The following is a 72,089-nucleotide window of genomic DNA, read 5'->3' on the forward strand; positions in this document are numbered from 1 at the left end:
CCAGCTATTCCATGGAGCAAAGAGAGGCTGTCTGCTGTCGTAAGAATTTAGTTTTGTAAACCTATAGCAGCAATTCTACTGTGCCTTGTAGGGTTGCTAATGAGGAAGAATCAACTGGGGTTTTGTTTGTTTTTATCCATCCAGGAGAGAGCTTTGATGGGGGAGATATTAAGTGCTTGGCTGCTAACCCAAAGGTCAGTAGTTTGAAGCCGTCTTCCACACACTGTGGGATAAAGGCATGGCTGTCTACTTCCCAATAGAAGCCTTGAAAACATCACGGGACCATTCAGCTTTGTTTGATAGGGTCATGAGGAATGAAAGTCAACTCAGTGATTGCGCTTCTTTGGTTGTACGCCCAGGAGGGGCTCACTAGGTCCTAGGGTCCATTCAATGGGCTTTCACTAAGCTCTGCCAGATTGCTGTGCAGCAAACCTGCATCATTAGCAGTGTTTCTCTGCTTTCCCCGGATCTCCAATGACACTTGGTATGTTTGTCTTTCTAACTGTTGCCCGTTTGATGGTTTTAAAAGGTCAAGCACAATAAACTCATCTATCCCAGGCACTTTATGGTTCTGTAGCAGATTCTTAGGGTTGCCATGCCACATTCCTTTGACCCATCTCTGACACCATCTCACTGCCTTCCAGTCAATACCGACTCATAGCGATCCTGTGGGGCAGTGTACAATTGCCCCCTGCGAGTTTCAAACACTACAACTCTTTATTGGAGTAGAAAACCCCATCTTTCTTCCTTGGAGCTAGTAGTTTTGAACTGCTGACCTTGAAGTTAGCAAACCAACTTGTAACCACTGCACTTCCAGGGCTCCTCCTGATATCCATCATAGCAGTGACGAACGGCTCTATGTAAGTGCAGGCTCCTGCTGAAATGGTGTCTTATCACAACTGTGCAGCACGCAGCTCTCCATGTCCTTCTGCCTCGAAGCCTTTTCAAAGGCATGGAAAGCCAAACCCAGGAAGGTAGGAGAGGTCACCTTACTAGGAGGAATGCTCAACACCACTACAGGCGAAGAAGAGCCCAGCCTCCTGTTTCTGGTAGACAATTCTAGGACAGAACCCATGTTGCTCAGAAGTCCTGGGGGAATCAAGCCCCTGTATCCTAAATTAAAAGCCTCAACACCCCGTTCCCATTGTGATTGCTTCTCCCCCTAACTCAGTCTTGCGTCTGCTTTCCTATTCCCACTCCCTGCCATCAGATCTCAAATAGACTCCCTGCACCCAGGCCTGAGGAATAAGCTCGGTATGCAAGGGCACTCAATCCAAGACACACACATTACTCTGAATCTCCAAAACAACCCTGTGGGCTACGTGTGTAATCCCCAGTTCACAGATGAGAAATGGATTGAAAAACAGTGACACACCCAAGATCACACAGGCCAGGGTTCAAGTCTGTGTCTATCAGTTATTCTTTTATTCAAGTATGCCAGAGAAGACTGGGTCTTAACACTTGAGCAATCTTCTTGGAAGAATAAGGAAAACTACAGAAAACACAAAATGAATATCGCTTTTGTTCGTTTATCCATTTGCAAAAGACATAATACCTATAGTGCTAAGAATAGTATTCAAAGTATCTATTACTACCCCCTCAAAGCTTACATACTAGTCACCAAACTCAAACAAATACAATGCTATCAAGTTGATTACAACTTATAGCAACCCCATATAGGGCTTCCAAGACTGTAAATCTTTACAGAAGCAGAGAGCTTCACTTTTCTCCCCCTGAGTGACTGGTGCATTTGAACTACTGACCTTGTGGTTAGCAGCCCATTGCTAAATGATTAGTTCCATAATCATTACGCTTACTTAACTCTACATTCTTTTAATTATTTCTCTATCAGTCCAAATTGCATCTGGCTACATGGGAAAAAACAAACCGACTCTAGTGGTCTAATCACAAAAGCTTCATTTTTCTTATATTAACACCAAAAATACCAAACCAGTTGCCACTGAATTGATTCTGATTTACAGTTACCCCATATGATTCAGGGTAGAACTGTGCCCCATGAGGTTTTCAAGGGCTGAATTTTTAAATGTAGATTGCCAGGTTTTTCTTCCAAGGCATCTTTGTCTTAGCAGTGAATTGTGTTAACCCTTTGCACCACACAGGGGTTTGTCTTATACAATAGTAAGTCTTGAAATAGGTAGCCTAGGTCTGGCGTATTTGCTCAGGGACTCATCTTGGATATAGGAGAATGCATGCTTTTTGGTCTGCCAAACTCATGTAACCTATGTGACTCTCTCATCTTTCAATATTCTGACTAGGGAGCATGACAGCAGAAGAGCCAAGGACAAAAATGAAATGGGTTATGCCAGACAAGTGTTTTGCCTTAAACAACAACAAAAACTTTCTTGGGAGTCCTACTCAGTATCTTTCACCTACACATATTTGGCCCAAACTGGGTCAAATGCTTATGCATAGCTGCAAGGGAGCCTAGGAGGGAGCGATTTAAGTAGGTACATTATCACCCTAAACAAAATTGAGCTTCTATTAGTAGTAAGAATGAGAAAAATGGATACTGTTTAGGCATATAGCAGGGTTGGGTAGAATTCTATTTTGTGTCTTAATTTACATTTTGAATGAACTCAGAAAAAGTCATAGAGAGTAGAACAAAGGGATGGATGCGCATCCAACCACCTCAACTACTCATTTCTTTTCATGCTCTCCCTCTAGCTTCCCTGAATAGTTCTTGGTTACACATTGGGCCGCTAATTGCACGGTCGGTATTTTGAAATCACCGGCTGCTCTTCGGGAGAAAGATGGGACTCTACTCTGTAAAGAGGTACAGTCTCAGAACCTCACAGGTACAATTTTACCCATGTCCTGTAGGGTCGATATGAGTTAGCATTGATTCAATGGCAGTGAGCTTGGTTTGGATAGATATGTGGAATCTTAGGATGGAATAGTTTGAATACACCGAAAAAAATTCAGTGGAATCATAACCCTCTAAATAATTACCCTCTAAAGCCACAAAGATCAACTGTGTCCAGCATGGTGACAGTTTAGCATATGCCATGGGCACATTGCTCATATCCCAGTGTTGTTAATCAACAAAAACTCACGCACTGCCACTTATAGTGACCCTATGCACAATAGAATAAAAGCCTTTCTAGTCCTGTGACATCCTCACAATGGTCATATTTTAGCCTATTGTTACAGCCACTGTGTTGATCCATCTCATTCAGGGCTTACCTGTTTTTTGACGATGCTCTACCAAGTATTTTGTCCTTTTCTAGGGACTAATTTCTCCTGATACCATGTTCAAAGTATATGAAATGGAGTTTTACCATCCTCACTTCTAAAATACATTCTGGCTGTACTTCTTCCGGGATAGACCTCTTTGTTCTGCTGGGCATTCATGGTATATTCAATATTATTTGCAACATCATATTTTAAAGGCATCATATTTTCTTCAGTCTTCCCTATTTATGGTCCATCTTTCACATGCATATGTCAAACATTACCATCGAGTCTATTCTTATTCATAGTGACCATATAGGGTTTCCAAGGCTGTAAATCTTTACAGGGTCAAATAGCTTCCTCTTTCTTCTGTGGAGCAGCAAGTGGGTTGAACCACCAACCTTGCTGTTAGTCATTCAACCCATACCAGACACTGAAATTAAGACTCCTTTCACATGCATCTAAGGTGATTAAAAATATCAAGGCTAAAAGCAGGCATAATTTGCTAATCCCCAGAGTAAAACATTTGCTCTTTCACATTTTAAAGAGGTCTTTTACAACAGATTTTTCCAATGAAATACGTTGATTTATTGACTGCTGCTTCTGTGAGTATTGATTGTGGGTCCAAGTAAAATAGAGTTTAGCTACATTTCTCTATTTGTAATGATGTTGTGTGTTTATATTTGTCAAGTTGAGAAGACATTTGTATTCTTAGTGTTGAAGACTAATTCATACTGAAGGTGTACTATATGAGCTTTATCAGTAAGTACTTCAAGGCCTATTGACTTTCAGCCAGCAAGATTGGGTCATCTGCATAATACAGGTTGTTAATGATTCTTCCTCCAAACCAGATGCCTCAACTTCTTCATACAGAGCAACTTCTCAGATTATTTGAATAAGTATAGTGTGATAGATAGGTAGGTTTATAGTGCCAACCTGGCCAATAAGAACATGTGGGATTAATAAGTTAGCAGTTTGTTTCGTGGGCAAAGAGATAAATGGCTCAGCAAGCCACACCTATCTCTCAGTTGCTCTCTGGTGATCAGACCAGTGTGTGGCTGCCTTACCTAGTTCTGCAGTTTGCTGCCTGGCTGTACTGCCATATTTACTGTTGCATGGAAGTGAGTTAAACTGAGTCCTTTGTACTGCTATGTGGACTAATTAGCTGTTATATTCCTTCGTGTTCTATCTATCTATCAAATCATAAATGTCCTGGTTTTGTTTCTCTAGAGAACCCTGTCTAACACATATGGTGAAAGGATATAACCACAACACACACTCTCCTGATTTTAAACCACGCACTATCCACTTGTTCTATTTGAACCACTTCCTGTTGGTTTGTGTACAGGTACCACAGGAGCACAATTAAATGTACGGGAATTCCCATTGTTCTCATATGTATTCATATGCTACCCAAAGTTTGTTATGATACACAGTAAAATCCTCTGCATAGTCAATAGTACGTAAGTAAGCATTTTCCTTGTATCCTGTTTTCAGCCAAGGTCCATCTGAAACGAGCATTGATATACCTTACCCCATGCCCTCTTTTAATACAGCCTGGATTTCTGGCAGCTTCCTGTTGACATATTGCTATAACTACTTTTAAAGGTATCGTCAATAAAATTGTACTTGCATGTCATATTAATGTTATTTTAAATTAATTTGCAGATTTTGTTGCGTCATATTTCTTTAGAATGGACACAAATATTAATCACTTCCAGTTGGTTGGCCAGATAGCTATCTTCCAAATTTCTTGACATGGACTATCACTGCATGAGCGTGTTGAAATATTTCCATTCCTATCCCTTCCTTGCTTTTCACTAATGCTTACATTGCAGCTTCAACTTCCTCTTGGCCTTTTGAACTAGTAGAACCTCAACTAATTCTTGGGAACAGAGACTCTGTACACTCCGTCCATATTCTTTGGATTCTCCCTACATCATTCAATAGTTTGATAAATAATCCTTGAACATTGTAATCCGAGGCTTGGATTTTTTCTTCTGTTCTTTCAATTTATGATATGCTGACTGTACCCATTCCTTTTGCTTTCCTAATTCCAGGTTTTTACACGTTACAATATAATTCTTTACTTTATCTTCTCAAGCTGTCCTTTCAAATTTTTCTGTTCAACTCTTTTATTTCATCATTTCTTCCATTTGCTTTAACTGCTTTAGGTTCAAGAGCAAGTTTCCCAGTCTCCTCTGATATCCACTGTAGTATTTTCTTTCTTTCCTGTATTATTAATGATCTTTTTGAGGAGCCCCCAATAAAATGATTTATGATAAATAAATAAATAGCCACAGGTGACATGACAAAAAAAAAAAGATTGATGACCTTTATGCTATTTCACAAGTCTTCTGGTAGCTGATCATTAATGTTCAATATGTCCGAACCATTCTTGAGATAGGCTCTAAATTCAGGTGAGATATTTGTGATAGTAAGGTTTCGTGTCAATTTAGCTTGACCAGGATCTTCAGAAGGTGCAGCTCACACTATCCTTGGGGGTATGACCTATTTAATAGCTATAAGTAGACTGTGGAGAATGGGCTCACTCTTTTTCTTCCTGATGAAATGACCCTGGACCCTACGTCTGGCTTCTTGGGATGGCAATCACCATGAGACCTGCTGACCCTAAGAGCTGTCTGTGGCCTGCCAACTGCCTGTTGACATTGGATTCTCCCAACTCTGCTTCCACCAACCTGTGGTTTTCCTGTTTCTTGGGCTATTCCTCCAACAGCTTCAGGAGTCTGGAAGGGCCTCTAGTTTGCATCTGATTTATGGGCTGGAGTTGGACTGGGGTTTCTTGTTGTGTGGACTTCTTAATGTAAAATTCTTTATTGATATAAATTTCCTTCTTCTACATGTATCAGTATCACTGGTTTGTTTCTCTAGAAACCCCAGCCGACCACAAATATAATATAGACTGTATTTGGGCTCTTTTGCGTTCTTATTTTAATTTTCTTCAGGTTTGATTTGAACTTGCATATTAGTAATTGATAGTCTTTTACATAGTTGGCCCCCGGTCTTGTTTTGTCTCAATGATATTGAGCTTCTCTATCATGTCTTCCCACAGATTTAATCAATTCCATTCCTGTGTTTTCCACATGTATATATGCCGCTCCTGTTGTTGAATAAAGGTGTTTGCAATGAGGAAGTTATTGCTCTTGCAGAATTCTTTCATGCAGTCTTCAGCTTCTTTTCGATCCCCAAAGCCATAGTTTCTAATTACTCTTCCTTCCTTTTTGTTTCCATGCGTGCATTCCAATTGTTAGCAATTATTAATGCATTTTCAGTACATGTGTGGTCAATTTCAGACTAAAGAAGTTGGTACAATTGTTCATTGGCTTTAGTGGTTTGTGAGAAAATTTGAATAATGGTTCTATTAACCGGCCTTCCTTGTGTATGAAGATAAATATTATTCTGTCACAGGCAGCATTGCACTTCAAGATAGATCTAAAAATGCTCTTTTTGAGGATGAAAGAGACATTCTTTTGAATTTGTCACTGTCAGCATAGTCATTCTTATCATTTTAAGATTCAAAGGGACTATTTCAACTCACCAATGCCTAGGATATTGATCTTTATAGGTCAGATTCCGTTTTTTTATGATTTCCAATTTTCCTAGATTCTTATTTTGCACGTTTCATGTTCTGATTATTAATGAATGGTTGCAATGATTTTTCTCATTTTGAATTATAATCCATTAGCAAATGAAGTGCCAGAAGAAGCTTTAGTACACTTGGTTGCTAGATGCCTTCAAGTCAGTTCTGTCTCATAATAATGCCTACACAACAGAATGAAACATTGCCTGGTCCTGCCCCATACTCAAAAATTTTGTTATGTTTGAGTCCATTGTTGTAGGAATTGTCTCGATCCATTTGATCGGGTGTCTTCCTCTTTTTGCAACCCCTCCACTGTAATGTGTATGATGTCCTCCAGGGACTGGTCTGTCCTGATAACATCTGCAAAGTACATGAGATGAAGTCTCGCCATCCTATCTGCCAAGGAACATTTAGCTGCACTTCTTCTCAGACAGATTTATTTGTTCTTCTCTCCACCCATGGTACTTTCAGTATTTTTTTTGTCAGTACCTTAATTCAAATGCACCAGTTCTCCTTCAGTCGTTCTCATTCAATGTTCAAATTTCACATGCATAAGGTGTGGCGGAAAATGCCATGCCTTGGGCCAGGCGCAACTTAATCCTAAGTGAAATTCTTGATCTTCAGTACTTTAAAGTGGTTATGTGCAGTAGATTTGCCTAATGCAATATGTTATTTGGTTTTTTGATTGTTGTTTCCATGAGCATTAGCTGTGAATCTAAGCAAGACGAAATCCTTGATAACTTCAATATTTTCTCCATTTATTATGATGTTATCTACAGCTCCTGTTGTGAGGTTTTGAGTTATCATTAAGGTGGACTCTACTTTGAGGAAGCTCTCTTTCTCGGTGATATTTTGATCGTTTTGCAATCTGAGGGACTCATTTTCTGGCATTATATCAGACAATATTTTACTGCTATGCATAAAGTTTTCAATGGTGAATCCCTCAGAAGTGGACTGATTGTTTTGTCGTCCTGTCAGTTCTTAGTCTGGAAGCTGTGTTGAAATCTGTTCACCGTGGGTGATCCTGCCTGGTATTTGAAGTACTAGTGGACTAACTCCCAGCATCACAGCAAAGCACAAGCTACCACAGTGCAGCAAATTGACAGATGGGGCGCGGGAGGGGAGTTGTCATTGTTAGACACTGTTAATTTGGCTCTAACTCATAGCACCCACAGCCTGTTTCCTCACAGTTAATATTGGAGACCATTTTTGCAGCCAGTATGCCAATTCATCCCATTGAGGACCTTTTTTTCACCACTCCACTTTACCAAGTATGATATCCTTCTCTAGGGACTATGCTCAGCTGTTAAGATGTCCAAAGTATGTGATATGAAGTCTTGCCATTCTCACGTCTAGGAAGCATTCTGGCTCTACTTCCGCCAAGAAAGATTTGTTCCTTCTTCTGAAAGTCCATGGAATATTCAATATTCTTCACCAGCATCATAATTCAAAGACATCAACTTTTATTTTACCTTTCATAATTATTGTCCATTTTCAAGTACATATGAGGTGATTGAAAATGCCATAGTATGATAGTTATATAATTTTATGTCAGTTTGAAGATATGTAAAAGTGTAAGGTTGGTATCCAATCTGTCAATCACACCATAGCCTGATGGTGCCTCTTTGTGACCATGGCCTTCTCATAAGGAGGGCCCTGGGAACCTCCCCTTCTTTTTGCATTCACCTGACTGCTTCCTGCCCACGTTGAGAGCTGCCAGAGTCTTGCCATGCTTCCATCGACCTTGGGTCCACACGACATTGCAATCACTGGCCTTTGACATCCCTGCATTCTGCATCATTGCATGTAACTGCGTAAGTTGGAAAGGAACTTATGGACTAGTGTTGGACTTATGGACTTGAGTTGGACTGGCCTGGGATATTTCCTTGAAATAGAAATACTATAATGACTTCTTGATTAAAAACGATTTATTGCACATATATGAGTGTCACTTGATTTGTGTCTCTAGTCAGCCTGGCTTACATCCAGTTCACTGCCATCAAGTTGATTCCAACCCTTAGCAACTCTATAGGACAGGGGAGAGATATCCCTGTGGGTTTCCAATACTGGAACTTTGTATGGGAGCAGAACTGCTGATCTTGTGTTGAGCAACCCAACTTGGTTGGTTCTGACGCATTATGTTTGTAACCACTATACCACTAGGGCTCAGCTGTGCCTTATTCCTCAAAGTGACATCTTTTAACACTGGAAATTGGTCTTCAGCAAGATCTACCAGAGTACTCGGTCATATGACTTATTTTCTTTTTACACTGTTTTGATTGTGATGTGAGGGAAAATCTACAGAGTAAATTGATTTTCTTTACAATTCATGCAATGTTTTATTATATTGATTGCAATACCTACAATGCAATACTACTTTTCCTATTCCCTCCCTTTGTTTGCCGTTTCCATTGGTCTTTCGTTCCCATGCCTTCCTGCCTTCTGAGTAACTCCCTGACAAATGCTGGGCTCTGAATTGTACATCGTTGACAGTATAGGTCTCCTATTTGGGGGCTGAAAGTTGAGCCATGGAGGTGAGGTCAGGTGTCAAATGGGAATTCCACTAGTGCCTATCACATCCTAAGGTTAGTCTTCTTATTTTGAGTTCTACATTTTCCCCAGTTGATCCAGGGCCTACTACTGTGAGCACTTTCAGAGCAATCTGCAGTGAGAACCCTATGCTATCTTGGTCTTCTGGACTCAGCGCTGTGGAGCCTGGGCTTCATGTGGTCAGTGAATCCCTTTCATCTTCTTTTGATGCTATCTGTGTAATTCTGTATTTTGAATTTCTCTTCAATTTTTTCAGCTAGTGAAATGCACATGCTTTTCATTTTTGCTGTCCTAATTCCAGGTCTTTGCACCTTTTCATATAATTCTTTATTCCATCTTTTTTAATTCCCCTTTGAAATTTTATGTTCAGCTTCTTTATTCAGCGTCTTTACTTCATCAATTATTTCTATATTTCTCTCTCTCTTTTTCGTACTTCATCATTTCTTTCATTGGCTTCAGCTACTCCACATTCAAGGTGACATCCGTTTTGTCTTTTCTTTAGTTTCTATCTTTTTAATTATCTTTGAATTTCTTTATTTATGATGTTCTTGATATTATTGCCGAACTCGTATCATCTCAGGTGATTTGTGTTCAATGTGTCAACTTTCTTCTTGAAGTATCCTCTAATTTAGATGAGATATACTCAAATTCATACTTTGACTCTTGGGGACTTGTTTTAATTTTGTTGGAATTCGAGTTGAATTTGCCATTGATGGTTTGTTCCACAGTTCGTCTCCAGTCTCGTGACTGATGATATTGAACTTCTTTATACCGTAAATACTTGAGTATAAGCCGAGGTTTTTTCAGCACATTTTTTATGCTGAAAAAGCACCCCAGCTTTGGGGGGTAAAATTAGTTGCCTTGGGTTATACTCGAGTATGTATAGTAGTTTATTTCAACAGATATAGTTGATTTAATTCGTGTGTATTTCTATCAAATATACATGATCCAGGTCTATGGTTACTGTTTACATCCCTGAAAAATAAATCTTCAATCAATAAGCCATCCTTATTGGAAAATTCTATCATGAGATCTCCCATGTGGCTTCCATCCCCATGGCCATATTTTCTAACTAGTGATCCTCCTCCTTAGTTTCCAATTTTTGCATTCAAGTCATCAGTAATCTTGATTGCATGTTTCATCAATTTCAGACTGAAAAGGTTGGTAAAAATCCTCAATGGCTTTATTGTTAGCATTAGTGGTTGGTGTGTAAATTTGAATAATAACTTTATTAATTATTCATCCTTGTAGGTGTAATATATCCTACACCTAACAATGGTGAACATTGGAATCGATGTTGAAACATTCTCATTTTTAACATGAAAGTCATCCATTCCTTTCAAATTTGTTACTCTGGTATGTAAACCATATTATTGTGACATTCAAAATGGCCAATACCAGTCTATTTCAGTTCAATAACACCTAGAGTGTTTGATCTTTATGTGTTCCATTTTTTCATGGCTTCCAATTTTTCTAGATCCATATTTCATGCATCCCATCTTCTTGTTAGTGGTTATTGCAGTACTGCTGTTTCTTCTCATTTTGAGTCATTGCCACATCAACAAATATAGGTCCTGAAAACTTTATATCACTAAGGTCAACTCTACTTTGAGGAGACAGCTCTTCCCCAATTATATTTTGAGTGTCTTCCAACTTGAGGGGTTCATCATCCTGCACTATATGAAACAATATTCCACTGCTATCAATGTGCTCCACAAACACCACTATTTTTTTCAGATGTAGATTGGCAGGTTATTCTTTCTAGTCTATTTAGCTTGTAAGCTTTTCTGAAAATTTTCCACCACGGGTAACTATGCTTGTGTTTGAAATACCAGTGGTATATCTCACAGGATCATGATGACTTTCAAGTTATGATAGTTCAAGAACCTGACATGTCTGACAACTTGGCATGCTAGCCTAATTCCGAATGGCCAGCACATCTCTCTTCTTGCTTTCTCTAGTTTCTGTAGACCACTGTACCTGAGCATGCATGGCTTAGGAGGTTGTGGAGTTAATTCTTGCTTCCTGGAGTAACCCTTAACCAATGACCCATAGGAGTTGTTGGACAAATAGCCACACTCCCTCACATTCTGGGCAGAATAACTAGTGGATTTTCTATAGTGTCTCCAGTAAGATTAACCTCCAGTTGCTCACAATTTTAAATTGTTTGATAATGTACTTTTCATTGGCTGCCTTCTTTCTCTTTTCTATTTCCCATTTCCTTATTGATATCTCCCCAGAAAATGGCTTAATTAAAACCTTTGTCTCAGGATCTAATCCTATGGGGAACCCAAACTCAATCACACAAGACATTTGTCAAATCATGGACTTAGTGGTTATAGCTATTATATGTGTAGGTCATGGAAGAGGAGAATTCATACCATCACTTTGAATAGTCATTCGGAGTGCCAACTGGGTCCCCAGCATAGATCCTGGACATCAAAACTCACTGTTTCCTGTATCATAACACTTCCTTATAGACTTCAGTCATTCAAAAAACTCAACAAATAGCTTGCTGTCTCACTTCAAATTTTGTAGTGTGCAAATATGGCTATGTTTTCATTGTGTGTTTAGCCCTGGACAAATCAGCTTTGACCAGGAAGGTGAAGTCATGTGGAAAAACAAACCAAAAACACTAGCAGCTGTGTGTTGTGGAAGAAAACCCTGTGGATGAAGTGCAATTTTTAGGGAACAGAGACCAGTAAGATAAACCAATAAGTGTCCACTGTTTTGATGTTAAGGAGAACCCTGGTGAGGCAGTAATTAAGCACTTAAGGGCTAATCAATCAGCAGTTCAAACCCACCATCTTCCCCAAGGAAGAGTTACGATGTGGCAGTCTGACCCCCTTAAGATTTACATTGATTACCACTACCAACTGATCTGAGAGGGATAGCATTAGGGGATGCTGGATCGCATTCTTAACGAGCTCTAATGGCAGAGTGGACTCCTCATTGATCTCCTAACCACAAGGAAAGTGGTTCTAACCTATCAGTTGGTCCATGTGAGAAATAGGAGTTTGTCTGCTCTGGTAAAGATTTAAGCCTTGGAAAATCAAAGGGTGAAGTTCTATTCTATCTTGTAGGGTCTCTATGAGTCAGCTTCAACACAATGATAATGAGTTTGCTTTGGAATTTTGGGATAGAATAGGAGAAATATGTGCAACAAAGTTTAAACTTATTTTAAATGTTCAGTGGTATTGCTCAGAGAGAGATTCTTGGAACCCACAAGAATGTTGTCCTTAGGCACCTTCAGATCTGGAACTGAACTCACTCCCTTGGCTCAATCTTCAGCCAAACAATAGGTAGATCTATAAGGTAAAAAGTAACACTAATCAACTCTTTGAATCAAAAGGATATAATTTATTCAAAGATCAAGTTCAGAAGGGTCAGGAAAGAAGGGGGAATGGAAACAGGAAATACAAGGAGGAAGTGCGATAAGTGATATTACGTTGAGCAGATTGCAGTCAATATCATGAAGCAAAATATGTGTGAACTGTCAAATGGAAAACAGATGTATTCTGTAAACCTTCACCCAACTCACAATAAAGAGATTTTTTTTCAGCCTTGGAAACCTATGAGGCAATACTATTCTGTCCTATAGGGTACCCATGAGTTGAAATCAACCCAGTGGCAATGGGATATTGATGCTGCTGCTTTCTGCCGATTCTAAAAAATAGGGTTATTAGCAATTATTGTGGAAATAGCATGAATGAGACTATGTAAATGGGGTTGGTTACAGATAAATTCTTGTAAATGTTAAAGGATAAGTGATTGAGGATGGACTTGCCCAAAAAGAGAAAATTATTGCAAGATTTTGTTCCAGGGATAAAATAAAAATAGGCTTCCTGTGGGTAAGACTTAAGCCTATAGATATGGAATTTAAGGAACTGGTATTCCATGATGGTCACCTTCCCGACACAATCACTCAAGACAAAAAGTGGGTGTATAAACAAATGTGGTGAAGAAAGCTTATGGAGCCTAGCTATCAAAAGATAAAGAGTCTAGGGTTTTAAAGACTAGAAGGTTCACAAGTGGCCATCTAACTCAGAAGCAATAAAGCGCACATGAAAGAAGCACACCAGCCTGTGTGATCACAAGATGTAGAAGGGATCAGGTATCAGGCATCAAAGAACAAAAAAATCATATCATTGTGAATGAGGGGGGGGGTACAGTTAGGGGATCCAAGATCTATCTGTAGGCAACTGGACAACCCCTTACAGAAGGGTCGCTGGGAGGAGATGAGCCAGTCAGGATGCAGTGTAGCAACGATGAAACATATAACTTTCCTCTCATTCCTAAATGCTACCGCGCCCACTATCATGATCCCAATTCTACCTTACAAACCTGGCTAGACCAGAGAATATACACTGGTCCATATAGGAACTGGAAACACAGGGAAACCAGGACAGATGACCCCTTCAGGACCAGTGCTGAGAGTAGCAATAACAGGAGGATGGAGGAAAGGTGGGGTAGAAAGAGGGATCTGATTACAAGGATCTACATATAACCTCCTCCATGAGGGAGGGACAACAAAAAAGTGGGTGAAGGTAGATGTCGGACAGTGTAAGATAGGACAGAATAATAATTTATAAATTATCAAGGGTCCATGAGGGAGGGGAAGGGGGAAGGAGGGGAAATGAGGAGCTACTACCAAGGGCTCAAGTAGAAAGCAAATGTTTTGAGAATGATGATGGCAACAAATGTACGCAGTGGATGTATGTATAGATTGTGATAAGAGTTGTAGGAGCCCCCAATAAAATGATTCTTTTTAAAAACCTCAAAGAGCAAAACACACTATGGTTTATTGTACATCAATGATACTTCAATAAAATTACATAAAAAAGGGGAAAAAGAAATGGAATTTAAGGTAAAGAAAGTATTCCCTTTGAGGACCATATTGCAAATATATATTTAGGCAGGCAATTAGATAAAGACATTTTAAGTCTGGGCTTCTATACCTGCCATCTGTCTGTTATGAAAAGTATAATTAGCAACTAGAATCTCTCATACAAAATCAACTCAATATGGTCTTTCTGGTCTGACCTCCGTGGTGTTCTACTCTGCTTTGATGGAGCTCATCATATTTTGACTCTATAACAAGATTGAGGAGTTATTTGCATTCTTATGTGGAAGGTAAATCTGTTTGGCCATTCTGTTAGACTAGTTCATTTTCTTTCCTACCATCCCATCTGCCATTTTAATTCAAAACAAGGCAAAAAGCATGTATGTGCCTTTTGAGGAAGGAGAAGATTTTGGTGTGGAAGAAATTCTCTTCTAGACTGCAAGGTAAGTATTTACCCCCTCTAGCCCTGTTGGAGGAGGGGAAAAGGAAGAGAGACATGGCAAAGAGAACAACATAGTTAGTTTCATGCCTCCTTACTTGACCTGGGGATTGAGGGGAATATCAGTGACTATGGACCTGTTGTGCTCCCCATTTGGAAGCATGAAGAATAGAGGCTGCCAGGCAGAGCAGCCCTCTGGGAAGTCACTGAAGACAAACATATAGAGAGTGCCATCAAGTCTACTGTGATCCATGGAGACCTTATATGAAATGGAATGGAGTGCTGTCTGATCTTGCACCATTGTCACACATTCCTGAATGTTGAAGTCCATTGTTGCAGCGATTAGGTCAATCTGCCTCAATAAGGATCTTCCATGTCCCTCGATTTCATCAAATATGATGTCTTCCTCTAGCAATTGTCCACTGATAATGTGTCCAAAACACATTAGTCAGTCAGTGTTCTCTTGTGATCCATAAGGTTTCCTTTCAGTAATTTTTGGAAGTGGACTAGCAGGCCCCTCTTCCTTGTCTGTCTTAGTCTAGAAGCTTCACTGAAACCTGTCCACCATGGGCAATCCTGCTGGTATTTGAAATTCTGGGAACAGAGCTTCCAGCACCATAACAATACACAAACCATTATAGTACAACCAACTGACAGATGAGTGGAGGATATCTATATATGGAGAGAGAGAGAGTAAAACTGGCAATGCACTCTGATTAGGCAGTATTCTGATAATCTGCTGCTAACAGAAAGTATCCCCACAAATAACATCTTAAAGTAATGATAATATCAATTTTGCTCACAAATCTGCAATCTGGGCAGAGCTCAGTGAGGACACTAGTTTTGGCTTCATCAAGCATTAGCTGGGGTAGCTCAAAGGACAGAGGCTGCAGCTCTCTTAAGACTCACTCCCTCACACGACTGATACTTCTATTGGTTGGAGCTCAAGAAGAACCCTATATGTGACATTTTCATTTGGCTTGGTCTTCCTTGCAACATCCTGACAGGGTCCCAATGGTGAACAACCCAATACGACCAGGTGGAAGTCACAGAGCAACACTTCTGCCATAGTCAAAGGCCTGCCAAGATGCAAGGAAGAGGGAAAGCAGGCCCTGTTTCTGGAAAAATGAACACAAACTCATCTTGTAACAAGAGAATGTGCGATGTGCAACATTAGGACAGTCATCTTTGAAGGACACAACCTGCCATGAGCCAAGATACAGAGACAGATTTCTACGAAAGCGAAAGGGCAGGACTTAGACTTAAAGATAAAGCCACAGACTTCATAGGACAAGAGCAATAGGGAGACAAGCAAAGGAAAGCTCTAGGACGCAAGCCTAACATGGCTAAAGATAGGGACAATGTCAGGACTGAACTGGAAGCAAGCAGACACCTGTGCAAGGCAGAACCCGTGAAGTTGTGAGTGCCTTCAAAGCTAAGTCAAAGTACCTTGGGGCGTGAGAAGGGAAGGAGCAGGAGAAGGAATTAATGGGTAGGTTTATGGAATTTGTAAGTCTGGGGCCAGAGCATCAGGAATAGCTGGGTTCTGGCACTCAGTTGATACCATCAGAGTTTGAACCTTTTCCTTTCAGAGCTGTTTCCTTTTGAGTTTCACGCAGGCTTCCTGATGACAGCTGTAGTTTTATCTAGAAGCTCAGGAATTCTATTAGAGAGAGGCTCTTTTCCTTTCTAATCATTGGTGGTACTATCAGGTAAGCATTGGATTGCTAACTGCAAGGTTGGCAGTGCTACCCTACCAGCTACCTCATAGGGAAAAAGATGGAACTTTCTGCTCACATAAATATTTACAGTCTGAGAAACCCCACAGGGACCTTCTATGATTCAAAATGGACTCATTGGCAATCAGGAAATTGTTTCTGGGGCATTTTTTAGGGTTAGATATCATTAACCTAGCATGAGTCTCATACTGAGTCTGACCCAGTCCCTTTGGACAGAGGAAAGTCATGCCCTGACTAGCCAGGCCTGGAGCTGGCAGATTGGGTCAATGCCAGCAGAAGCATGGAGATGGAGCATGGTGGAAGAGTGATCCCAAAGATACAAGCCATGTGCTGTGAGTGGAAGAAGGGCAAATGAATGCTGCATTAATTAACCAGTCATTGACAAAATGAGGTTGCATGACAAATGGCTCCAAAACCCAGCAGTTCAACAAACAGCCCAACCCCTTCCCTCCCACACACACAGTTCTTAAAATTCAGGATCAGGGAGATTAACTGGAACTTTGAACTTGGCACTTCAGGGCTTGGAAGAGGTGACAGTGCATGTAAAGGCCTTGGGGCAGGAAAGATCTTGGTGTGACTGAAAGCCCAGAAGAAGACTAATTTGGGGGAGGTGAGATAATAGGAATGGAGTTTTCAGTGAGCATTTCCTTGAGAGCCTTCAAGCAAAAGCGATTTTTCTATATTCGTGTTTTAGAAGTAGATCTCCACCCATTGTGTAAAGCTTTGGGTATTGGATTGGTGTCGGTATGCAGGGAAAAAATAAATGGGCTTGTTATGGATTAGGAGCCTGTGGTAGTCACCTAATCTTGTGTCAAGTTAAGGATTAGGAGTGTAGGCGTGGAGTTTAGGCTGCCAATCTGGAGATAGTCAGTGAGATTTTTATGTGGGCATAGCCTCCTTCTGAGAAATCTGGTACTTCCTCCTTGGAGGTGGAAGACACCTCTCTCTCTCTCTCTCTCTCTCTCTCTCTCTCTCTCTCTCTCTCTCTCTCTCTCTCTCTCTGCTACCCCTTGGGAGACATTGCAGAAGGCAAGCCAAATGGATGCGACCAGACCTCTGAAGCCAAAGAAGCCTCAGAGAGATCGCAGCCAGCACTGAGATGCTTACAATGCCACTGGATCCACAAGACTTTCCACCCATTGGCCTGTGATTATCCTGCATTCAGCATCACTGCACATGTTTTATGGGTCTGAAAAGGAATTTATAGATTGGTATCAGACATATGGGCTAATACCAGACTTATGGATTTGATGTTCACTGGGCTGGGACGTTTGCTTAATGTACAATGACTGTTTGATATAAAACTCTCTCTCTGGATTTATAAGGTAGAATTAGACCAGAACATGTACTCTGGTACAGAAAGGAGCTGGAAACACAGGGAATCCATGACAGATGATCCCTTCAGGACCAGTGGTGAGAGTGGCAATACCAGGAGGGTGGAGGGAAGGTGGGGTAGAAAGGGTGAATCGATTACAAGGATCTACATAAAATCTCTGCCCTGGGGGACGGACAACAGAAAAGTGGGGGAAGTGAGATGTTTGACGTGTAAGATATGACAAAATAATTTATATATTACCAAGGATTTATGAGGGAGGGGGAGGAGGATGGAAGTGGGGAAATGAGGTCCATCCATCTTGCCACAGGTATACCCCAATCCCTCCCCTTCCTATTGCCTGTATACCCCTAGATTTTCATCCTCTCGTTACTGTATTACCTATAGTATGACCCCTCCCTGTGATGTGTGTCTTTACCTGAAATTAGGGGGCTTGCACACCCTCAAAGGTATATAAATCTTGGTTAGAAATAAAGAATCTCTCTCCCGTGGTGCTCTCCTCTGCGGTCCTCGCTTCCATGTCCCCTCTCCCCTTGTTCTCCTTCCCCTCACTCTCCTGCCCTCAGGTCTCCCATCTCTATGGGAATCACCAAGCGGGGCTACGGTGAGCATGCTAACATGAAATTTGTCTGATTCCATCATTTTACTCTTTCTTCTATCGCCTGTATTTCTCTATGAGTTTACTATAATCTTTAATTATTATTACTGTACAATTGTGCCTACCAGACCTGGGATGATTTGTGAGGCGCTGGCTACCCTGACAGCCATGGGAGAATACAGTCTTCTCCCTGAGGTCTTCACTCTAGCAATCATACAAACATCTGTGCAGATTTCATGTTTAATGTAGCTTTATGTCATTTCCATCAAAATACCCAGATGTTCTATTGAAATTAAAGACAATCTCCATCCTCACGATATTTAGGTAACAAGACCAGGCCTACCTGAATCTTTCCATACATCTGAACACATAGGGAAACAAGAGTATGTCATCCATAAAGCTCCTTGGCCCTATGATATTTCAGAATATTTAGAAAGGAGTAAAAATACTTTAACCCTATCTTCTAGATTTAGAGTTGGAATAAAAGGTTTCCTAACAATATGGTTATTGTGTGGTTAAAAGAAACCACAGAAATAAGAAAAAGTGCATTTATCCTCTCATGAGTTAGTACCAAGGGTGGGCATTGGGCTCAGTGTATTTTGAGAGGCGCCTGCTAACAGCGAGAGGCGTTTCCTGGACTTACACTGTCTTCCACATCTGTGGGTACCTCAGCAACATTCTTTTCTGGTACTGAGCTTTCAGACTCTTGGTCAGGAGTATTACCTGGAGTTGTCTCTGCAGGTTTCCTGCCATGGGCAGTAGAGCTACCATAGTGGTCAGCACAGCAGTTCTAGCTGACCAGGCACTGCAGTCCTTACCCAGACTCCTGTCTTCACTTCTATCTTCTCTTGGTCCAGAGCTGGTGGGTCCTTAGCATCCATGCAAGTCTGCTTTCTCCCTGAGACTGGTTTTCTGTCTGGACTCACACTGACTCTCACTCACCGTGAAAAGCTTTGGCCATAGAGAATGATACAAGTTGCGAACACTCTGAATTGGTTGCAGTGAAATGAAGTGAGATCGATTCATGTAGATATTTATATAGATATTGTTATGAGATATATGCCACAATAAAATATCAATCAAGAAAGACATTTGCCTGAAAGACAATCAAAGTATTAAACAGAGGTTAGGGTTCATTCTGTCCACAGAAATAGGAACCATACTTAAAGCAGATTTCTATTCAAAGTAATTCAAGCAAGAGAGTTATAGAGTTATTTATTCCATGTTAAGGAAGAAATTGTCAAGTGAGAATTCTTTTTATGGGTTTCTGTGATGCGTTTGGGAGGGAATTTTGCAGCTGTTGGTAATTGTTGAACACCATAATAATCTAATGCCATTTGTGTTAGTCTGGGTACATTAGATAAATGATCCACAGAAACTCATATGTATAAGAGAGTTTTATATAAAGGTTAAGTGCACATCAAGAAAACATCCTAACTCAGTGGTACCCAAGCCCACAACTCCAACATTAGCCCATATGCCCAACACCAATCCACAAAGTCTTCTTCCATCTCACAAAACATGCACAATGAGGCCGATGGCAGGAAGAAAGCCAAGTAAGAGAATGTGTAAGCATCTCAGCACAGGCAGGGTCACCCCTCAGCTGTTCTAGCACTCAGGGCTTCATGGGGGTAGGTCCATGCAGCTTCTCTTAAGGGATGTTCTTGCAGGAAGTGAGCCTTGCCAGATGAAGCAGGGAACTGTCTAAGGCAGCTGCACCCTTGTCTGACCATCAGAAAACAAGTGACCCTAGAACTAGAAAGGCGAGGCTCACCAAGCCATTTATCCCTCGGCCCTTCAATTGACCCCATAAGTGTTTATCGGCCAGGTTGGCACAATAAACTATGTACCTCTCCATTGAATTATGTATGAGAAGAATGTTGAAAATATTATTTTGTAGCACATATATGATAAAAATAACTTAGAATATGACATAGTTTTCATTTTTTACTCACAATTAGAAACTGATGGAGAGTGTTGCTGGTACAACATTTCAAAAGACTAGCTAAAATATTCAATCAGAAAAGAGATTATGATATAAGCCAGAAATTTGAATTTATAAAAAGTGTTAGCAATGGAATAAATATTCTTTATTTAATATTTTATTTATTGTCTCACTTTTCCTCCAAAACTGTTTTATTGGGAGCAAATGCAGTTGTCATATCCATCCGTAGTTCAAGTGCATCAAGCAGTATTATACAACTGCTACCCCAATTAGCTTGAAAACATCATCTTCCTTTCTCAACTAGTGGCACCATCTCCCTTTATTCCACCACCACCACCACTCCACTGTAGTCCCAGAAACCCTTATTCTACTTGCTGTCTCTTTATGTTAATCAATTCTGGCTTTCATCTACCATCAAAAAGAAAAACATATCGCTGAAATTCAAGAATGCTATCCCCCAATGACAAAATACATGAGATAAACTCCAATAAGAATTTAAATTGAGGAAGCAGGCAGTCCAAGTGCAGCCAGCAACCCTTCCTCGGAATCCATAACAGACCTAGGTGTGCTTCGGATGTGTCAGTCTGGCTACTGCAATGTGAGGATCTTGTCAGTTGACTGCCTTTCTCAGGATATTCTGGATCCAAAAGCACTCTTTAGTAGCTGGTGTCCTGCAACACGCCCTGTGGCTCATGCTGAACACGCAAACTGCTTGTCATATGCATGATATTGAATACAGCAAGAAACAACAAAAAACACCTACTCCCTGCCTTCAAGGAGATTTCAGCTCACAGCACAGCCTTATTTCTCTATGTTTGCTGTTCTTCAACTGCAGCACAAAGGAGGGATGCTTGCAAACCTCCCTCCCTGCACTGGCCACAGAGTGAAACCACTGGCTGTGAGGACTGCTGCCTACTCTGATGGTGAGCCGGCTCTGTCTCTTCTCTGTGAGCAAACTACTGTTGCACACAGAGCCTGTGTGTGAGCTGAGCTTTTGTCAGTGACTTACGACACTGGTTTAACAGAAATCAACAGTTATATGTGTGCAGTACACAAGAAGGGGAGTAATTCAACTTGAAGGGAGAATAAGGTTATTTTTATAAAAGAACCTTGTAAATTGAAGCACAATCAGGAAAAATATATTTAAAAGGAAAACCATTAACATGTTAATAAAGATTTTTAAAATAATATAAAAGATGTCACAGAAAAGGATGATATAATTAAAATGAGAATACGATATATGAAGTTTTGTGGAGACCAGGATGATGGAAAAAATAGAACAATTTTTAAAAATAGAACAATTCCTGATAATAATATGAAGTATGATTAAACACAATGCAGAATACACAGAAAACAAATTAATGGACATAAATAAACAAAACAAGATGCAAATTCAGAAATTCGATAACTATAAGCCATTGGCGCCGTTGAATCCCGAATCACAGTGATTCTAGGACAGAGTAGAACTGCTCCGTAGGGTGTCAGACACTGTTAATCTTTTGGAGGAGCAAACAGCCTCATCTTTCTCGCTTGGAGGAGCTGGTGATTTCAAACTACTGACATTGAACTTTGCATCCCAATGTAAAATAGATAAAAAGATGGCAAAATGAAAACCTGTGCCAGAGGAGGCTAAGAGTTAAGTGAGAAAGCCCTAATTCCAACAGGAAATCCTCCCTGTCATCCATCTGTGCCTGTCTAAGGCTGGGTTCTCTGCGCCCCCTGCTGCCCAGTGTCTTCCCTGCAGGGGAGGTTTGTGTCTGGGCTCACACTGACTTCCCCTCACTGTGCTCCTTGCACAGTAATACGTAGCCGTGTCCTCAGCGGTCACGGAGCTCAGCTGCCGGGAGAAATGATTCTTCAATGTGTCTCTGGTGATGGAGAGTCGGCTTTGGAAGGATGGGTTATAACCTGTATTACCACCATAATCTATGCACCCCATCCACTGCAGCCCCTTCCCCGAGGTCTGGCGGATCCAGCTCCAACAGTAACCACTGCTTGTTATGGAGAAACCAGAGACAATGCAGGTGAGGGACAGCTTCTGGGAGGGCTTCACCAATCCTGGACCCGACTCCTGAAGCTGCACCTGGGACAGGACGCCTGCAAATTAAAAAAAAATATTCCATGTCAGTCACTTGAAGTCATAACTATCTCCATAGACCCAGGTCGGATATCTGAATCTCTCACCTTGGGGAACTGTCACCAGGCACAGCAGAACACACAGCAATAGCATCTTTAGACCACAGCTCTGTTTCCCAAGAGACCCACAGCCCTGTCTGAAGAGAACTGATAGTTTTCCCACCCCAAGGGTGAAATTGTACCCTAGTGCCTGAAAGATAATTTGCATATGAGGGAGTCCTGTCCTTATAAACAGAAAGTGATAGAGGCCAGGCCCCCCTTTATCTTCTGAGCCCATGGTACGGTAACTGTTTGAACTCATATGTTAAGCAGGGACCCTCAGTTCTTGCTTCAGCCCCATTAACACTTTGGCAGAGTTGGGGGGTTGGGTGTTTCCAGTTTGTTAGGAGGATGCACATCCACACCCAATGTACATGGTTCTATCTCAACCATGTCACCCATGCACTCCCTCTGCAAAGGGCCAAATTACTGGTGCCTCAGCCATTGTTATCTGAGTCTTTGCCGCTGCAGTTTCAGCCACAGGTGTGGGCCCTTTGGCGTGGACCGCCTCTCTCCTCTCTGGCTCCTCCCCAAGCCCCGCCCCAAGCCGGCCAGGCCCCGCCCACCCCCTCACCAGGCGCCTGTGCTGGCATCTCAGCAGAAATGGGCGGGGAAAGAGCTGCCTTGAGAGGAAGTGAAGGCAGACCCCTACCCCTCTCTGACCCCGCCAGCTCCTCCCACCCCGGGTCACGCCCAGACAGGGCCGGAAGTGGCGGTGTCTTATTCTGAACTGCAACTCACTGCAAGGATTCCACTGTCGGTACTCTGCTTGGGGTGCCAGAGAAGCGCCCACAGCCTGAGCACCCTGTTGCCGGCGCTCCCAGGTGGGAGGCTCTGGGCTCCGGGACATGTATGTGGGCGGAGGCTATTTTAGTCCAGCTGACTAGGGTGCAAGCGCCCTTTCTCTCCCCCAGGAACCCTGCCGGTGCTTCTCTTGGTGAGAGGTAGGCGGGTGTCCCTAAGGCCAGTCCTATTTCCCCGCTTTCGGATTGGGTGGGGTTCATGGTGGGAGTCCCTGTTGGAGAAAGGGGATCACGGCTGGGGTTTTGGGGTCCGGGTTCCCAGATTTGTTGCTTTGTGAGTTTCCTAACCCCCCTCCCTTGTTTCCTTCCACACAGCGATGCCTGCTCCCCGAGACTCCTTGCACCTCCTCAGCTCAAAGGTGAGCCCCGGGGTCTTGTTCTGCTGACCTCCCTCTGGACCCGATCAGAGTCTGTTCTAGGCACAAGATTTCTTGCTGAGTTCGTGACAGAAACGTCTTCCCTGGCTTTAAAATATTGGTCGCGGCCCTTTTATTTCTTAACCCCTTGTTTAGAATTCTATCTATATATTACTATGGTTTTTTAAACCATTCCCATTTCCTTTCCTTGGTATTCTTTATTGCTTCTGTTGGGTTCAGTTTGTGAAGCACAGAAGGAGTGGATATCTGGAGATGAAATAACATGCGATGGTTTGTAAGGATGTCTGGGTGGGGTCGGGGTGGGTGGCTGGCGGAGTTGGGCACTAAGAATGAAGGATTGAGGGGACTGAACACTAGAACTGAAAGTGACTAATAAGCCTTTTTAAAGGCGATTGAATCATGGTGGGAAAATAGACAATATGAAATCGATTGTGGTAATGATTTTGCAGTGCTTAAGATGGCTGAACTATGGAATTGTGGGAATTTGTGGGATATGTGGATTCAGTGCCCCAAAAAGTGTTAAAGAAAAAAAGAAAGTTCTCCATCACAAAAGCAATCTAACTAAACTATGCACAGAAGAATCAAAAAAAACAAACTGAAACAAAGAAACAAAAAAAAAGTAATGCTAAAGTACTTGACTTCTATTTTGGGGATGAAAATGGAAGTGACCCTGAAATGGGCCCTTGGGTTATGAACGTTGTGAGGCTGAAGGACAATTTACTTTACCAGAGTGCAGCGAGAGCTGGCCAGCCTGCCTGCAGGGCAACAGCAGGCGCACAGTTGCCAGGATGTCCCAGGCTTTGATGGTGGAGCAGTTTGGAATGTGCCAGTTGAGATGCCTGGTAGGCGATGAGCCCACAGTTGTCGATCAACGAGTGCACGATGTCCATGGCCCTGAATGAGATGCTGAAGTCCAAGGGGACTTACTGGAGCACCTTGTGCACATACACAAGAGTAAGCCTCTGCTGCTGCACTGGCATTTCTTACAGTGCTCCCTCTGAGCCTTAGCTAGAGTCTCCATGGACTTATCAGGGTCAAGTGGGTTGTTTGACTGGGACAGTACACCTGGCAAAGGTAATGTAGGTGTCTTAAGGTGAGCTGAGGGAGGACAGAAACCTCCCCTGGAGCAGAAGGGCTAAAGCTTGCTGGATCTTGATTTTCAGGAATATAGACTGTGAAAGCAGGACCTCCAGATTCCTCTGACCTTTTGGGTTTTCAGCAGGAATTGCTGGAAAAGTTACCACAGGGATAACTGGCTTGTGGTGGCTAAGTGTTCATAGTGATGTCACTTTTTAATCCTTCAATGTTGGAATGATTTGATCTGATCTCCCCTGTAAGATGGGGGTGGAGAGAGAAGGGCTGGGTTAGAGGAGAGAGGAGGGAGGACAGAGGAGCGGAAGGAGGAGAAAGAGAGAGATTGGAGCAGCTTCCACACACCCTGATGGCCCCTAATCTGGATTCCCAGGCTGCCCCCTGCCCGACAAGGTGGGTATACCAGCCACTGAGTGGGGACTTAATTGTTTTTCTAGACACTACGTAGGTGGTCGACTGGTAGATCCTATTAGGAAAACACGTTGGAGATGCTCACATTGTGCACTGTGTGTCAGCATGCCAGTTGGATCCCTGGCCCACTGTCGGCGCTCTCCAACCCTGGGGTCCCCAGGCTCTCCCTCCTGTTCTCACAAACTTTTAAATAGTTGAGTTGGATTCCATTTTAGTTTCTTAGATCTTATCATTGTTTCAAAATGTTTCACAAAATGTCTATTTTCAATTCTATTATTTTACTTACATGATTTTTGTGTGTACATATGTGCATGTGTGTGTACCATGCACACGTTTTTGTAGTATCCTTTTGGATCACCACTAAGGAGGTCGACCAGTAGTCTTGTTCGGAAATATGTGTGCTACCTGCCAAGTGCGTATATAAATCCGCTATTCCTGTTTGTGCCCATTTTAGCCCTGCAGCCGGGCTGGCCAGCTCACTATTCGCTAGCAAACAGCATCACCTCCTCCTCCTCTTGTGTTTTAGGAGGGTATCGGTGTGTTGGAAAGATAGTCAGCATCTTAATATATAAGAGTTAATAGTTTGGGAGTTGGAGATTAGCAGTTAATCACTAGGGATTTAAGTACCAAATTATTTTTGAGTGTTGAAATGTAGCCTACAACTTTTTTACATTTACTAGCTATAGCATTTATCACCTATTTGGCATCTTTTTATATGAAATCATCAATTTATGATGAAGAAGGAATTTTCACTTGTTTCTGGAAGTTTTTCTTCCTTTTATTAATTCTTTTTTTCTGATTAATTTAGCTAGTACAATTTTTAATATGAGTGGTGGAAATGGACACGTATGTTTATGCTGATTCTGAGGTAGTGTGAATTTTTTCCTCTTCTACATGTGAAATTTGCAGTTTTTTTCATGAATGTGTATTAGCATATTGGATTTGACCTATTTCATGTTAGATTTGTAGTTGTTTTTAACGTGAAAAGCTTTTGACTTTGTTTAGTATGTATTCTGTGTCTATTTAGATAATTGACTTTCCCCCCCATCAGTAGACATATCTGAGTGTTTATTTTCTTGTGTTAATTCAGTTCTGGGATGAATTAGAATTAATCATGATACATACTTATTTTAATATATTATCTGTCTCAGTTTCCTGCTTTTAATGTAACTTTTTCATTCAGATCCCTTATCAACACTGGTCTACAGTTTTCTTAAAGTATCATTATCTGACATTGGTCTCAGGTTACTTCTGGTCTCAGAGATGGTGTTACTAAGTACTCTCTCAAAACTATTGTTATGTTGGAACCCAATAAGTTGAACTTAAACAACAAAACAGTAAAAAAAAAGTGTTTATTCATCTTTTGTGAATACTCTGCCAAAATTTTTAGTTTTCATGTATCATACAGTTAGGCTGGAAGTTTCTCATGACATTTTATTTTGATTCAATTGATTATAGACCTTCTAAACATACTGAAATCCAGTGAGTTAACTATTGTCAGTCTCTTGCTCTGCTAGATCTCTGATCTTCCAGCTGAACCCTCAGTGTACAGGACTACATGATTCACAGTTTCCTTGAAAGACAAATAGCTACTCAAAACTTAGTGACTTTGGTGTATGTGCTTGGCTGGGGAGCCAATGGGGCGAAGCTACCATCTGTGGGATTATGACTGAATGCCTCTAAGTCAGAATCCCGCCCAGGAGGAACGATACGGCAGCGCCGCGGAGCCTCGGTTGGCCTCGGATAGCTGGTGCTCTGCCGTCCCCGCCGGCAGGCGGGCCACGAGCGCATCCGCCTCGGCGGGCCACGCGCTTGCCCCCGCTGTGCTTCGGAACCGGGGTCTGGTACAGAGTGCCCCACGTCCCGGGAAACGGGTCGCGGCCGGAAAGGCGGCCGCCCCCTCGCCCGTCACGCACCGCACGTTCGTGGGGAGCCTGGTGCTAAACCATTCGTAGACGACCTGCTTCTGGGTCGGGGTTTTGTACATAGCAGAGCAGCTCCCTCGCTGCGATCTATTGAAAGTCAGCCCTCCACACAAGGGTTTGTAAAAAAAAAAAAAAACAAAACTTAGTGACTGTGCTGCCCTTAGACTAGAGCTCATGTTTGTGAAAATACTCTGCCATCTGGCATGCTGTGAGGCCCTTAGAGAACTGCCTTCAGCTCACCAGAAGAATGGATTAATGAGGGGTAGGAATGCCTCAGTGATTTCGTTGTCACCTTGTTTGTTCCAATTTTATTAACTGAAGAAACCTCTTCCCTTTTTTAATGAGAGAAATAATACCTTATGTAAACACACACTAATGTCTTTGTGTTTGTGCTGGATGCATATTTGTGGATTCTGAGACTGTTATGTCAGCTGTCATTGAGTCAATTCGATTTCACAGGGACCCATTGCACAACAACAAAGCACTGCACTATCCTGTGCCATCCTCACAATTGAGGATGAATGTATGTTTTTAAAAATTTAATTAATTTATTTATTTTAACTCATTTTATTAGGGGCTTATACAGCTTGTATTACAATCCATGCATACATCCATTGTGTTAAGCACATTTGTACATATGTTGCTATCAATTGTTTTTAAAAAATTTTCTTTATACTTGAGCCCTTGGTATCAGCTCCTCGTTTTTTTCCTCCCTCATGAAGCCATGATAATTTATGTTTTTATTGCTTTTTCGTGTCTTATATTGACCGATGTCTCCCTTCCACCCCTTTTCTGTTGTCCATTCCTGAGAAGGAGTTATATGTAGATCATTGTGTTTATTTCCTCCTTCACCCCCCACCTACTACTTACCCCCCTGGTATTGCTACTCTGATTATCAGTCCTGCTGGGTTTTATCTGCCCTTGATTCCCTGTGTTTCTAGCTCTTATCGGTAACCATGTGCTTTCTCTAGTCTAGCCAGAATTGTATGGTAGGTTTGGGTTCATGATAGTGGGGCGGGGAGGGGGGGGTGGGGGGGGGAGGGAGCACTAAAGATGTAGAGAAAAGTTGTATGTTTCATTGGTGCTATACTGCACCCTAACTGGCTCTTCTCATCCTTTCACCTTTTCTGATAGGTTGGTTTATTGTGCCAACTTGGGCAATAGGAACATTGTATTAATAATGTTGCAGTTTGATTGGAGGGCAAATAGATAAATGGCTAGGCAAATCCTGCCTCTCTCTCTCTCTCTCTCTCTCTTGCTCCCTTCTGATCAGATCAGGGTGTGCCTGCTAGTTCTCTGCCCCAACTTGTGAGCTACACTAACAGTGGGACTGCCAACCTGTGGATCATGTCGCTAGAACTTGAGATTCCTTCGAGAAGTGGTTCATCATGTTGCTGGTTTATACATCACTTGAGCTTGGGACTGTTGGATCCTATTGTCTTGCTGACTGTTGATGACCTGACCTTCTGTTTGCTTTCTGTGTCCACACTGCCTGCATTGCCCTACATAAGACTCACCTGTCTGCTTCCTTGACCTTGGACCCAGGGGCTCTCATGAGTTGAAGGATTTCCAGTATATTAAATGTTTCATGGAAGTGAGATGAACTGAGCATTTTGTACAGCTGTGTGGACTAATTAGCTGCTATATTCTTTTGTGCTTTATATGTCTATCCATTATATATAATACATAATAATATATAATGATTATATATATTATATAGAATGATTTTATATATCATGATTATATATAATATATATAATAGATGTATACAGCACATAAATATATATACATATATATGTATATATATTTACAAGTGTCCTGGTTTAGTTTATAAAATACCCTTCTGTAAGGGGGTGTCCACTTGCCTACAGATGGACTGTATGTCTCATTCCATACTCCCCCTCTTTGACATTGATAGGATTTTTGTTTTGTGTCTCTGATGCCTGATCCCTGATCCTATTGATACCTCATGATCACACGGGTTTGTGTGCTTCTTCCATGTGGAGTTTGTTGCTTCTCAGCTAGATGACCTTTGGGACCCCAGATGCTATTATTTTGATAGGCAGACAGCATCAACTTTCTGCACCATTTTGTCTTAATTGATTGTGTCAGGAAGCTGAGCATCACAGAATGCCAGGTTATTAGAGCAAAGTCTCCTTTCATTGAGGGAGTACTGGAATAGAGGTCCAATGTCCGTCTGCTACCTTAATACTTAACATTTAAATATATGTACATAGATTTATTTCCATTTCATCATATATATTTAAATATGCAAATGACTGTATTTAGAAATTTATAAATGCCCTTTGTCTCCTAGTACTTTCCTCTATTTCCTTTTACTTTCCTCTTGTCCCACTATCATGTTTGGCATTCATCAGTTTTCAGTAATTCCTCTCATTACATTGCCCTTGATCACGCCCTACCAGGCATCCCAGAGTATCTTCGACATCGATTTTAGGATTTTAGATTACTTGTGTCCTTGACCCCAGGTTAACAACCACTTCCTTTCCCCCGCTTCCCCGTCTCCTGTATCCCCCCCCAGAACCATCAGCCCCATTGTTTTCTCCTCTGGTGTGTTTATCTTGCCTATCTTATCTAGATAGACATGCAAAGACAATAGTAAGCACAAACACAAGACAGAGCAAAACAAACAAAAAACAACTATTGGAGAAAAAGAGAAAAGACTAGAAATCGTCCCAGGTTTGTTTTTTGACCATTAAGAGTATTTTACTATCGGTTGAGTTTGATGTGGTACCATGCCTTGGCCACACACTCTATTTTTTAATTTCCCGGGCACTTCATTGCTTTGCTCCCCTTGCTGCTCTGTTGCATGCCCTTAGCATTTTGCCCCAGTGTGGTGGAGTCAGATCGAGCACATTTCCCACACTGTGCCACTAGTGTTGTCCCTCATAGTGCTATGGGTCATTGAGGGATGTTGTGTCTTGTGGTGTGGCTGGGCCTATGGTCCTCTCTGTGCATTGGCCAATTTGAGCAAGAATATCATGCTTGGGGTTTGGTGGGCCGTGATGTGAGGGTGAACAAATTGTCGCAGTCACTTTGTTAATCCATTTAGTAGAGGGATTCATGTTTTTCACTGCCCTTCGTCTTTTGCAAACAGAATATCCTTTTCAAGGAATGATGTTTTCTGATAATATGTCCAAAGTATATAATATGAACTCTCACCATCCTTACCTCTAAGTAGCACTCTGTCATTACTTCTTCCAAGACAGACTTGTTTGTCCTTTGCCTGTCCATGGTAAGTGAGATATTCTTGACCAGAACCACAATTCTAATGCATTCATTGTTCCTCAGCCTTCCTTTGTCCATCTTTCAAATGCACATGAAATCAATTGACAATAGCATGTTTTGGTCAGGTGAACCGAGTCCTCGAGGTAATATCTTTTCCTTTCAATACTCTAAAGAGGCATAGTTCAGCAGATTTAGCTAATACAGTGTAACTATTGATCTCTTGACTATTATTTTCAGTATTCAGGGTTTTTGTTTGGTCTTTTTTCCATAAGCTAACCAATTTTCTGGAAGGAGTTAAAATTTACTCAAGCTTTAGATTAAGAATTTTGATAAATGAGAGGCTGTCAGAGCCAGCCGACTAGTCAAACAGTCCTGAAAGGGGGAGTGATGATTAAGGAAAAAGGAGAGACAAAAAGTATTGGGAGGGCAACAGGGAATACTGAAGCCTGGAGTTTATTTTACATATTTTTTTATCCATGCAGATACAACCGGGGTTAATTATCTCATTGTTAAGCAACTACATTTGATACATTTGCATACTTCCTTGTTCTTGTTTTTAAGTGTCTATTCTAAACATAAAGTCGCAGAAGAAATCACACAATGATACATAGGTCATGAGAATTCTGTCCTTTCAAGGCTGAGTCTTAATGGCCTTCAACAACTCCCCCTTTTCTATTTACTGAAGGTGTCTTTACTCAAAATGTCGGCAACTGACTGTGCCTGTCTTAGGTTGTGGAGTCCTCAAATCACCCTTACCTGTCATCAGTCACAGTCCTGTTGGTGACTATGACCCGTGTTAGTTTGGGAAACTCAGACTCCATCTTACGCATCTCTGACTAACCAGCCTCCGTCTTACACCCCTGTTTGGGGAGGGGGCAAAGTGCACAGGTGTACTTCATGAAGCTTTGTTCTTAAGTCCAATAATTCAACCATAACCCTGTGCAGTATCATAGGGAGTATGCATGAGATCAACAATACACACACTCCCGCTCTGACTAGAGACATAAGCATGTGAGGTAGGCCTCTGAGATTTCCTAATGAAGGGAAAGCAACTCAAAAGTGCTGGAGCCAATCCTCAGCAAGTTTAGCGGCATCAAAATCAAGAGACTTAGCATATTTTATGGCTAATATTTTTTGATGGAGTTGTAATAAATCTAAAGACTCATTAGTATTGTGCTATGTACCTTGAAGATGGTTCTTCACTTTAATCCAGCTATACTGACTGTTATTGTACTATTTAGGTGTAACACAGATCCATGTACGTACAGCATGGCACTGTAGACTAGACCTGGCCTTAAGCCCTTGCACCTCATCTCCTAAATACATGACCATGTCATAAAGAGCATTTACTTTTTGTTCTAACTTCCTGTCTATATCTTCTTGAGTTCCCAACACAGTAGTCACATTTTTGGATAATTCATTTACACAGTGGGCAGTTTGTATGATTTGTGAAAGTACAATTGCTGCAGTAGTAGCAGTAGCACCTAAACTTAGTATATGTAAAATACTTGCTATAAGCAAACCTACAAAGCACATGGGTCTGGTTAATGCTTTTCAATCTCTTCTAATACCTGTAACCCTCTTTCTGAACACCAAGCCCCAGTAATATTCACTGGTAGCATAACAAAAGAAGATTGATACAAAATGGCGATGATAATATCTTCAGGGGACCAGGTAATAAAAGTAGACAAATTACAATTATTACAAGACATGTTAAACTTAGAATCATCATGATCTATAGTAATATTCCCTGCCAAAAGTACATAAGGCGATGGTACGCAGGCAGTAACGTTTCCCTGCGGTCTGGAGGAAGGGCCCATAAGCTTCGTGTCCACTAAAGCAGCCCCTATTTTCCACCATTGAATTTGTGGAAAACCCGAGTCTGACCACCAAAGTCCTACAGACAGCCCCCTTTCCCATTCAGCAGTGTTTTTTTTTAGTATTGTCCTGGTTGCGAGACCAAGCTATGATATATAATTCCTTTGAGATATTATACCTGATGGGCTTGTCCGTGAGACACAATCTCTACAATATGCTTTTATTCTTTTGAGTCTCTAGTCCACAAGGGGAAAAAGACTGCGGAGTGGGTGAGATTACATTTCCTTCACTTTGTACAGGGAGGGCATGAGTCATTAACTCACACCTTGATTTCCGGACCTTCCCAGACAGGAGGATATAAGAAGGGTAAATCAGGAACAGAAGCCTATACTGCTCACTGAGCAATGTCCTCAGAAACACACCGAGGCAAATTACCATCCGCATGGTTTGCAAACCGCACCAACTCTTCAGGCAGCCACCGTGCTCCCTCAGCATCCTGCGTAAAAACACAAACATGCCCTCGTCCCCATATTAATACCGGTTCGGGGCCAACCCTTGAGGCAAAACAAGCCAATGAGATCTCTTCATAGGCTCTTTGAAGTTGGTGGAAGGGACGCTAAAGGCAAATCTTTTACAATCATTTGGATCCAAGGGCATGGTATAAAAACAATCTTTTAAATCTAAAATGATCTCATATGTATTGGCTGGAATAGCAGAGGGGGAAGGGAGCCCAGCCTGCAGGGCTCCCATAAGTTCCATAGTATTATTAACCCTCCTTTACTGTTTTTCCTTACAAAGCAGCTGCTGTCGCAAGCCCCTGAGTAAAGAAAGGTCCAATGTCCAAGCATAGTCTGATATATTCGGACATGTTGCCCTTTTTTCTAAAAGGTCTCAGCACTGCCTGGCATTTTCAAAAGCCAATTGTTTCCATTCTGTGAGGGCAAGTACCACGATGGAAAGTGTATCTAATAAAGATTGAGTAAAAGGGTACTCGGGACATATTGGTCACAAGCAACCTTGAATTCTTTTAGCTGTTTGAAAGGAATAGGAGTATGATCTCTCATCAGATTACCCTGGGCATCCTGTCACTCAGTTACAGGGAACTGCATACTGAACTCCCCTATAGCCTCTCCTTGTTTTGCTGCATGTGCGGCAGCACTAAGCATAGATCCTTTCCTGGAGCCCCAGTCACAACCAGTGCTGCAACTGGCAAGTCTTCTAGAAAAGGATTCCTTTCACTGAATGCACTCTGAAGCCTCTGAAATACCTTGGCCCCATTAAGTTTTGGCACCCATTCATGGGACTCTATCTCAGAGTGCTTTTCTATTAACTTGACTTGCATTTCCCTCATCTTTGCTGCTAATGATGCATAAGCTTCCTCCCAGTCTACCACCTTTGTTTAATCTGGGCAGGACTTCTGAGTATCTTGCACCAGGTTTTGATTCTCAGGTTGAAGTGCCTCGGAGGCAGCGAAAATACCCAAATCCTCATCATGATAATGTGCCACCTTGTCCTCTAAGGGCTCCACATCGCCTGGGTCAAGGGGTTCCTCATCCTTGCTTTCAAAGCCCTCCAGTTAACTTTTCAGTGACTTCAGTGGTTGAGGAGGAGGCAGAGGCGCAGAAGGAAGTTTACTTTCACTTTTGTTTGAGCATGCAAATTGGTGTTCAGGCTGGAGTCCCTCATGCCTGTGGTACAGGCTATCCCTAACTAAATCCCATAAGCTAAACGTGTCTATGGGAACCTTCTATGTCCATTAGTGGTGTAGTGATCTTTTAACCATTTCCCTACTTTTTGCCAAGTTTCAATATTTACAGTCCCTTCCTCAGGAAACCAAGGACATACCTTAACCACAAAATCTAAAAACTTCTCTATTCTTTGGTAGCTTACTTTTGCTCCTCTAGCTTTTAACATATCTTGAAAAATATTTACAAAAATCTGTTTGCTATTTCCTTGCCCCATTTTTCTCCCAATAGCTACTCACGTCACCACCAATCTCTTTGTGTACACCTTTGTAATCCACGGTGTCCTTCACTTTGTCCCCCGTTTTCAGTGTCCCTGGTTTGGGTGCCACTCTTGTCCAAGCCAGCCAATGAGTTGAACAGTCCTGAAAGAGGGAGTGAGACAGAATTTATTGGGAGGGCAATAGTGAATACTGAAGCCTCGCGTTTATTTTTCATACTCCTTTTAACCATGCAGAAACAACCTGGGGTTAATTATCTCATTGTTAAGCAAGCATATTTGGTACACATAGCAACTCTTGTGACCTATTTTCCCAGAGCTTGCACACGTTCTTGTTCTTAACAGTCTGTTCTAAATGTAAACTCACAGAAGAAATCAGCAAACAGTGACACATAGGTCTTGAGACTTCTCAGCCGTTTCAAGGCTGAGTCTTTATGGCCTTCAACAAGGGTCCTAGAATCCAACCTTGTTCTTCAATCTGCCTGCCCCAGAGCTCTGAAATTGGAACCTGGACTTATAACATAGGGGAATGGTGAGCCTTATATTCCACATATGCATGATGAGTGGGTAGGAGAAATTTTATGAAATGTGTATTTCTCTAGTAGGCTGATTTGCAGATTAGTTTTATAGGGGCACTAACCTACACCTCTGTCAGATAACTGCCACTTCACACCTCCTTGCCTTAGAAACTCACTGGTGCTTGCAAAAGGCCAATGGTAATGATATCCAAGTAGCCACTCAGGCTAATGCCTCCCCACTTGATCGAAGCACAGCCTCTTCCCTCCACACTCATTTTGTCTTCCTACCCATTCAGCCTCCTGGTGGAGCATGTTTTACAAGCTCATGCCCACACACTAGCTATCCACCCTCTTCCTAGAAGCCCAAGTCTATGGATGGGACATCCTAGAATACAAGTGAATAAGCCCTTTCCAACAGTTTGTGTTGTTTGTCATCAGTTGAACATTATTTAGAGAGCTTGAACCTCATGCTCTGGGCAAAGATGACGGAAGATAAGTTATCTCTTTCCTTGATCCATCTCATTTACCTTCAAGCTTCAGCCGTCACCTTGGCTCTTGGCATTACCCATTTACCTACAACTAGGCATTCTTTGAGTATAGCATGCATCCTTTTACAAAGGCTTTATCATTGCCATCTGTAAACACAAGAGCTGCAGAGAGGAGAAAATAAGCATCCCCCTTGGCCTGTTTCCTAGTTAAGGCTGTCTCTGCATTGACCAGCTCACCTCTAGGATTTGCTGTTCATGTCCCTCTGTCTCTTATTGTCCACTTCAAAAAGAAGTTTCACTGATTAGCACACTCTGCTGTGCATATTACTATGGGCCTCTAATGGATTCCCCAGCCTAAGTCATTTCTTAACACTCAGTAGATTATTCAAGGAGATGCGAGCTCATAAAGTTTGATGAAGAGCCCAGATGAGTTGGAGTGAACACACACTAGCAGGAAACTCACAAAATGACATTTGTATTCTAACAGTCATATTAACATACACATGCATATTGTGAACAAATTAGCACATCTACTACAACTAACAAATCTTCATATAATACCCTCAGATTAATAAATACACATGCATTTACTTAAGAAAAACCACAAAGACACACTAAAATATACTAGAATTATAATAATAAAATAAATGCAGAACAGACTACAAGTTCTGTCACATTGTATAACATCTTAAGGCAATGTGCTAGCACACACAAAACACACACAAAAGCACACACAAAAAATAAAGTGCATACAAGAACATACACTGAGCTACAAGAATGTGGAGGTCTGTGGTAGGGACATTTTCTCTGCAGGTAGAGGAAATAGGTACCTAATTTAACTAATCCTTCTTAGGCTCCTCTACATTTCTCCCCTGAGGGCCCCTTTTATCTGTGGGCTTTCAGTGACCCCTGAGCCCAGCCATATCCCTGTATTGGTGTTTGTGTCTGGGTTCCCACAACCTTTCCCTCTGTGTCCGACTCAGAAATACACGATCGTAACTACAGCAGTCACACTGCTAATTGAGGGAAAATCAGTTCCTGGTCATGTCTCTAGAGAAGGATATTCTGCTCTCAATAATATGTGGAGGCATAGCCACCCACAGAACTTGAAGGGAACCTGTGGGTGCCCTGTGCAGAATAGGACGTGTATAGCCCATGCACAAGGGGACATAGGGCACGAAGGGAGGTGAGTTCTGTGGAGGTACCTTGAGACTAAGCATAAAATGTGTCTTGTCTCCCTTTTCCCACTCTTGTATCAATATTCACAACTACTGAATTAAACAAACAGCCTTTGGAGAAAAAAAAAACGGACTCTAAAATCAGTCTGTGGTGGACAAGGGCAGACAGGAGCTGTGAATTAATAAAATGAATGAACTCAGAGAAGAAAGTCTCCGATTGGATGAATGGAGACAGGCGACTTGATATAGGATTGGGCTACTGGTGATAAGTTCTTGTAATATGTTGTCTGGAAAAATATATATACACACAAGCTAATAAAGTGAGATCCTTTGCACAGCAGGGACTGTTGTCCCAGGGAAGGAGGGAATACAGAAGGGGTATTGAATGCAAGGCATAAAGAGCTTGATGAAGCAGATGATGTGAACAGAATTCATCCTAGATGTAGGAATTACCAATTATATGGGAAATGTGGCGCGATTCAAGGGGAAAACGAAACAGAAACTAAGTTCAAAATCATCCTATCGTCACAGGGAGATTGGGTGAGTGTTTGAGAAAGATGTGAGGAGATGCACTGATTCCCTGAGGGATACCGAGAAGGAGAAGAATCCCCAGACACAACAGGAAGCCAGTGGTGAAGCTCCATCTGCAACTGCTCCTCGGTCTGAGACCTGTGCTCTGGGTCCTGAGGGCCCCTGCAGCCTAACCTCTTCCACTAGAGTACATTCGTGTCTTGGTTAACTCTGACTTCCCCTAACTGTATGCGTTGGTCTGGGTAGATTAGAGAAACAAATCCATAGACACACGCATATTGTGTATAAGAGATTTAATATAAAGGGCAATTGTACATTAAGAAAGCATCTCAACCCCAGTTAGGTCCAAGCCCATAAGTCCATAATTTGCACATATGTCGGATACCAATGTATAAATTCCTCTTCAGACTTATGAAGTACATGCAATGATCCAGAATGCAAGATGATCACAGGAAAGTGGGCAGAAAGTCTTTGGATCGAGTGGCATTGTAAGTTTCTCAGTGCTGATGGGGGCTCTACATGGATTCTCCAGCACCCAGGGCTTCATGAGGTAGATCCACATGGCTTCTACTCAGGGATGTCTCACAGGGGGTCACCCTTGTCAGTAGGGTGTCTCCCAGGGATTAGAAAGAGTGTCTTCCCCTCAAAGATGGAATATGGGATTTCCCAGAATTCTCAGGAGATCGAGATGCCCACACATAGGCGTCATTGGCTATGATCCAATTGACAGACTCCAACCCTTCCCTCTTTATCCTCTCAAGTCCCAAATTTACACCAGATTATATAACTACCACACTGTTGAGTCTTTTGCACAGAATTACAGAGCTATGTCCTCGAATTTCAGATTGTCCATTTGAAGTTATAGTATATCTTACTATTGTCTCTGGAGATGGTAAATTGGCCCTTCAGAGAATCTATGTGGCTTTTCCTACCAACACTATTAATGTATGAAACCCACTTCCGCCCATTCTCTGGGCCTAGGCAGACCCTCTGTGTATTATACACACAGACAGTGAATGCAGAGACAGCAGGGGAGAGTCTCAGAGAAGCCTCAGGCTGCCTAAAGTCTCCCTCAGATTCCATAGCTCCACCTCACACTGGACACCTGTAAACACACCGACATCCTGATGATGAAAATCATAACATATTCACTGCCTCTCACTCACGCCCCCTCATACACACTTTATCTGCATCAAAGCACCATTTGAAATTCCAAAAAGGAAAATTGAGCTCAATACAGATTCCATGGTGACTTGATGTGTTCAGTCCTGAATGTTGGCACCTGGGAATTCCAGAGTTGGAGCACCTCTCCAAGAACTTCAGAGTTGGGACTTGGATGGTTTTCATCAGCAGGGGAGATGTCTATTTGCATACCTTTTGCCTATATAGTCATAAGTAATGTTGAATGACTTCTAAGAGAGTCACTCCAAGAGTAGCTAAGGATGTTCTAGATATCTTGGAGAGCTCTGCGTGTGGAGTTCATTATGCGATGGGCTGCTAAATGCAAGGTCAATCATTTTAAATCTCCAATGGCTGTGCAGGGGAAAGAATGCTCTCCACACCCATGAAGGTTTACAGACGCAGAAGCCTAGAAGGGCAGTCCTATTCTATCCTATAGGGTTGTTATGAGAAAGAATTGACTTAATGGAAATGTCAACCTACAGTTAGAGACACTTCCTTGAAATGTGCCCACCTCCTCCCCACCCCTTTGTGTGGTGCTTATTCTTTTCTTGATGCAGTTAAATATTCCCCGTAGAAATATATATTTAATCTGACACAAGCTTCCCTTGTCTAATTCTGTTTTAAATTATCTTTTGGAAAGGAAATTCATATGCTAAAAGTAAAACCCTCATCATCACCTTCTAGACCTTCCCTAATTGTCCACTAGAGCTGAATATGACAGTGGCTCCTGAGTTTTGCTCCTTCCCTGCAGGTTTGTCTTGCCTTAATCAAGCTTGCCTTCCCTTCACAAATCTTTTGCACACCAAGAATTTTAAGGTATCAAGTTACACTTAGATGTTCTTTAAATGCTGAAGATCTCTACATCTCCCAGAGAAGCCAATGCTGTTCGTGAATTTGCATAACACATCAGGACGTTTCCAGGGCATCTTCCTAAAACTAGAGGAAGTCTCCCATGGTTAAGGAGTTGATTTTGTTCTCCAAATCTAGGTATTATGCTTTACAATACTAATGCTTTCTTTTTTATTAAATACTTTTATTGGGGGCTCTTATGGCTCATATCACCATCCATGCATTCGTCCATTGTCAAGCTCATTTGTACATATGCTGCCATCATCATGTTGGAAGTGTTTGCTTTCTACCTGAGCCCTTGATATCAGCTCCTCATTTCCCCCCTCCCTCTCCCACTCTTCTTCCTTCATGAACCTTGATAAATTATAAATTTTTATTTTACATTTTCCACTGTCTCCCTTCACCCATTTTTCCATTGTTTGTCCCACTGGGAGGGAGGTATATGTCAGTCCTTGTGATTGATGCCCCCTTTCTACTCCCATCTTCCCATTATCCTCTTGGTATCTCTATTCTCATTATTGGCCCTGAGGGTTTTATCTGTCCTGGATTCCTTTTGTTGTGAGATCTTAGCTGTAGAAGTGTACGTGCTCTGGTCTAGTCAGATTTGTAAGGTAGAATTGAGGTCATGATAGTGGGGGGAGAAGCATTAAAGAACTAGAGGAAAGTTGTCTGTTTCATTGGTGCTGTAGTACACTCTGACTGACTCTTCTCTTTCTTGTGACCCATATGTAAGGGGATTTCCAATTGTCTATAGATGGGCTTTGGGTCTCCACTGCACACACTTCTTCATTCACATGGATATGATTAAAAAAATTTTTTTTTGTTCTGGGTCTTTGATGCCTGATACATGATCACATGGACACTTCATGATCACACAGACTGGTGTGCTTCTTCCATTTTTGCTTCTCAACTACATGTCTGTTTGTTTATCTTCAAGCCAGTAAGACCAGAGCCACTATATCTTTTGATAGCAATGAACCATCAGCTTTCTTCACCACATTTGCTTATGCACCCAATTTGTCGACCGCCATCGTGTTGGGAAAGTGAGCATCACAGAATGCAGGGTTTTAGAACAAAGTGTTCTTACATTTGGGGAGTATTTGAGTTGAGGTCCAGTTTCCATCTTCAACCTTAATACCTAACATATCTATTTCCCTGCCATTACATATAAATATATTTACATAGGTATATGCCTATATTTAGACCTCTGTAAATGCCCTTTGCTTTCTAATTTTTCCTCCATTTCCTTTTACTTTCCTCTTGTCCCACTAACATGTTCAGTCTTAATTTGAGTTTCAGTAATTCCTCGCTCTGACTTTGCCCTCGATTAATCCCCACTAGGCATCCTATGCTTTCTCTCCAACGATTTTAGTTCATTTGTTGTTAACTTGACCTTGGGTTGGTTGATCCCCTCACCCCCACCTTCTATTCTCCCACCTCTCCTTCTCCCATGTCCCCCCGGGACCACTGGTCCTGTTTTTCCTTCTCTGAATTGTTTATCCAGTCTTCTATCTAGATCGACATGCAGAGACATTAATAAGAACAAAAACAAGGCAAAGCCAAACAAAACAACAGAGGAAGACAAAACCAACCGAACAAACAGAAATAACAACAAAAAGATAGCCAGTGACAAAACAAGAAATGCATATAAATCGTTGCAGGCTGGTTTTTGACTTTTAGGAATGCTTTCAAGTCGAGTCTGAAGGGGTGCTGTGTCACACTGTCCCCAACATCTAATTTTGGCATTCCCCGGGGACTTCATTGCTTTGCTTCCCTTGCTGTTGCATGCCCTTAGTATTTTGCCCCAATGTGATGGGGTCTGATCAGACACAAGTCCCACCCTGAGTCTCCAGTGTTGTCCCCCATAGTGATATGGTTCAGTTAGGGACATCATGTCTTGTGGTGTGACTGGCCCTATGATCCTCACTGTGCCTTATCTGCTATGAGCAGTAATATCGTCCTTGGGGATTAGTGGGTCAGGATGTGTTCTTCTCACACTCCTACCCTCTTCGCTTCTCCCGTGTGCTCTAATCACAGATGCACATGTCCCCAAGCTTCAGCTTCAGTTCTGTTCTCTGAATTGCCTTCTTTAGGTAGGGGTGGGGGGAAGGGAAGGGGGAGAGTCCACATAGTTGGGATTGGGGCAAGCGCCATTATATGATTTCTAATGACTATGAGACATTTTGATGCTTTATTAAGAATCTCAAAATGTCAGTTTCTCCAAGTTTCAAAAATACATGCAACTGTCAATTATTTCAGAAATGGTAAAATCAGGTTTGCTTTTGTTTTCTCTTCACAGGAGATATTTGGGCTGGGATTCACACACATATAATTTCAACCTACAGTAACTGGTAAAAAAGAATTAGGATGGAGAGTAACTGATTGTGTTGAGAGAAGCACATGGAGGTCAGATTTTAACAGCCTAGAGAGATTATCGGTCCTTCTGGGATTGATTTCAACTTGTCCCAAGTGTGATTTCTTTCTCCCCTGTCTTCTCAGGAAGAACAAGGAATTTTAATTTTTAGGATCTTCCCTTCAGGAAAATAAGAGACATGAGAACTGTAGTTGCTGAAGTGTCCTTGAAGAGGTACTCCACGTGGGTGAACTGAGAAACTCCAGACACAAGAGGAAACAAACTTGGCATCCCCTGCACCTGCTCCTGTGGCAAAGATTGTGTCCCATGTACCCTGAGCTCCCTCTGCTGCCCAGTTAGTGTTGTGATGCTTGAGATGTTTGACCATTTAGCCTTCACTGTGTCTCCTGGTAAGTTTCCTACATTTACATGTCATTGTCCTCAGGTTTCAGATTGTTCACTTAAAGTACACCCAGCTGGTTGAGCTGTTGTGGTTTCAATGTATCAATATGTGAAAACTGAGTTGTTGCTAAGACTCTCATCACAAGACTTCTTTGCCACCTAACACAGGTTGTGTTTCCCAGAACCTGATAGATCTAGAAACTTGATATCTGCAGACCTGAAAGTTAGACATAGCACTTTGAGACATTGCACATAGCTTTCCCAACTCATGACTGGTCTGTAGCAGCTCTACCTGAACAATCACACCTAGGAATAAAGGGGGGGGATATAATTTAAAACCATTCTAAGATGAAAATCATTGTTTTTGACATGAAGGTGCTTACAGGGTAGGACATTCATGTCACCAGGAAGAATCCAGAAGGGTGTTACCTCCACAGGCATCTATGATCAACATGGTAAGGATGAAGACCTAAGAAGTCTGACTTTCATTTGTGACTTGGAGCTCTGTTACCATATTTTACTCTAGGTGATTCACGTGTGCTGTGCATGTGGAAGCAGAAGGAGGATGGTTCTGAGTAGGAGCAGCTGAGTAATGGCCTCTAGAGGGAATTTTTCTGACCTTTGTTCTGTGAGGTCAATCTCTACCCTTCATCATTTGCACTCACTATGGACAAACAATTTCTTCCTGAAAACCATGTGTAGATTTGTAGAAATGCAGACAGTTGGCCTGAGGTGTGAGCCATAACGAAGGGAATTCCTGGGGATACTATTATTCTTGGAATGTTTCACTTTCTCTCTGGGCAGCCCAGTTCTACCCTTAGTACAAGGGTACCCCATGAAATGTGCAGGCTGTAGGGTTAAAGTGGGAGGTAAAATGATGAACATTTCTGAGAATTTGCTTCTCTTCAAAACAAAACAAATCACTTTTATTGGCACTTTTCAAGTTATCGTATAATTCAATACCTCAATCATATCAAGAAGAGTTGTACAATCTCTACCACAGTCAATTATGGAACAATTTTCCCCTCCATAATTATTATTCATGTAATATATTTCACATACTTGCAAAAATGTATGTAACAAAACTTTCACCAGTTCAACAACTTCTGCATGTGTAATTCAGTGCCACTGAGTATTCTTTTCATGTTGTACAACCATTATTTTAATCACCCTGCATATTTTTCCACCACCATTAAAATTAATTCACTATCCCCTAAGCAAAAATTCTTCCTCCTTCACACATGGTAACCATAGATCAAGTCCCTCCCCCCTTTCTTTTGTAATGTTCCTGATATAACATTCAGATTTCCATACTTAAAACACTTCTAGAAAAGAGTTGTATATCCATTGTCAAATAAGCTTAATGCTCACTCGTGCCTCACAGATCCACTAATTACTCCCTAATTCCCCTCCCCCTTCCATATAAACCATTGCCTCAGTTATTGTCTCCATGCATCCACTTCTTTTTTGCTTCCAAACAGGGAGACAATAGCAAAAACAATTAAAAACCCAAAAAAGAAACATAAAGAAAAATAATAATAACATAAAGATACAAATTTAAGTAGAGTATAAAACAGAGAAGGCACCTACTTCTCTTTTCCTGTCCTCCTCTTCATCTGCCTCCTTGGTTGCTGTGGTAGTTGCGTAATCTGTTGTCAATTTGAGACTTAAGAATGAAGGGGTGGAGTTTAGTCTGTCAGTGCGGGTGCAGTTTGATGACCTTATTTGGAGGCATTGAGGAGATAAATAGTTCCCTGGAGGCGGGACACAAGCTCATGCCCTGTGAGACATTCCTGTGAACAAGACACATGAAGCGACACTAGAGCCCTGGAGCTGAAGGAGCCACGTGGAGACCCTTGACAGCATTGAGATGTTTCCGCCTCCACTGGATCCAAAAGAATTTCCACTCACTGGCATGTGGTCTTCCTGCATTCGACATCATTGTATATGTTGTGTGAGTCTGAAAAGAATTTATAGTCTGGTATTGGATATATGGGCTAATTTCAGACTTAGTGACTTCAACTGGACTGGGCAGGTATGCTTTCTTAATGTACAATTGCTCTTCGATATAAAGTTCTCTCTTGTACACATATGAATGTCTATGAATTTTTTCCCTAGTCAACCCAGAGTAACACAGTTGTGGAGTATCACATGTTCACTTTCCAGGCACTAGGTAGAGGTGCCCATGGTTTATGACAAGATTTAGCTAGATCCATCCTCTAGGTGATCATATTCTGGGTACAAGATCTTAACATGGCTCTGTTCAATACTTACCTTCATTGAAAAATGAATGAAGATAAGGGCATTACAGCAAAGTGGGGTGAAAAAAAGCAGATGGTGCCAGGCTATCAATTATCTGGGGTCTAAAAGGCTTGTCTTCAAAGAAGCAGCCATCTAAGTCAGGTGTCAAGGAAGTCCACAATGAAGAAGCACACCAGCATGTGGGATCCAAAGATAGTGACAATTAAATTCAAATGTAATGAAGGAAAAAGTCCCAGAGCTCAAATGATGAACATCCATCTTGTCGAAGGGTAGGTGAACAGTGAGAACTCAAAATCCATCTGAAGACTATCTAGTCATATTAAACCTCTGGTACATCCCCTTGAAAAGGTTTACCATCAGACAGAGATGATTGTGAACTTGATCACAGTGGATCAGACCATGGCATAATATGACAATTGGTCAGTTGACCTACCTCTCGATCCAACCTGTACTTGCTCTAAGGTAAAGTATTTCCCACTTGTTCCATAACAGTATTTTTTTTGCTGAACTTTAAAATATTGATGGTAGTCTTTCCTTTCTCATTCTTTATTTTCATTTTTATCTTTATATTATTATTATTTTCTTCTTGCAGCTTTATTTTAGTTTTGGTTTTGGTTGTTTCTATTGGGTTTCCAAAGTTGTAACGCACAGACACGGATCCCTAGAGACAATAACTGATGCAATGGTCTATAGGGCCCTAGGGGAGTAGAGGAGTAGCAAGGGTGAGGAAATTTTGGGAGCAAACAATGAATGTGGGAGGGGGAAAGAACATAAGAATTCATTATGATATATATGCATATATACATATATATTTTACAACACTGTAAACATTAAGTCAGTGAATATTTTTTTAACATTTTATTTTTTCAATCTTTTTATTGGGGGCTCATAAGGCTCTTATCACAATCTGTACATACATCAATTGAGCAAAGCACCCTTATACATTCGTTGCACTCGTCATTCTCATAATTCACCTTCCACTTGGGTTCCTGGAATCAGCTCGGTTTCCCTTTTTTGCCCCTGTCCCCCTCCCTCCCCGATGCCACCCCTGGTCCCTTGATAGTTTATAAATAATTATTATATCTTATCTTACACTCCCCGGCGTCTTCCCCTTACCCACCTCCCCATTGCCCATCTCCAAGAGAGGAGGTTACACATAGGTCTCCGAGATCGGTTCTCCCTTTCTACACCCCTTCCCTCCTGGTGTCGCCACTCCCACCGCTGGTGTTGAGGGGTTTGTCTGTCCTAGATTCCCTGTGTTTCCAGATCCCTACTGCACCGCTGTACATCTTCTGGTATAACCAGGCCCGCTAGGTAAAATTGGGGTCATGATAATTGGGAGGGGAGGAAGCGTTCAGGAACTAGAGGAAGGTTTTTAGTTTCATTGTTGCTACACTGAACCCTGAGTGACTCATCTCCTCCCCACTACCCCTCTGGAAGGGATGGGATGTCCAGCTGTCTACAGTTGGGCATTGGGTCCCCATCATGTACTCCCCCTCTTTCACGGTGATATGATTCTCACCACCACCCCACCTTTGTTGTTGGAGACCTGGTCTCCTCTGCCCTTCATGATCACCTATATGTTGGTGTGCTGCTTCCGTGTGAGCTTGGTTGCTTCTGGGCTAGATGGCCGCTTGTTTGCTTTCAAGCCTTTAAGTCCCCAGACGCTATGTCTCTCAGTAGCCGGGCACCATCAGCCTTCTTCACCACACTTGCTTATGCACACTTTCGTCTTCAGTGATTATGTGAGGAAGGTGATCACACAATGATTGTTTTTGTTCCTTGGTGTCTGCTACATGGTCCATTCAACACCTTGTATTCGTTTAGGCCGTGTGCTTCTTCTCTTTGGGCTTTGTTGCTTCTGAGCTAGATGGCCGCTTATTTGCCTTCAAGCCTTTAAGACCCCAGACGCTATATATTTTTGATAGCCGGGAACCATCAGCTTCTCTGCTAGCTTAAGGTGGGTCTCTTGCAGGAAGCAGATTGATGGGTTATGTTTTCTAATCCAGTCCTCCAGCCTCTTACTTTTAATGTACGAATTGAGCCCATTGGTATTCAGAGTGATTATTACTATCTCTGGCTTCATAGTTTCCATACTCTGTTTTGTGTTTTGGGTCTTTACCTATCTCCCTTCATATCAGTGTGCTGCGTTTGAGTGAGGGTTTCTATCATGTCCTCTTTTCCATCTGAGACCCTGTTGTCCTGGTACTTGTTGCTGGCATGTTAACTTCTAGATGGAGATGGGATATATGGTGGCCTCCTGATGGTTCTAGTTGGAGCTTGATCTTCTGGCCATAGTGAGTCCGCCAGTATCTTCTGCAGGGTCGGGTGACTTGAAGCATATTTTTGAGTTCTTCCTTGTCCTGGAAGACCCTTACCCTCTATCTTAATGGATAACTTGGCAGGGTATAGGATTCTGGGTGAGGCATTTTTATCTTTCAGTTTTTGGAAGATGTTGCTCCATTCTCTCCTCCTTCATGGTTTCTGCTGATAAGTCTGAGCATATTCTTACCTGCGCTCCTTTGTATGTGACTGTCTTCCTTTCTCTTGCTGCTCATAAATTTTCTCTTTTTCCTCTAAGTTGGATATTTTTACTATTATATGTCTTGGCGTGTTGCTCTTGGTGTTTACCTTAGCCGGCGTCCTCTCTGCTTCCTGTATGAAAGTCTGATTCTCCTTTGCTAGGTTGGGAAAATCTTCTTCCAGAAATTCCTTTGCTATCTTTGCTGTCCATTTTTGTGTTATGTTGTGTTCCGGTAGACCGATTATTCGAACATTATTCCTCTTCATAGCATCTGTCATTGATCTCAGGCTGTCTTCTGTTTCATTAATTTTCCCATCTGATTGTTTTTCTTGCTTGCTTCGTTCGGTTTGAGTGTCCTCAGTTCACTGATACGGTTCTCAGCCTCCTCAAGCCTAGATGTAGCTTCTGTGACCTTTTTTGTGGCCTCTGCTACCTCCTCTGTTAGTTTCTGCAGTTCCCTTTGGTGGGTAGAATTCATCCCCTCTATTGTGGACTTCATCCCCTCTATTGTGTATTTCATCCCTTCTATTGTTGCATCCTTATTCTGGGTTGCTTCTCTTAGCTCCTGTATTACTGCAAGCAGAGTTCTGAAGATTTCCTTTTGTGGCTGATCCATATCTGTTTCTTCTATGAGTGACATTAGGTCTGTTTAAGTGCCTCGTTTCTCTTCTTTCTTTGTTGGGAGTGTTGTGGTCTGTTGATTTTTTCTTGATTCTTTCATAGGCCCCATGCTTCTGGGAGACCGAGGTAACCTTATCTATGTTATTGTTAAGGATTCTATCAGGCAATTGCCTATGACCTACTGTAAAGGTGGGTCAGACTGCTGTGTAGACCGAGTTCCCTGTTGGGTTGGTAACCCGCAGTGCAGAGATGTATCAGCAGCTGGAATGGGGGCTGGAGCCTCAGTGAGTGTCCTCAGGCTGCTTTGACCAGGTGTGACAGGGTACCCTTAGCAACCCCCTTTATGGGGAGTGGAGGTTAGTAATAAAAAGGATTTAAAAGGTTAACGATTTAAAAATAGTTTTTAACAAAATATTGGGAAGGAGGAAGAAAAAAATTGGAGAGAGAGGGAGGAGAATCTGTAATAGAAGAGGGACAAGCTGTGATACTAGTAGAGGTGGAAGGAGAAGAAAAAAAGAGAGAGAAGGAGAATCTATAGAAAAGGGGCAGAAGAGAAATAAAAGCATTAATGAAAAAGTAGGAAGGAAGGAGAGAGAGAGTACAGCACAGAAAGTAAAATAACGGGAAGAAGAAATTAAAAACAAAACAAAAAACACAAAAAGGCAAAAAAAAACCTATGCTAGATGGAGGATGTGTAGATGTGTATATCTGAAAATTTCCCCCTTTTCCTCTAAGCGCTGGTGATGCCTAATAGAGCGCAGAGGTGGGTGAGTTCGTGTTGTCCCAAGATATGGTGCTGATCTATGTGATGGTGGGAATGCTCTTCAGCTCAGCAAGCCCTTCTAGGTCCAGCCGCTCCCCACTGGCAGTCCTTGTGCTCTAGCTGGGAAGTGCTAGGACAGCTAAGGGTACTGTGGGGGGGCACAGGCCACTGTGCCCGTCTCCTGTGGTGGCTGGGGAGGGCTGCGGCAGGCTTAGGGCTGGCACTGGGGACCCCACAGGGCCCCCAGGTGGTGAGAGCCGGCTGGAGCTCACTGACGGCTCCGCAGGTTCTGCAAAGCTGAGTCCTAGGCTCCACCGCAGTTGGAATGTTTGATCTGCCGGGCTGTGAGCGGGCACGGGAAGGCCCCTTGGACAGCAGCATGAAACGGCAGGGGGCAATGGCCCCTGTTCTCCGCCCAGGCTCAGAGCTCAGAGCCGTGTGGACAATGGCGGCTTGGCGCGAAACCGCAGGGGGCAATGGTGCCCGTCTTCTGCCCCCACTCAGAGCTCAGAGCTGTGCGGACAGCAGCGGCTTGGTGCGAAACCGCAGGGGGCAATGGCGCCTGTCCTCCGTTCAGGCTCAGAGCTCAGAGCAGTGGCTGCCGGGGTCCCTGCAGCACCCTGGGGAAGGCACCCACTCTTGTGCCTGGCACCGGGAGGGGCCCTCGGGCAGACTCAGCAGCGCGGGCCACGGCGCTCTGCGGAAGCGCAGGGTCCGGGACAGGCGCGGGTTGGGCTATGGCTCCCGCTGGCGGGAAATGCTCAGCGCAGGGTCCTTGCCGGGAGTGGAGCTGTTGCTAGGCTGCAGGGGGTGGGTGGGGGTGGGCGGCCGGCACACAGAGGGCCGGTGGAGAGGTCCTCGGCAGCAGTGTGAGTGGTGGTCACCCGTGGGGGTCGCCAGACAACCTGCGGGTCTGCCCCCCAGAGCTTGGATAAATGGAGGGAGGGACACGGCCCCAGGGCAGATCTCTGCCTTGAAGGGAGAGGGGAACCACGGGAGAGGAAAACTTCTCTCCTAGTGGGGATCCGCGAGTGGGCCGCTGGTGTAGGGGAGCGCGTGACCTGCTGCGCTGGTCTAAGCAGGGCAGGCAAGCGACTCTGGGCGGGGGTCCGGTTTGGGGATGGAGCTTAGGCTAGTCGCCAGTGAGATGGTGGCAGCTTAGTGACCAGAGATGTCCCACGAGTCCGGTCCTGTTTCACCTAGACCCCTGCTCAGGACAAATGTGTGGGGTGGTACTGGGGTGCTGTCCCAGGGGGATATTTCACTCACCAGACCCCTACTATTCAGCTACCTGGACACCAAATCTGCTTTGTTTGGAGGAGCTCTCAGAGTATGCAGGTGTCCAGGTCGGCCATCTTCCTGGCTTTAAACATTTTATTAGGGACCTATACAACTCTTAACACAATTCATACATACATCAATTGTATAAAGCACATCTGTACATTCTTTGCCCTAATCATTTTCAAAGCATTTGCTCTCCACTTAGACCCTTTGCATCAAGTCCTCTTTTTCCCCCTCCTTCCCCGCTCCTCCGCCCCCCTGTAATGTGCCCTTGATAATTTATAAATTATTATTTTGTCCTATCTTACCCTGTCCGGAGTCTCCCTTCACCCCCTTTTCTGTTGTCTGTCCCCTCAGGGAGGAGGTCATATATAGATCTTTGTGATTGGTTCCCTCTTTCCAACCCACTCACCCTCTACTTTCCCAGTGTCGCCCCTCACACTTTTGGTCCTGAAAGTATCATCCACCCTGGATTCCCTGTGCCTCCAGCTCCTATCTGCACCTGTGTACATCCTCTGCTCTATCCAGACTTGCAAGGTAGAGTTTGGATCATGGTAGTTGGGGGGGGGGGGGAGAAGGAAGCTTTTAGGTACTAGAGAAAAGCTGTATTCTTTATCTGTGCTACATTACACCCTGACTGACTCATCTCCTCCCCTAGACCCCTCTGATTGGGGATCTCCAGCGGCCTACAAATGGGCTTTGGGTCTCTACTCTGCACTTCCCCCTTCATTCACTATGGTAAGATTTTTTTTTCTGACGCCTTATACCTGATCCCTTCAACACCTCTTGATGGCACAGGCTGGTGTGTTTCTTCCATGTGGGCTTTGTTGCTTCTGAGCTAGATGGCCATTTGTTTACCTTCAATGCTTTAAGACCCCAGACCCTATCTCTTTTGATAGCCAGACACCATCAGCTTTCTTTGCCACATTTGCTTATGCACTTGTTTGTCCTTGGCGATCATATCATGGAGGTGTGCAAACAATGATATGATTTTTTGTTCTTTGATGCCTGATATGTGAATATTATATACATCTATTTTTAAAACTACATAAAAACAAAGCTTGACCAAGGGTTACCGTGGGTGGAGGAGATAGGGTTGTTGCTTAGGGGGAAGTCAGTTTATATGAATGGTGGCGGGATAATTTTGAATAGGATATCAATAATGGTTGTAAACATGAAGAGTATAATCAAAGACACTCAATTGTACATATGATAGTGGTTGAATTGGAGAATGTTTTCCTGTGTACATTTTGCCAAAATAAAAATGTAATGATATGAACAAAGAGGAAGAAAAAATTTTAATTGATAGTGATGATAATTGTATACCCCCCACTTTATTAAAAGAAAGAAACATATTTATTAATAAAGTATTTATTTGTCTTTCCTCTGTCAAACTCTGAGCCAATTATTTTCCCCAGACTGCCCGGGGAGGTGCAGAGAAGGGAAATTTTGGGCAGACAGACATGGGACAGAGAAATGTGGGGGGTGGATATGGCTCCTTCACATGGCAAAGGGATGAGGAAGGCCACCATCAGGCAGAAAAGCCTGAGGGCCTTCAAGAAGGCAAAGTCCAGGATGGCATAAGAGAAGGGTGGCTGCTTCAGAGAAGGGTTCCTGGCATAACCCAGGATGAGGCTCCCAAACCCAGTCCCAATGCGGGCTCCATAGATGCCACTCCAACTGTGGCAGCCCCAATGAGCTTGGTTGCTGTGTCAAAGTCCATTGAGATATGCTGGTTTGAAAGCTGTGACTAGAGATCAGTGAGGTCAGGGAATGTGGGGCTGCCAAGCTGCTGAAGCGCTCCTCTGTCAGTGCCTGTGCTGTTTCTGCGCGACAGACAAGGGTCACCTCATCAGCTGGGAGGCGCTTCTGACCAGAGGAGGGGTGGAGAAGAATTTGGCGCTGACAAAAATTTTTAAGGGATGAGGGTAGTGGCAGGCGAGCTGCTCCTACTGCAGAGAAGACTGACGTGTATGCCTCTTCTTTGTATGATTGAATTATATCATATGTGCATGAAATTCCAATAAAACTGTTTTTAGAAAAGAAACAGAAGATCATCTGTTACTTACACAGACCCTCAGTGTAGGGCTTTGGTTAACAGGCTCATGGCCCAGTTCCTGTCTTTGTGAATAGCATTCTATTATCACACTGCTATGCCCTTTTCTGCTGCCTGCTGTTGTTTACACAATCAGTAAGGTTGAATATTTGTCTCCAAGTCTATATGACCAATGCAATCATCAATTATAGTTTTCAGAGGTTTTTTTGAAAAAAAATTTACTGACCCCTGATCTAGGGGAAGAGTCTGGATGAAAAAGAGCAAGGCTTCATGAAATACATAATTTTAAAGTATGATGATTTTTGACAGAATATAATACTTAAAAATTCACTAAAAATATGTCAGAACTACCAACCCCAGTTAGACAGTGGTGACTTGCCTAGCTGTTAAATGAAAATTCAATCTTTCAGAACCACCAACTTCTCTGTGAGAGAATTAGTGGTAGAATAATCTCATAAGGAAATACAGGCTTGGAAATCTTATGGGAGCAGTTCTAGTTTGTCCTATAGGATTACTATGAGTTGGAACTGATCAATGTCAACAGAATTTTAGTTTGGGTGAAAAGCAACTTTTTACACTATATTATACTTGAATAAATGACACCAAGTTTCAAACCACCAACTGTACAGCCATTAGTTGAAGCCATAAGAGTTAGCACTACCCAGGCACTCCACTGAGTCTGCCTGAAAGATTCTTCGACTGGCAGTTACATGAACTCTTGTCAACTTAAGAAGGGGTGGAGTCTATCCTGTCAATCAGGTCGCATCTTAGTGACCTCATTTGGAGGTATGAAGGAGATAAATAGCTCACTGAAGGCTAGATACACTCTCTCCCTGTGAGGCATTGCTGTTGACAAGCCACATGGAGCTATGCTAATGGCAGCCAGAACCTTGGAGCTGGAGGAGCCATGTGGAGGCCCACGCCAGCAGTAAGATGCTTCTAATGCCACTGGATCCACAAGACTTTCAACCCACTAACCTGTGATCTTCTTGCACTCAGCGTTGTATCATGTGTTGCATGAGACTGAAGAGGAATTACAGGACGGTATCAGACATATGGGCTACTATTGGACTCATGGGCTTGTCTGGACTGGAGTGATATGTGTTCTCAATATGCCATTGTTCTTTATATAAACTTTTTTCCTATACAGGTAGGAGTGTCCATGAATTTGTTTCTCCAGTCTACCAGGACTAGCACATTGACCTTCTCAAAAGAGATGCTGATTACCCCTGGAAATTTTCTACTATCTATGGAACAAGCTCATTTTGGTTGGCTGTTTTTCTCTCTATGAGAATGTTTTCTTTTCTTATAATACAACTTTGAATTCACAGATATTAAGGGTAGGCACTGAATCATAAAAAACAAACAAACATAAATTCCTAGTGTGAAATAATGAGATGAAGAACCCTGGATCACAATAGAAACACAGACTACAAACTCCCTTTCCAAATACTCATGATCCAGAATCCTTCCTTCTGTCCATGCCCTTACAGAGCCCTGCAAAACAGCTCCTTCCCTCCCTGCATAGGAGGTTTGTGTCTGTATTCACTCTGACTTCTCTCTGTGTCTCTTCCCCACCATTATACATGGATGTGTGATTGACTTTTAGACTGTCCTTTAGCGGATACAGTGTGTTCTTGGCAATGTCTCTGGAGATGGTAAACCAGCTTTCATGGAATCTGTACAATACGTGATATAAACAGTACTGATAAGATACCCTGCAGGCCTTGAACTTGGCTGCTACAGGTCATGGAAAAGTTACTAAATGTAAATCCAGAGTTTGCACATTAGAATCTCAAAGATGTCTTATGCTCAATCAAGTCTCCTTCAGACTCATCCAGTTGCACATTACACACTCATCCAGTTGCACATTACAGTTGACATTTTCAAACAGTATATGCCAGTCATGAAAACGATCACACATGTCAACTGTCTGTAACTCATGCCCACTCACACACACTTGCTCTCAATAACATTACTTATTGAAATAGCTGCCTGAAAAACACAGCTTAGTACAGACTCCATGATGAGTCTGTGTTCATACAGATTGCATAATAGGGACTCTTGTAGATTATGGTACTGAGGATCTTCTCCAAGAACTGTATTGTTGGGATTGGGGTGTTTTTTTTATCAGCAGAAGGAGGGCCTTTATTTGCATATGCTTCTCCTTGAGAGAAAGAGCCAGGTTCACAAATAAAGCAGTCACAAAACCTCATGCTTCAATCCCTGAGCGTTTCACCTCAGAGTTTCCCCAAGAAGAGGAAGAAACTGACATACTGGCAATGAGGCCTATTATCCCAAGTGTATTATTCAGAGTGAGTAAGACCTCAATTTGATAAATACATCATGAGACTATATCTGATGGGCTATGTTGGTATGCATGCGATTTGTAAGTTTGTAATAAAGTTTAAAAGGAATCAATCTGGGATGAGAACCTTGACTGCTTCCTCAGAGAACACATTCCCTTCCATGATTTTTCCATTCTCCAAGACCAAGCTCCTGTTCTTTCAGGCCACAGAGAGTGATGAAGAAGATGGTTGAGAAAGGTGAGGATGACTAGGATGACTTTAGGAATAAAGGCAATTGTATTCTTCTCTCGGGGACTTACATCTTTATAAGACACTCAGAACAAAACCAGGAATACTTAAATTGTCAGATACACATTTTCTCTTCTGCAATAGATTATGGAAAATCATTAGATACTCAAAAGTTTGAAGGTCAGCTAAATCTAGAAATCTCATTGAATTCAGCCCAAAGTGGCTCCCATTCAATGTATGCTGTAAATAGGAATGGCTTTTGTAAGTCACTAAGAAGGAAGAGCTTTCCTTTGACAACTATACTCTTACATCTGCTCAAGAGTCATTCTAAGGTGAAAAGAGTACCTGCAACAATGAAAAATTTACCTTTGGCACAGGAAGACATTTCTTGTCCACAAAGTCATCATTGATAAAGTTATTCACACATAATCTTACATTTTATACAGGATCTTATACCAAAATAGCTGAAATTCCTCACCTACAGTTGTGTGTCACTGCATACTGGGAATGTTACCGGTAACAAACAGCAAATTAACTAGCAAAGCCACCAGGAGGATGAGAAGCTGATTAACAGGACAAATGTGGATTCTCTGGGTGAAACCAGAAAGAGTGTCCGACATTTTGTGCGGCTGTGAAGATGAAGATACAGCATCCAGCATGAAGAACTGAATGATCCTGTTTGGCCCTAGAATTCTCCCCGAATCCTGAATTTTCACAAAAGTTAGTATGTTTCCTGGACTATCATGGCCTGCAGGTTCTGAAGGATAGACTGATAGAGGATATTAGCACCCAGGTAATAAAATGCAATTGGTGAATTTATGTGTTTTTCAGATGGGATTGCAGAAAACACACACACACACACACACAGAAACATTAGGCCACGAATGTTAGGAAAAACAACCAAAGCTGTGCTGACTCCTGAGATTCCCAAATTTTGGAGACTTGACTGCAAAATTTGTGGTAATGGGGCCCTGAGTTTGCGCTCTCCCCTGGCGGGGAATAAAAGGAAAAACAACAAAAGCAAAAATCAGCAACAACAAAAATTGTGTCATTTGAAGAAATTCAATATAAAATAGGCAGACTGCCTACCTTTTAATTAAATCATTAGCTAGATCATTGCCAGAATTCCCCACAGAGTGTGATGGAAGCACATACTGTTAAGACTGTCAGCCAATACTCAAGCACCATTTTCCTGAAGTCTGACTGGAAAGTATTTTATCTGAGCGTCATGAGAACTCTGATGCAGGGACCACTGGCAGAGTCATTTCTGGTCCTTAAAGGTTAAGAAGCTGCTTTTAAACCTGGTGTGAGAGGGGGAAGATGGCCGACAGGGACACCCGCATACTCTGAGAGCTCCTCCAAACAAAGCGGGATTGGCGACCAGGTAGCTGAATAGTAAGAGTCTGGTGAGTGAAATATCCCCCTGGGACAGCACCCCAGTCCTACCCCACGTATTTGTCCGGAGCAGGGGTCTAGGTGAAAGAGGACCGGACTAGTGGGACATCTCTGGCCACTAAGCTGCCGTGAGCTCACTGGCGACCGGCTTAGGCTCCATCCCCAAACCCGACGCCAGCCCAGAGCGGCTTGCCTGCCCTGCCTACTCCAGCGGCCCACTCCCCACTCCCCACTCGCGGATCTCCACTGGGAGAGAAGCTTTCCTCTCCCGCAGTTCCCCTCTCCCCGCAGGGCAGCGATCTGCCCTCGGGCCCACGTCCCTCCCTCCATTCATCCAAGCTCAGGGGAGCGGACCCGCGGGTTGTCTGGCGACCCCCACGGGGGACCATCCACCCGCACCGCCGCGGACCTCTCCACCTGCCCTCCGTGCGCTGGCCTCCCACCCCCGCCCGCCCCCGCCAGCCCCTGGCAGCCTAGCGCCAGCTCCACTCCTGGCGGGGACCCTGTGCTGAGCACTTCCCGCCAACAGGAGCCATAGCTCAACCCGCGCCTGTCCCGGACCCTGAGCTTCCGCGGAGCGCCGCGCCCCTCGCTGTTGAGTCTGCCCACCAAGGGCCCCCCCCTGCGCAAGGCACAAGAGTAGGTGCCCTCCCCAGGGTGCTGCGGGGACCCTGGCGGCCGCGACTCTGAGCCTGAGCAGAGGAAGGGCGCCATTGCCCCCTGCGGTTTCGCGCCAAGCCTCCTTTGCCGGCGCCATTACCCCCTGCGGTTTCGCGCCAAAAGGGCGGAGAGCGAACACCATTGTTCCCTGCAGTGTCCCGCAGCTGCCTGCGCAGCTATCCAAGGGGCCTCCCCGCGCCCGCTCACAGCCCGGGCAGATCAAACACTCCACCTGCAGTGGAGCCTGGGTCACGGCTTTGCAGTCCCTGAGGAGCCTTCAGTGAGCTCCAGCCAGCTCTCACCACCTGGGGCCCTGTTGGGTCCCCAGTGCCAGCCCTAAGCCTGCCGCAGCCCGCCCCAGCCACCCCAGGAGACGGCACAGTGGCCTGAGCCTCCACACAATAAGGTTACTCCTGTCTCCCAGAAGCATGGGGCCTATTAAAGGATCAAGGAAAAATCAACAGACCACATCACTCCCAACAAAAAAATCAGAAAAACGAGGCACTCTACAAGTTCAATGCTATACCAATCCAATTACCATCAACCTTCTTCAAAGAATTGGAAAAACTGACCACCAACTTCATATGGAGAGGGAAGAAACCCAGAATTAGCAGAGAACTCCTCAAGAAGAAGGACACAATTGGAGGACTCGCCCTACCTGATTTTAATGCCTACTACATAGCTACAGTGGTCAAAACAGCATGGTACTGGCACAATGATAGACACTCAGACCAGTGGAAAAGAATAGAAAGCCCAGGAGTAAAATCATCAGCATATAGACAACTGATCTTCGACAAGGGTCCCAAAAACGTCAAGTGGGAAGCAGATGCCCTCTTTAATAAGTGGTGCTGGAAACAATGGATATCCACATGTAGAAAGTTGAAACAAGACGTCTACCTCACCCCATGCACAAGAATACACTCAAGGTGGATCACAGATCTAGAAGTCAAACCCCAAACCATCAGGACCATTAAGGAGGGAATCGGGACTAATCTCAGAGCACTGGCCCAGGGAACACATAGGCTCCCTGCAACAGGGAAGGGGACACACACAGGTGATCTGGAAATCGACAAATGGGATCTAATAAGAATAAAACACCTGTGCACCTCGAAAGACTTTGCCAAGAGGGTGACAAGGCAACCCACAGACTGGGAGAAGATTTTTAGTAATGACACGTCAGACAAAGGGCTCATTACTAAAATCTACAACACCATCATGACCCGCAAAAAGAGGAAAACAGTTAACCCCCTAAGGAAGTGGGCAAAAGAAATGAGAAGAACTTTCACTAGAGAGGAGATCAATATGGCCAATAAATATATGAGAAAGTGCTCGAAGTCCCTTGCCATAAGAGAAATGCAAATCAAAACAACCATGAGATGCCACCTAACACCCCTCAGGCTAGCTCAGATCAGTAAATCAGAGAGCAACAAGTGTTGGAGGGGCTGTGGTGAAATAGGAACCCTCCTCCACTGCTGGTGGTCGTGCAGATTTGTACAGACACTGTGGAAAGCAATCTGGCGATACCTAAAGAAAATGGAAATTGATCTACCTTACGACCCAGCCATCCCTCTACTGGGCATATACCCGGTTGAAGCAGCAAATAAAACACGACCAGTCATATGCGCTCCAATGTTTATTGCGGCACAATTCACAATAGCAAAGACTTGGAAACAGCCTAAGTTTCCATCGATAGACGAGTGGATTAGCAAACTTTGGCACATACACACAATGGAGTATTATGCAGCACTAAAAAGCACCGATGAGCACATGAAACACGTTATTTCATGGGAAGAGCTGGAAGGAATTATGTTAAGCGAGGTAAGCCAGACCCAAAGGGACAGGTACAACATGAGTCCCCTGAGGTAAGTACAATCAGCATGACAGAAATGGGGCATTAATCCACCCAAGGGGAGGGTATGGTTTATATCTCCACAGGGAAAGTGGGACCAGACTTCAACCCAGTGTCGCAAGGTGTGAATGCAATATCCCGGCGTGGAGGACGGAACCGGTGGAGAGGTCTGGGAGGCTGGCCCCAGCACCATAAATTAAGTGGATTCCTGCCCCTCCCCCGAAAAGAACTTGTTCCAAAGGACGACATTGACCCTGCAGCTATGGGAGATGGACATATTTGATCAGAGCACACGGGAGCAGATGAAGGGGCAGGAGGAGAGAGTGGAGCACAGCCTGGCCTACCAGGCCGTGATGATGATGTTCCTGAGTAGAGCAGCCAGTCCACAGAGAGAACAACATGGCTGGCCCTACTATGAGACATGATGCCCCTCAGTGACTAAGGGCGATACAGGGGACAGCACCGGAGACACAGTGTGGGAATTGCACCTGACCTGATCCCACCACACCGAGGCAAATCACTGGGGGAGTGCAGCGGAACAGCAAGGGAATGGAGTGGCAAGGTCCCCAGGGAATGCTGAAAGTGGACTTTGGGGCCAGGGCGTGGTGCCCCAACAGACTGGACTGGAAAACGCTCCTAAGGGCCAGCAAAGATCCCTGAACTAACTACAAACTTTTCTCTTGTGAACTGTTTTGTTCTGTTCTTTTTCAGTGGTTTGTTTTGGTTGTTTTGTTGTCTGGTTGTATACTGTTGCTTTGTGTTCCTCTGTCTAGTTTTCGTGCATGTTAGTGACTCCACAGGTCTGTCTGAATAGGACAGGCTGGATGAACTATCTGGATGAAAAACAACGGGACCGACAGTTCCGGGGGGACTTGGGGTGAGGGGTAGGGGGGGTAAGGAAGTGGTGTTAACAAACCCAGGGACAAGGGAAAAACATGGGACCCCAAAGGGTAGAGAAGGGGGAGTGGCAGGCCTGATGGGAAATGATCAAGGGTAAGGTTGCTTAGAGAAGAGGTATACTCTAGCCCAGGTGGCGGTGAAGCATGGTAGTAGGGCAGGAGGAAGGTCAAGGGAGATGGAGGAAAGAGCTAGGAGTCAAAGGGCATTCATGGAGGTCTAGACAAAGACATGTACATGCAAATATATATAGGAGGTTGGGGAAATAGATCTTTGTGTCGATATTTATAGGTCAAGTATTAAGGTGGCGGAAGGACCTTGGGCCTTACTCAAACACTCCCTCTATGCATGAATACCTTCTTTTATTAAATTGGAACTCTATGATGCTCACTCTCCCGACACAACGGCTGGAGCCAAAGTGGGTGAACAAGTAAATGTGGTGAAGAAAGCTGATGGTGCCCGGCTATCAAAAGAGATAGTGACTGGGGTCTTAAAGGCTTGAAGATAAACAAGCGGCCATCTAGCTCAGAAGCAACAAAGTCCACATGGAAGAACACACCAGCCTGAGTGAGCGAGTGGTCCCAAAGGGATCAGTTACCAGGCATCAAAGAACAAAAAATCATATCATAGACTACACACCTCCATGATAGGATCGCTGAAGACAAATGGGTGCACAAGCAAATGTGGTGAAGAAAGCTGATGGTGCCCGGCTATCAAAAGAGATAGTGTCTGGGGACTTAAAGGCTTGAAGGTGAACAAGCGGCCATCTCGCTCAGAAACAAATAAGCCCACATGGAAGAAGCACACCGGCCAGTGCGATCACGAGGTGCCCAAGGGACCAGATATAAGGCATCATGCAAAAAAAAAAAAAAAGATATAAGTGTGTGTATGTATGTGTATATATGTGTATATGTATATATGTATGTGTATATATATATTATATTAAATGAAGGGGGAAGTGCAGAGTGGAGACCCAAGGCCCAAGTGTCGGCCAATGGAGATCCCCTCATAGAGGGGCTTAGGAGAGGAGATGGGTTAACTAGGGTGTGAGGTAGTATCGATGAAGAACACAGCTTTCCCCCAGATCCTGGATGCTTCCTCCCCCCAACTACCATGATCCGAATTCTACCTTGCAGGGCTGGATAGGACAGAGGCTGTACACTGGTACATATGAGGGTTGGAGGTACAGGGAATCCAGGGTGGATGATACCTTCAGGACCAAGGGCGTGAGGGACGATGCTGGGAGAGTGGAGGGTGAGTGGGTTGGAAAGGGGGAACTGATTACAAGGAGCCACATGTGACCTCTTCCCTGGGAGAGGGACAGCAGAGAAGGGGGGAAGGGAGACCCCGAATAGGGCAAGATATGACAAAATAACGAGGTATAAATTACCAAGGGCATATGAGGGAGGGGGGAAAGGGGAGGGAGGGGGGAAAAAAAGAGGACCTGATGCAAGGGGCTTAAGTGGAGAGCAAATGCCTTGAGAATGATTGGGGCAGGGAATGTATGGATGTGCTTTATACAATTGATGTATGTATATGTATGGATTGTGGTAAGAGTTGTTGGAGTCCCTAATAAAATGTAAAAGAAGAAAAGAGAAAAAAAATGATTAGGGCAAAGACTGTACAGATGTGCTTTATACAATTGATGTATGTATATGTATGAACTGTGAAAAGAATTGTATCAGCCCCAATAAATTGTTAAAAAAAAAAAAAAGGTTAAGAAGCTGATTGTTGCTGTAGGACAGAATATATTCTTTTGTTACAATATAACTTTTTAATTCATAGATGCCAGGAGTAGGCACAGAAGAATTATTTTTTTTGAATTAGAGATCTGTGAGGAACTGTGAGATTTAGAAGAATCCACATATAACCACAGGAAATCAGCCTTGAAGCTCCAGCTGCTCCTGGGTCTGAATCTTGTGCTCTGTGCATCTGGAGTGCCCCCTGGAGACCAGTATTCTCCCTGCAGGGGAGGTTTGTGTTTGGGCTCTTACTGACTTCCCCTCACTGTGTCTTGCACAGTAATACATGGCCGTGTCCTCGGCTTTCAGGCTGTTCATCTGCAGATGCAGCGTGTTCTTGGCATTGGCTCTGGAGTAGGTGAATCGGCCCTTTACTGAATCTGTATAGTATGTACTACCCCCAGTACTAATGCCTGCGACCCACTGCTGGCCCTTCCCTGGATACTGGCGGACCCAGGTCATCCAGTGGTCACTGAAGGTGAATCCAGAAGCTGCACAGGAGAGTCTCAGAGACCCCATGCTTTCTCAGATCGCCCCCAGACCCCACCAGCTGCACCTCACACTGGACACCTGCAAACAGACACTCTGATTAGATGACTTACACACCAACACACGCACACACTATTATACACACACACAGCAAGCTCTACAATGATTACCATGTAAAATGGCCAAAATGAAAGCCAAGTTTGGTACGAAATTCATTATGTGTCCTCTGGACTAGCTCCTGATTTCAAAATATTAACAGCAGAGACCCTTGAAACTGGCACTGTCCTCTGAGATGTCCCACATCAGAGGTTGTGGTTGTTTTATCAGCAGGCAGAGAGCTGCATTTGCATGTCCCCTGATATTTAGAAGCAGATGAGTAGAGAATATGGACAAGAGTTCTCCCTCGGACTGAGAGAAACACGAGCACCTCCAACAGAAAACAGCTCTTAAACAGGTTGTTTATCAAGCATTGCTTTAATTGTTATGTATTATCAATCTTTTTAAAAATAGTTTTCAATGTGTGAACTTTATATTACATACATAACAGACTTCCTGTGTCGTATGAGCATTCACAATGCATCCTCTCTTGTTCACCTTACGGACTGGATACACATGATAGTAGACCGTTCTATTACCTCTTTCTTGTGTGGGAACCTTACTGATTTTTCTTTCCTTCTAAGGCATTTCCATATTTCACTGATATTTGTACAGTGTGGACAGGAAGTTCTTCATAAAGCATGTCCACAAAACATGCAGAATGGTGTCTCCTCTCTGGTTTCTGATCTGAGATTCCTGCCCTCCTGCTCTTGGGATGATCAGGAAACCTGGCTATTGATCACTTTTGTTCATCTTCTAAAAAAGTCACTTTTCATATAATCAGATTACTGGTTGTGTTCCTGTTATTTCATTTATCTTGGTTACTTTTTTATTGCATCTCCCAGGCGTGTGCTACCTATGCCATGGATATTACCTATGCATGCTCATCTTTTTCTAGTTCCATTACTTGGAAACTGAACTAATCCATCTCAGTTTTACTTCTATACTATACAATTCTGTGTTGCTATGAATTCCTCATTAAGTTCTCTTCAGATGAACCCCACAGTTTGTGATCTTGTGATTTAATTTTAATTTAATCCAGTACAGCCATCCAGGATGTGAAAATCATTAAACACATGTTCATGATACAAATAGTATATATCCATATATTCATCACTCACACTCACTGCCATGAGTCAGTGCAGACTCATAATGACCCTATAGACAGGGTAGAATTGTCCTTGAGCACTTCTGAAACTGTAACTCTTTATGGGAGAAAATAGACCCGTTTTTCTACTGTGGAACAGCTAGTGCTTAAGAACTCCTGAAATTTCAGGTCTCAGCTTAATGAGTAACCAAAACACCACCAGGGTTTATTTATGCATACATGTATTTAAATGTGTTTATGCATACAACATATAAATGAATTAATATTTAAATTGATGTGGTGTTTTGTAATATGTAGGAAGACAAGATTTTCAGAGAAAATATTTTGGAGGGAAAGGAAACCCTAGTTACTAACAGGAAGCTCCTTGCTCCCATCCCTCCCCCATTGCCCTTGCCCAGAAGTCTGGCTCCTGTGCTTTGTGCAGGCCATGAGATCTCTGTAGACTGAGGTCATTATTGCAGGATAGGTTGTGCCTGGATGGTACTGAGTCTTCTCACTGTTCCTCTCACACAGTAATGGACAGCTGTGCCCTCAGTGGTCATTGCGCTCAGCTGCCGGGAGAACGGATTGGTGGACATTCTTTTGGCGCTTGAGAGTCAACTCTATTGAAGCGGGTAATTGTTTTCTGCTGCTCAGACATACTGATAACAACCACTGAAAACTTTTTTTCAGGTTGTAGTAGATCCAGCTCCAAAAACATGGATCCACCAGAGTCAGAAAATCTTAAGGGGGAGGATTTGTGGTGCATTTGTCACTCCTGGGCTCAAATCCTGATGCTGTACCTGTAACAGGACACTCAGGGCATGGAAAAAATCCATGATGACAACTAATGCAAACCTCTTTTATGTCAACCCATTTTTAGAATCTCTTGATACTATCAGGCCAAAGAATACCCAAAAGAAAATAAAAACTGACGAACAAGTGATGTAGTTCCAACAGAACTCTGACCACTATGTGGTGTCTTGCACCAAGTTTTGAACTTTAATCTGGAAATTGAAGGGGTGATCTACATGTTAGAATCCCAGGAGAGAAAAGTAGAGAAATTTTCCATCTTTTCTCATAAATCACAATGAGAAAGTCTAATGCCTTCCTTTTCTCTGGGATTACCGCTGTTTATTGAGAAATCAAGATTCTTAAGCAGAAGACCAGAGAAACTCTTGGGACACAGAAAGCACAGAGAGTGTTAGGAAATTTGGATTATATTAAGACCCGCAATTGATAATGGATATTTATTCTACCATGTTTTCTCAGTTCTCTGCATATTCTCTTGAGAGTTCTCTCCTCTTTCTTCTTCCTAACATCTCACTAAGCATCCGTTTGGAGAGTGAAACATGTACAGAGTTTTGAGACTCAAAGTGGGTAAAGGACATGAACTTGACCAAAGGAAACATTCAAGTTGCAAAAAAACACATACAAATATATTAACTCCCATTATTTATTAGTGCTGTTATTGTGTGGTCGGTTGGCTTTGTTTGGTTTTGAGATCATTTCTTGGAATGGTTACAGAATGCCTGGCCATATTTTCTGGAAAACATTTTAAGTACTTTCATAGAATTAAAAAAAAACATGTTCAATGCAATCTATAGTGTGATTTGTTTCTTGTTTCCACTGATTTTCATTGTTCATCACAGTAATACAGAATCTTTGATAACTTCAGCAGGTTCTTTATGCAACATGCTATACTGAGCAAATAAACTGAGAAGCGGTACAAAATGAAAACAATGACATCAAGATTGTAGGAAGCTGTATTAATAATCTGTCATGCAAGTAACATAGTACTACATGTTGTAAGATAGTATGACTTGTAAACCTTACTGATGAAGATCAGGGACTGCTGATTTCACTTTAGTTTAAAATTCATTGTAAAGAAATTAACTCCCCACTAAGGGACCAATAGAAAATATCAAGATAAATGGAGATAATATTGAAGTTGTGAAGGAGTTCATCTTGCTTGTATCTACAATCAATACTCATGGAAGCCACAGTCAATCAAATGATGAAGTTCATTGAGCAAACCTGCTGCACAGAACTCCTGAAAGGTTGAAGATCAAGGATGACTCTTTGAGGACTGAGATGTACCTGGCCCAACCTATGTGGTTTCCAATTGCCTCATATACACGTGCAACTCAGAAAAAGAAAGAAAAATAAAAGATTAAACGGTGTATTTGAATTATGGTAATGGTGAATAATTTGACGGTAGGATGGACAGCCAGAAAAACAAAAAAATGTATATTGGATGATGTACTCTTATAATGCTTACTTGAAAGAAGTGAGGAGGTGATTACTTCATCTCAAGTACTTTGGACATGTATCAGGAAAATCAGAACTTGGAAAAGAACATAATGGTTGATGAAGCACAAAGTTATTTTTAAAACTGACCTTTAGCAAGATAGATTGGCACAGTAACTGCAACAAAGGCCTCATACATGACATCTGTGAAAATGAAGCATGACCCGTTTTTCATTCTGTTTTCTCGATTGTTGCTGTGAGTCCAAACTGAGTTAATATGATTTTAAACAGCAAAATGCAATGCCAGTGACAAATATTGTACTCAGTGGAGAGGCAGTGAAAGCATTCCCCTTTCAGATTGAAACCAGATAAGGATACCATTAAATACCAAACTTATTTCATATTGTGCTGAAACTCTATGATAGTTACATAATCTGGTGTCAACTTAAGACTATTAAAAGTGAAGGCGTGGAGTTTAGCCAGTCAATCAGATCGTAGACTGATTACCTCATTTTGGGGCGCTATGGAGATAAATAGCTTGCTGGAGGCAGGATACACACTCACTCCCTGCGAGACATTCCTGCTGATAAGAAACATGGAGCTACACTCGAATCCTGCAACTGGAGAACCACTTGGAGACCGCCTGCCAGCACTGAGATGCTCCCACCGCCACTGGATCCACAAGACTGCCCAGCCACTGGCATGTGATCTTTCTGCATTCAGTGTCATCACATGTGTTACATGAGTCTGAAGAGGAATTTGTAGATTGGTATCAGACATATGGGCTAATATCGGGCCTAGGGACTTGATCTGGACTGGGCTGGGATGTTTTCTCAGCTTTTTTTTTACACTTGCTCTTTTTATATAAAGCTCTTTCTTAAACACATGTTTCTCTAGTCAACCCTAACTAACACAAACTCTTAACTACAGCTATCAATTAACACATGTAAAACAAGGGCATCCAAAACGGCAACAAAGAAGTAAAACTCTTCTATAGTTGCTGATGGCATCATTCTAAACATAGAAAAGCCAAAAGCCATAGAAGACAATTATTGAAAGTAGTTGAAAGATTAAAAATTTTCACAGGTTATAAGGTCAACATAGAAAATCAGTTTGAGTTCCACATACCAATAGAGAAAGTTCTGAAAAGGAAATAAAATATACACTGGTGCATATGGGCACTGGAGGCACAGGGAATCCAGGGTGGATGATACCTTCAGAACCAGGGTGTGAGGGGTGATACTGGGAAAGTAGAGGGTGAGTGGTTTGGAAAGGGGGAACTGATTACAGGGATCTACATGTGACCTCCCTGGGGGATGGACAGCAGAGAAGTGGGTGAAGGGAGATGCCGGATAGGGAAAGATATGACAAAATAACGATCTATGGATTATCAAGGGGTCATCGGGGGGGGGAATGGGGAGGGAGGGGGAAGAAAAAAAGAGGACCTGATGCAAAGGGCTTAAGTGGAGAGCAAATGCTTTGAAAATGATTAGGGCAAAGAATGTACAGATGTGCTTTATACAATTGATGTATATATATATATGTATGGATTGTGATAAGACATGTATGAGACCCTAATAAAATGTTTAAAAAATAATATAATTTACAATAGCCACCTAAAAGTTAAAATAAATTGAAATAAACCTAAGCAGAGAAACAAAAGTCTTACATAAAGAAAACTATAAGAAAAATACTACTCCTCCCCAACACCACCACAATAAAGAAAATTTAAAAGAAAAACACTTCCAAGGTACCAAATGACACACAAATAATTAGAATAATGGACCATGTTCAGGAAGATGAAGGCTTACATATGTGAAAATAATACACTCTAAGTGATCTATAATTATAATGCACTTCTGAACAAGATACAGCGTCGGTCTTTAAGGGCATGGAAATTGCTGACCAAATTTTAAAAGAAAATACTCATCAAGTTAAAAAAAATGAAACAGACCCATGATAAGCAAGGTCAGAACTACCCACCCGTCATACCTCAGAGATCCTGTGGTGTTGTGGATTACACAGTCGACTATTAATTGAAAGTTCTGCTGTTCATGAGCACCATATACTCCTCAGGAGAAAGATGACACTTTCTGATCATTGAAAGTTTTAGTCTCAGAAATCCAAAGAGACCTTATGTTTTCTCCTGTATGATTTCTATGAGTCTTCATTGACTCAACAGCAGCCTTACCCATTTTCTATCACTTATTTTAGTGGAGTATATTTCTGTTTTTCTGTATATTTGCTTTCACAATAGTTTTTCCTCTTCTAAGTTAAGACAAAATAGAAGTTTTTCTACTGGAGTTTCCTGTCAATCAGTTGCTTAGCGGTGGGAAAAAAGCCAAACCAAGATACAGCAGAAAATCTCATCTGTGCTCACACACACACACCTGCTTCTGGTTCCTGGGCCTGTTAATTTGGACCTGACCTCCCCCTGCTGATCTTTACATCAGTCGCCCCTCCAATAGCCACCCCCCCACACACCCCAGCTGTCCTGCAGGGTTGTTTGTGTGGGGGCTCACACTGACTTTCCCTCTCCTTGGCTCCTTCCACAGTGTTTGTCAGGGGTCACAGAGCTCAGCTGCAGGGAGAACTGGTTCTTGGATGTGTCTGGATGAGGGACACTTGGTAGACCAAGCAACTAAGCGACAAAATGAGCAATCTCTTCCTCCAAAACCAATCCCACTGTAATTGCATCTATTCTGACTCATAGGAAACTTAGAAAACTGATTGGAACTGCTCGTTAGGCTTTCTCTGACTGTAATTATATACAGGAATAGAAGTCATCTTACTCAGGGGAACTGTTGGCTGGTATGAATCCCTGACCTTGTGTTGAGCAACCAAATCTTATCCCACAGCACCACCATAGCCCTTTATATCTCTGCACCAACAGACCCATATTACAGGGTTTCCTAAATGTCACTTTTAGAATCCAAATCATAATATTTTCAACATTAGTATATACATATGAACTCTGCACTATGAATAAGCAAGGCCATAGTATAAATGATGGCCTTTGACTTGTGATGCTGAAAAAGAATGAGGAAAGTGCTGTGGGGAGACCTGGCACTATAACAATCAGGTCTGTTTTGAAGGGAGAACAGCCAGCAAGTTCCTTAGAATCATGGATGGTGAGACTCTTGATACCAGTCCCTTGAGAAAGACATCATCCATGATAAAGCAGGAGATCAATGAAGAGTAAGGCGCATCATGAAATGGATTGACACATTGGCTGTAACAATGGGCTCAAAAATATTCATTGTGATTATGGTGCCGAAGAAGGCATTATTTCATTCTGTTGTACATGGCATCACTGAGAACTGGAACTGACTCTATGGGACTTAACATATTCAAACACACCACATTCTTCCCATGTTGAATGTCAGTGCTGGGGAAAAGGTATATATTTTATGTTGGAAAACACACCTAGCAAAGGGAAATATGTAACAATACACTGTCTTTATAATAATTCTTATGTTGCCATTCACTTTGTCTCGGGTAATTACTCTTGTAAATGTCTTGTCTATGTAATGATATGACTATAAGCATCCAAGGTTGTTTGGGTGCAGGGTGGTTATTAGACCCTGAATCAAATAAAAGAACTGTCCAAATAGGATTTTCTTTTCTGTAATACTGATGGGAGACAGTTATCAGGTCTTTAGTCAACGGACTCACTGAGTGGTTTTAAACTGCCAATCTTTTGGCTAAAACTTGAGCATTTAATCATTGTGCTACAAAGCTTTGTGGCCCAGGTTCACCTAAGTATAATTTACACGTACCGACCTTTACTTTCTGAAGATGAACATTTCTCTTCATGTTGACCAGAGTTAAGATTATATAGATTTCTTCAATGTCGGCACTACTGCTGAATTTTGATCCTTGAGTATTTATTGTAGGATGCTGTGCTATACATTGTGTGATTTTAGTAACAACCTGAACGTTATCTCTATTGCCTGAAACAGCAACCACAGTTGTGATAACCAAGAGTGACTCTAATAAAGGCCAATTACCCTATAAGTAATATCAAAGAAGAATTGATGCATTTGGGTTTTGGTGCTAGAGAATAATATTAAATATATCACAGGCTGCCTGAAGGACAAGCAGGTCTATCTTGGAATAAGCAAATCTTGGATGCTTCTTGGAAGCATTCAGATAAGACTTTATCTCACTTATTTGGGCATGTTGTTAGGAGGAACCAGAACCCGGAGAATGGTCTTGTGCTTGGTAGATTAGACTGTCAATGAAAAGGAGAGAGACTTTCAAGGAGGCGGATTGTCACAAAGGCTGCAACGATGAGTCAAACAGAGGAATGATTCTGAGTGCACTTCCGGGCAGCATTTCATCCTGTTGAACACGGGTCTCTGTGATATGAAGCCAGCTCAAGGGTGCCTAACAATATCAACGTATACAATTATGGTCCAGATCATTGTAAGTTCAAATCATTACATAATGTACACTTGAGAGCATTCACTGGAATGAAAACATTGAACATCTACCTGATGGCTTGGAGACAATTTTGGGCTCACATGAGAATTTTTCCTGCATTAATATTTTTATAACAAGGCTGGTGGCATAGTGGTCATGTGTTGCGCTGAGATCTGCATGCCAATGCCCACTCCAAAGAAGAAAGACAGGGTTTTCTACTCCCATAAGCAGTTAGAATCTCAGAAACCCACAGGGTGCCACCATAAATTGCCATCAACTCGATGACAGTGAGGTTTTTTTTTAATTATTTCTAACTTTGACAACACACAGCTCTTGCTAATCCTCTGAATTGTACACTGAGATCTCGTTGATACCTATTACTATTGAAAGGTGAAACAGACAAATCCTATTTCACTGAAAAGATGGCAGGTTCAGATACATGAAGGTTCCCTAGAATCTGTGCTTGGTGGTCCCTAGAGAGGTGCTGACAAGGTGGGGAAACCACAGCTTTTGAGAGGAAAACATCACTGACTTGTCTTTCACATCTGCTGAAACCATGCCTGATGTACTAAGGTTTGTGTTTGGGCTCACACTGAATTCCCATCACTGTGTCTCTAGCACAGTAATACATAGCTGTGTCCTCAGGATTCACGGAGCTCAGTTTTAAATAAACTTCGCCCTTGGAGGTGTCCCTGGTGATGCTGACTCGGGACTGCAGAGCTGGATTATAGTCTGTGCTCCTATTACTCCACATCACCCCAACCCATTTCAGTCCCTTTCCTGGAACCTGGCGAATCCAGTGCATATTATTGCTGGTTAAAGAGAATCCAGAGATGGCACAGGTAAGAGACAGGGTCTGTGAGGGCTTCACCAGTCCAGGGCCTGACTCCAGTACCTGCACCTGGGCCAGGACACCTGGGGATAAAGAGAAACACAGTGAGTCATGTGGTCAGATGCTGCATCCCCAGACTTCATGTGTGAATCCCTGAAGCACTTACCTTCCGGCGTCGCCACCAGAAAGAGGAAAACCCACACACAATTCATGATCATGTGGATAAGAATCGTTACACCCAGAAAATACTCTCCAGTTTGCGAAGGAATATGAATTTAAGTACATGCATGCTGTGATTTTATGGAACTGGTATTTGCATGTGGTAGGTGCACTTGTATTTAAAGGTGGAAAGGTTTGAATGGAGCTTGTAGCTCTGGGACTCAGACTATTAAAGTGATGCTGGTGGAGTCCTTGGGAGAACACAGTCTTCTCTCTGAGGTCTTCACTGTACCAATCACATGAATATCTGTGGAGATTTCATGTTCAATGTAATTTCATGTGCATTCCCATCAAAAGTACCCAAATGATCTATTGAAATTCAAGACAATCTTTATCCTCACCATGCTTTGGAATCAAGACCAGGTCAACCTGAATCTTTTTGTACATCTGAACACACAGGGGAAAAAGTGTATATCATCCCAAATTCTTCTTCCCCCCAATACATTTTACAATATTTGGAAAGAGGTAAAAAATACTTCAATGTTATTTTCTATATTTAGAGTTGGAATGAAAAGGTTTCCTAACAACAGGGCTATTTGTGAGGCTAAAAGAAACCACAGAAATAAGAAGCTCAGTTTTCCACCCATGAATTAGTACCCGGGGTGGGTTTTGGGTCAATGTATTCTGAGAACCCCCTGTTGACAGCATCCCATCACATACAGGAGAGGTGTTTGCTGGGCTTACACTGTCTTCCAACTTCTGTGGGTCGCACATCAACATTTTCTCTGGCCCTAAGTGTTCAGACTATTGTCAGGAGTGTTACCTGGAGTTGTCTCAGCAGGTTTCCTGCCATGGGCAGTAGAGTTAACATAGTGGTCAGCGCAGCAGTTCTAGCTGACCAGGCACTGCAGTCCTTATCCAGGCTCCTGTCCTCACTTCTTTCTTCACTTGGTCCAGAGCTGATGGGTCCTTAGCATGCCTGCAGATAGCTTTCTCCCGGAGTTTTGTTTTATGTTTGGTCTCACACTGACTCTCCCTCACGGTGAACAGCTTTAGATGTAGAGAGTGCTACAAGTTTCAAGCTCTATGAATTGTTTCCAGTGTCAGGAAGTATGATCTATAGATGTTTATATAGAGATTGAGATAGAGAGATATGCCACAATAAAATACTGATTTCAAAAATCTGGCTTAAAGACAATGGGGCAATGAACAGAGTTTAGGTTGCTTTCTTTCCAGAGGAAGAGGAAAAGTACTTAAATCAGAATTCTATTCAAAACAAGTGAAACAAGAAATTGATAGAGTAATTTATTCCATGGTAGTGTGGAAGGGTTAAGTCGGAGTTCTTTCCGCAATTTCTGTTAAGTGTGACAGGAAATTAACAGATGTTGGTAATCGTTGAAGCAATGATAAATCTCATGCCACTGAATTATGCATGAAACATATGTTGAAAATATTTTTGAATATATATGTGCAATGAGAAAAATTTAAAATAAATGACAGATATATTTGTTCACACATCGTCAGAAACTGATGGAAATCTTTTTTTTCACATTTTATTAGGGGCTCATACAACTCTTATCACAATCCATACATATACATACATCAATTGTATAAAGCACATCCGTACATTCTTTGCCCTAATCATTTTCAAAGCATTTGCTCTCCACTTAAGCCCTTTGTATCAAGTCCTCTTTTTTTCCCCTCTCTCCCCACTCCCCCCTCCCTCATGAGCCCTTGATAACTTATAGATTGTTATTTTGTCATATCTTGCCCTATCCGGAGTCTCCCTTCCCCCCTTCTCTGCTGTCTGTCTCCCAGGGAGAAGGTCACATGTGGATGCTTGTAATCGGTTCCCCCTTTTCAACCCACTCATCCTCTACTCTCCCAGTATCGCCCCTCACATCCCTGGTCCTGAAGATATCATCTACCCTGGATTCCCTGTGCCTCCAGCTCCCATATGCACCAGTGTGCAACCTCTGCCCTACCCAGTCCTGCAAGGGAGAATTCAGATCATGGTAGTTGGGGGGAGGAAGCATCCAGCATCTGGAGGAAAGCTGCGTTCTTCATCGGTACTACATCGCACCCTGACTCACCCATCTCCTCTCCTTAACCCATTCTGTGAGGGGATCTCCAGTGGCCGACAAATGGGCTTTGGGTATCCACTCTGCACTTCCCCCTTCATTGACTATGGTATATATATATTTTTTGCATGATGCCTTATACCTGGTCCATTTGACACCTCGTGATCGCACAGGCAGGTGTGCTTCTTCCATGTGGGCTTTGTTGCTTCTGAGCTAGATGGCCGCTTGTTCACCTTCAAGCCTTTAAGACCTCAGACACTATCTCTTTTGATAGCTGGGCACCATCATCTTTCTTCACCACATTTGCTTATGCACCCGTTTGTCTTCGGCGATTGTATCATGGAGATGTGCAGCCAATGATATGATTTTTTGTTCTTTGATGCCTGATAACTGATCCCTTCGGGACCACGTGATCACACAGGCTGGTGTGTTCTTCCATGTGGGCTTTGTTGCTTCTGAGCTAGATGGCCGCTTGTTTATCTTCAAGCCTTTAAGACCCCAGTAACTATCTCTTTTGATAGCCTGGCACA

General features: G+C 42.7%; 1 long non-coding RNA gene across 2 annotated transcripts; it reads left to right on the top strand.

The window, feature by feature from the left end:
* The first annotated feature begins 23,134 nt into the window (after window positions 1–23,134).
* Window positions 23,135–42,292, top strand: LOC142435982 (uncharacterized). Of its 2 annotated transcripts, none has more exons than XR_012781697.1 (4): window positions 23,135–23,239; window positions 23,534–23,577; window positions 41,298–41,561; window positions 41,929–42,292. It is a non-coding gene; the product is annotated as an uncharacterized LOC142435982 (long non-coding RNA). The 2 variants fall into 2 exon arrangements; XR_012781698.1 differs by having other exon boundaries at window positions 41,939–42,292.
* Window positions 42,293–72,089: the final 29,797 nt, after the last annotated feature.

Source organism: Tenrec ecaudatus, unplaced genomic scaffold, assembly GCF_050624435.1.
Source record: "Tenrec ecaudatus isolate mTenEca1 unplaced genomic scaffold, mTenEca1.hap1 Scaffold_116, whole genome shotgun sequence".
Lineage (NCBI taxonomy): Eukaryota > Metazoa > Chordata > Mammalia > Afrosoricida > Tenrecidae > Tenrec > Tenrec ecaudatus.